This window comes from Lolium perenne, chromosome 1, assembly GCF_019359855.2.
Source record: "Lolium perenne isolate Kyuss_39 chromosome 1, Kyuss_2.0, whole genome shotgun sequence".
Lineage (NCBI taxonomy): Eukaryota > Viridiplantae > Streptophyta > Magnoliopsida > Poales > Poaceae > Lolium > Lolium perenne.
Window position 1 is genome coordinate 56,711,450 of NC_067244.2, and position 71,793 is coordinate 56,783,242.

Below are 71,793 nucleotides of genomic sequence, written 5' to 3' on the forward strand. Positions count from 1 at the left end.
GAGTTTCAAGTTGGTGATCTAGTATGGGAAGCTGTGTTACCGTTAGGAACCAGGTACAAGGCATATGGCAAATGGTCTCCTAATTGGCACGGTCCTTACAAAGTTGTCCAGGCCTTGAAGGGTAATGCATACATGTTGGAAGAGTTGGACGGCGAGAAGTTCCTAGTAGCTGTCAATGGTCAACACCTCAAGAAGTATTTCCCAAGCATGTGGGATGATGGGCAGTAAGATATGGGGGCCGATTTTAATCGGCCAGTAAAAAAAAAAAACAAATCACAGCCGATGCGCAGACATCGACTTGAGAAAACATATGGAGATAACAGTATGCAAATACAGCCGATGCTGCACGGGCATTGACTTCAGAATAACAAAGCCGATACGCTGATATAGACTCTAGAGGAATAAGCTCAAATTAGCAAGTTAACGGAATCGGTTCAGACCAGGAATCATGATGTGTGAGATGAATCTCCTAGTGGGTTGCTGAGGAGTTCAATCTGATGGTTTGGACGAGAATTAGGCCTATTGAGGCCTGTTGGACTGCGTGTTTAGGCAACAGCTTGGCCTCAGATCGCAATGCGAGCCGATGTTCTGCTATCGGCTCTCTGTACGGCAACTCCATTCGACGATCGGCAAAGTTGACAAGGAAGCGAAATTAATTGAGGGATATTTTCTTCATTAATGGAGGGATTTCTTACAAAGAAAGAGCCGATTGCACAGGGAAGAAGAGGGCAAAAGCCAACTACTACTACTGATCCCTAATCTAGGGGCCGTTGCTGCCCTCGTCGTCGCTGCCTCCGACGCAGCTGCTGAGTGGCTCATCATCAGAGCTTCCGTAGCCTTCTACGGGAGCCTCATCTTCCTCATCGTCGTCATCGCTGTCGTCGTCCCACCAGGTGCGGAGGCGCTTCGCTGGTGGGTAACCTTCGAGGGAGTCGTCGTCGTCCTCCTCCGCCTCTTCCTCGGAGGAGGTGAAATCGTCCCAGGGGAAGCGGTCGTCCTCGCTCTCCGCCTCCTCTTCCCCTTCGACGAGGAATTGAAGGTCGCCCTCTCCGTCGGTCAGGGATTTGTCATCCTCAGACCAGATGGAGGAATCGTGTTCCTCCTTGTCCCATGTCGTTGGGGCGAGAATGTCGTGCGCCGCCAACGAGCTCCACTCCGGCGTCGGCTCGCGAGATGAGGAGGAGTCAGAGAAGACCGACGAGGTGGAAGAGGAAGAAGAGGAAGACATGGCTATGGGAGATTGGGGGTTTTTTGGGTGCCGATGGCCAGAACAGAGCAAGGTGATGAAGTGGCAAACTGCTCAGAGCGGTTAAATAAAGGGGCTATAGTAAAAATTCAATGCCACAGCAGTTTCCGAGGAGGCGGTGTCCAAAGACAACGGTCAAATCACGCTGAATAGTTGAGAAGGGCATCATGATGAGGAATGCTGCGACGGTTCTGCTCTGCCATGACATGACCCGACGAAGAAAAAACAGAGTGATTTTGGAATTATAAATTCCAAAACCAGGGGGCATGTGTTATCACCAGAATTTGACCAAGTCAGAGGTGGGCCGCGACCAAGATGGGCTTAAAGATTATATACGGAAGAAATACGTGAATCGGCCTTGTATGCAAAGTTGGGCTAGATTGCCCATATATCTGTAATATAGTAGATCGCATCTTAGATAGAGTTTTACCCGTGCACGGTTAGGTGCACGCCTAAATTAGAAAGTCCCCTGGACTATAAATATGTATCTAGGGTTTATAGAATAAACAACAACCAACGTTCAACCAACAAATCAATCTCGGCGCATCGCCAACTCCTTCGTCTCGAGGGTTTCTACCGGTAAGCATCATGTTGCCTAGATCGCATCTTGCGATCTAGGCAGCACAAGCTTTATGTTGTTCATGCGTTGCTCGTACTGAAGCCTTTTTGATGGCGAGCAACGTAGTTATCATAGATGTGTTAGGGTTAGCATTGTTCTTCGTATCATATGCTGTCGTAGTGCAACCCTTGCATATCTAGCCACCCTTACACCTATCTTAGGTGTAGGGGCGGCACCCCGCTTGATTATTATTTAGTAGATCCGATCCGTTACGGTTGCTCCTTGTTCTTCAAGGATTAGTTTAATATCTGCAATAGTTAGGCCTTACAAAGGGTTGGAGGATCCAGCGGCACGTAGGGTGTCGTTTGCTAGTCCTAGACAGGATGTTCCGGGGATCAACCTCGTGTTGGTTTTTAGGCCTTGTCTAGGATCGGCTTACGATCACCGTGCGTGGCCGCGAGGCCCAATCGTGAGTAGGATGATCCGATTATGCGGTGAAAACCCTAAATCGTCGTAGATCGCATTAGCTTTATCTTGATCAAGCAGGACCACCATATATTCGTGCACCTCGTACGAATCATGGGTGGATCGGCTCCTTGAGCCGATTCACAGGATAACCTGAGAGCCGATCGAGGCTCGTATTTAATGTTTACGTGTATGCCATGCAGGAAACTAAGCGAGGCATCTCCATCACCTTCCTGACCAGGTATAGGTCAGGTGGCACGCCCTTGCATCAGCATCGGACGTGTGTACCAGAGGCTTTGCGGGCCGTCGCTCGGAGGGACCAGGGCTAGCCGCAGCCCTAAGTTGTTCCCGGCTCTACTGTGTTGCCCATCGCTGCTCGCCGGTGGGTTTCGACCGCAACACCATCATAATTTAGTTTAGCTAATCCTTTAACCATATGTATAAAGATGGTCATTTTAGCCAAAAACATATTAAAACCACCTACTTAATATTTTGTGTCAATGATAGGTGGGCTGGAAAGGTGCATGACGGACAACAAATCGGTCTATCACGCATCCGTGATGGCGCATTTCCTCTCCAAATTTGTACCACGAATGCGTCGTATGTGGACATGTCGATCAGTTTGTGTCGGACCTCTAGGCTAGGGTCTTACCCACATTTTGACCGGCCGAAAACAAATAAACACTTTTGGCTCGTTTTTGTCGAACCACTAGAGATGTCTTTATACCACTAGAGATGTCTTTATACGTAGAATTTTGAACCCATTTCATGAGTTCACACCTTTCTCAGGGGATACACATGAAAAATGAGGATTATAATTTTCTAAAAGAAGTTGGCCGGGTTGGCTCGCAGTCACTATATGTAGATTTTCGAACTCATTTCATCACTTGACGACTTTCTCGGTGGACGTATACATAAAAATGAGATCCGAATTTTCTAAAAGGCATATTCTAAATGGATTTTTATTGAGTAAATGGGTAACATGTGTCCTAAATATATAATTACATGGCAAAAAAAAAAATGGAATTCACTCTAAAAACATAGTAGACTGACAGCTTACCACCACACTTTCTTTTTCATTTCCCATTTTGTTGCTGCTCTGTCACAAGCTTATCGAACCGTACTTCTGTGTTCTGTGTGAGTAGTATCGCCCACAAATGCTGTCGAGAACAACTATTGCAGAGATGGAGGACCGCCGCCGGCAACCCGGAGGTGGGAAGGACCGGATCAGCGGCCTTCCTGACGAGCTGCTGCACGACATCCTCCGCCGCCTCCACTCAACCCCCGCCGCCGCGCGCACCAGCGCGCTCTCCCGCCGCTGGCGTCGCGTCTGGGCTCGCAGCCCAGATCTCGTTTTTGGTGACGACCTACGTCGTGGCGTGGAGGGCGGCGGAACCTCCTTCCTCGACTCCTTAGACGCCGCCCTCGCCGCCTACTCCGACGACCCGGCCGTCCACGTCGACAGCCTGAAGATCACCGTGCCTCGCAGATGCGGGGAGAACGTCCCGGCCCCGCGCGTCGCGCCGTGGCTGCGTTTCGCCTCGCGACGCCTCGCGGGCGCGTTCTACCTCTCGGTGCCCTATCAGCCATGGCCGCGGGTCAACTTCGAGGACGACGAGCTCGAGCTGCTCCCGTGCGAGGGAGCGACGAAGATCGAGCTCCAGCTCGGGTCGCGGTTCCTCCTCCGTATCCCGCAGGCCGGCACGTTCGAGGCGCTGTCCGACCTGGAGATTCGCCTAGCCACCATGGACGGCCGGGAGCTAACGTTCCTTGTGTCCTCGCAGTGCCCGCGTTTGCGGAATCTCACACTAGTCGTCCACCTGCTTGCCGCCTCTGATGTTGCCTTGTGCTCCGCCACGCTACGGAGCCTGGTGTTCCATGTCCGGAACACCCTCCGGCTCGACATCGCTGCTCCTATGCTCGAAAATCTGGATGTATCCAAGGTCGCCGATGCCCACATCGCTGCACCGAATCTGGGTGATGTCGCCTTGAGCAGCACAGATGTTGTCTTTGCTGACGCCGCGCGACATCTCCGGCGGTTAGCCTTCAGACAGTGCTCTGCCTTGGCACCGCTGATGCGGCGGTTCGACTCAGTCAACACATTGCAACTTGAAACACCCAAAGTGCGATTCGTGGATTACTACACCAGTTTCCTCAGTCTGTTCATGCAATTGAATTGGTGTATTTTTGCTGATCATTTAATCCATGGCTAATTCGTCTGTACTGTTGGTTGATTTATTAGGGATTAGGGAGCTACAAGACATTCTTGGATGGCACGAACTATCTTCCCAAGTGTGAGATCTTGTCGGTATCATCCCTATGGGTGTGTAACCATGCCTTTAAACCAAGCTTGATTCATCTCCTGAGGAGATGCAACGGTATAAGGAGGCTGCATCTATTATTCAAATTTCCTTCAATGGTAAATTTCTAAGTTTAGTTTTGTTCCACATAATTATATGAGTGGGGTAATGATGCATTCATCTCCACAAATACTGTACTCTGCTCTAATCTGGACTTATTTTTAATTATCAGAATCCCAATTGCTCTTCGGACTGTCCATGCCGCTTACGAGAGAGTCCCATGACTAATAGAATCATCCTTGATTCACTTCAAGGGATAGAAATTCATGTGCTTAGAGGATCAGCAAAAAAATTTGTGGAATTTCTAGAGCAGCTGCTATCCAATATATGGAGCACAACAAAACTAATAAAGCTTAAAAGTGTGGAAATGAACATCATGTGCCATGGTTCTCCCCTAAGCGACCAGCTATGTAAGAAGATCAGTGAGTTGTGTCCTCCAAATGTCAGAATCAAATCAAATGTGTTTCCCGAAGGCTTCACTCGAGATTAGAAACTACTCCTGTAGGAGCCCTATGCATGTGAGGTTGGACCATGTTCCGAACATAAAATCATGTGTGTGTTATTCAGAAAGTCGTGGTATGTGATAGATTAATATTTGTCTCTTTGAAAAATTCTATGTGTATTGTTCGTTCAGTGAATTTTACATGGCCATTTCTCTTTCTTTGTTTGACCACTCAGTTACATAAGATACTGTTTTGACACCAACACATGTATTTAGGCTAGAGATGTTCTGCATGTGGATGGTGTGCATTATTGATGAAATTCTAACTGTCAGTTCATTAAATTGTTAGTATAGTACAAACTTTATCAGCTTCATCGTTAATGGGCGTGATGGTGAAGGACGTCCAATAAACTGCAAGGGGGAACACAAATGCTTGGGAAATGGCGTGCTGGAAGGATTCATAGTTGCTTGAAGCTGATCTTTAATTGGATGCTCTATAATGGACCTTATGATAATTGGATGTGTCAGCCGCATGAGAAGGATGTCTAAAATGTTGTGCTCTGCTTGGCGATCGCACCTTTTGATAGTCCTGAGGAGAGGTTAAAATCATATTGCACCGTGCCTACTGAAAGTTTGTCTTGTGGTTTTGGAAGTGCGGTGCTACGTGCTGGAGTCATCTATGTTGAAAGTAGAGACGTTATAATCTTCAGTCATAAACTTCAGTTCTGCGTAGGTACAGTAAAGCTTCAGATCACAAACCTGACAGATCATGTTTGTGCTTCTTCTGAAAGAGCATCTTCAGTTGAAGAGATTGATAAGTCTGCATGCATCCATACTCTAACTGAATTAAGAAGAACCACATCTGAATGCAAATGGAGTGTGTTCCGTCCAAAATGGGAATGGGCGTTAGGGTTATCAAATCTAGTGTGTGGAGAAGCTCTGGTTTCCACTTGTAGCAGCATCTATTGATCAACCCCGCCGTACACGACACAATTCGAAGGAATTATATCAAACACCGTTGTATATGGAGCACCTTGACTCCTCTGAGGTGCAAATTTTGTTTGACACAATTCGAAGGAGTTATATCAAACAATTCGAAGGAGTTATATCAAACACCGTTGTATATGGAGAACCTCGACTCCTCTGAGGTGCAAATTTTATTTGGCTCGTCATTCAAGAACGCTTCTTGACGGCTGGTCACCTTCACTGGGATTAGGGATTAGGGGTGTAAACGGATCGGATTTTGTTCGCATCATATATTTTTCGTAGATTCGGATCGGAGCGGATATTGATCGGTTTTGGATACCACTGCAGCTATACTGGACTGCGGATTCGAATTGAAAATAGGGTGGATGCGGACCGAAAACAAAAAATAGTTGGATATATGGTATCATCGATGGATAGATGGATAGTTATAGTTGTCGTAATTTTGAGAGAGATTTAAACTTTCGATCTTTTGTAGTTAAGAGAAAAGTTACACAATGCATTGACACAAACCTAGAGCTAAACATGTCCGCCAAATGAATTTGGTAACTCAATATCTACTAACCTTGCAAAATTAGCCTTGGATTTTGACTCAAAAATTGGATTATTCGGTTTTAGTACTTCGAATTATTCTAATTAATTTTCAGATAATCCATATATGCATGATATTTGTTATATCATATCATATACCGTATTTGGAGCACCACTTCGAAATCGAATATATTTATCTGTTGAATCTTTTAAAATCGATATGGATACCTTAAATTGGATTTGGCGTCGATTTCAATGCAAAATTATCCTATCCAATTACACCTCTACACAATATATAGAGCATGGTTCGGGTTTAGCTATATCAAACACTTTGTTGAACCATAACTCGGTCAACCAATTATAGCCATTGATACTAGTACATAAGGCAACCGGAGGAAAGTGACAGCCTCTCGCCAAAATAATTGGAAATTTCGAATGAGAGGAACATATTTCTAGGATCTATCGGGCCAGGAAAGTAACCATTTTCTCGTAATAGCCTCTATCGGAGTAAGCTAAACAATGTGGTTGACGAGAGGCTCTTTGTCCCATCTTCTGTTCAGAGAATTTCCGCGGTAAGTGATGTTTTGGCTTGTGGGTGCATATACTCTCTTTATTTGAAATGCAAATTTGACGCATTTTAAAAATATCAAAAACTTTAAACAAAAGTTTCACGTGTACTTCTTCACATACTACATGTGTACAAAGCTGTTTCTCAAAAAAATTGATTATATCGTGGCCTATGTAAAAAGGACAATAAATAGATGCCAAAATAAGACGTTTCAGGAGACATTTGTTTGTCTTTTTTCTACGAACTACAAAAAGATATAGGTTTTTCGCATAGATCATGGTGATGTACACGAAAAAAAATTATCTAAATTTGTTGACAATTCAAAATGTGCTTTTTATGTGTAGGGCAACCGGTAGCCCGAAATAAATTTTCGGGTAACATGTGTCATAAATACATTATTATACTCTGTCAAAAAAAATACATTATTATACGGTAGAAATTGGAATTCACTCTAAAAACAGAGTAGACTGGCAGCTTACCATCACTTTTTTTTTTCATTTCCCATTTTGTTACTGTTGCAGAGATGGAGGACCGCCGCCGGCGAGCCGGAGGTGGGAAGGACCGGATCAGCGGCCTTCCTGACGAGCTGCTGCACGTCATCCTCCGCTGCCTCCGCTCTGCGCCCGCCGCCGCGCGCACCAGCGCGCTCTCCCGCCGCTGGCGTCGCGTCTGGGCCCACAGATCAGATCTAGTTTTTGGTGACGACCTAATTCGTGGCGTGGAGGGCGGCGGAATCTCGTTCCTCGACGCCTTAGACGCCGCCCTCGCCGCCTACTCCGACGACCCGGCCGTCCACGTCGGCAGACTCAAGATCACCGTGCCTCGGACATGCGGGGCGAAGGTGACCGGCCGCCGCGTCGCGCCGTGGCTGCGTTTCGCGTCGCGACGCCTCGCGGGCACGTTCTACCTCTTTGTGCCTTATCATTGGCATCCATCGCCGCGGGCCAACCTCGAGGACGACGAGCTCGAGCTGCCCCCGTCCGGCGGAGCGACGGTGATAGACCTTCGGCTCGGATCACGGTTCCACCTCCATATCCTGCCGGCCGGCACTTTCGCAGTGCTGGCTGACCTGAAGATCCACTCAGCCACCGTGGTGGGCCGGGAGCTGGAGGTCCTCGTGTCCTCGCAGTGCCCGCGCTTGCGGAATCTCGATCTGGTCGTCAACCTGCTCGCCGCCTCTGACATCGCCGTGCGCTCCTCCACGTTACGGAGACTGAAGTTCTATGTGCTGGACACACGCCGGCTTCACATCGCCGCTCCTATGCTCGAAGTTCTGGATGTTTCACAGGTCGCCGATGCCCACATCGCTGCACCGAATCTCGTCGAGGTTCTCTTGAGCAGCACAAATGTTTTCTTTGCCGACACCGGGCGCCATCTCCGGCGGTTAGCCATCATGTTGTGCTCTGCGACGGCACCGTTGATGCGGCGGCTCGACTCGGTCAACTATTTGCAACTTCAAATCCCCAGTGTGCGATTCATGGGCTATTAGCAGTTTCCTCAATTGATTCATGTCACTGAATCATTTGATTCATTGGCTAAATCTCTTTTACTATTGGTTGATGTGTTAGGTAACAGGGCGCTACAGGACAGGGTGGCACGAACTTCTTCCGAAGTGTGAGATCTTGTGTGTATCATCCTCAGGGTTGAATGTCCATGCCTTTGAACCATTCTTGCTGCATCTCCTGAGGAAAGGAAACACTATACGGAAGCTGCTTCTATACTTCGCATTTCCTTTGATGGTAAATTTCTAAGTTTATTTGTTCATTATTCACACAAATATATTTGAGTGGGGTAATGCTGCATTCATCTCATCATCTTTTCTCTACAAATGATGTACTCTGCTCTAATGCTGGACTTATTTAAAATTTTCAGAAACCTTACTGCTCTTTGGATTGTCCCTGCCGGTTACCTGTGAGTCCCATGACGAATAAAACTATCCTTGATTCACTTGAAGAGATAGAGATACATGTCGGAGGATCAGCGCATAAAGTGGATAAATTTGTGGAGTTGCTAAAGCAGTTGTTGTCCAATATATGGAGCACAACAACACTAGTGAAGCTTAAGAGTGTGGAAATGAACATGTTGTGCCCTGATTCTCCCCTAAGCGACGAGCTATGCAAGAAGATCCGTGGGATGTGTCCTTCAAATATCAGAATCAAATCTAATGTGTTTCCTGAGGGGCTCCCTCAGGATTAGAAACTATTCCTGTAGGAGCTCTGTGCATGTGAGGTTGGACCATGTTCAGAACATAAATCATGTTATGCTCTATTGAGAAAGTCATTGTATGTGCTTTATTAAACGTTGTTTAGCCGATAGTTGTCTCCTTGTCAGCTCTCCGTCCTAGCTGTCAAAGCCTGTTTTGGCTCTGTTTTCTGAACTTTGTAACCTGTTTGTACTGTATTATCAGTGAAAGCAGCTGTGTTTGCCTTTGGTAAAAATTGAAAAAAAGCCGTGGTATGTGATAGATTATGTTCTTGGTCGGTTAATGGTTATTTCTCTTAAAAAGTTTTATGTGTACTGTTACTCTTGTGAATTCTGCAAGATCTTTTCTCTTCTTTTGCTTGACCCATGAGTTACATATGATAATCTTTTGACACCAACACATCTGAATTTAGGCCGGAGATGTTCTACGCGTGCATGTGGATTTGGAATCGCTGGGCTGAATGCACATGTCATTAGGAGGGTTCTGATTTATTGTTTTTGTTTTTGTTTTGCCAGCTTCATTGTAAATAGTTTGTCATTACTGGAGTGATGGCGATGGATATACGAGCGAAGTTAGTGTTTGGCCAAATAAACTGCAATGGGCTGTCACAAATGCCTGGAAAATGGTGTGCTGGGAGTACCAGTTGCCCGAAGCTGATCTTTTAACTGACCCATGTCTTGTACTTTTGGAAGTGCGGTTCAACTTGCTGGAGTTATTCAGAAACAAACCTCAGTCTGCAAAACAAGAACTGAATGGGATGGGCAATCCACAAATCACGGATGTGCTTCTTGTGGAAGAACATCCTCAGTTGAAGGTATTGGCAATTGACAAGTCACACGTGTCCATGTAGTAATTGAATTAGGAGGACTGAAGGCTATATGCAATCGACACATCATGGATGGTGCTTCTTCCGGAGGAGCATGTTCAGTTGAAGGGATTGGCAATTGACATGTCGCACATGTCCATGTATTAATTGAATTAGGAGGAACCACTTCTGAATTCCGACAAGTTCTAGCATAGACGACACAATTCGAAGGAAGAGGCTGTGGATGGAATACCTCGACTCCTCCGAGGTGCAGATTATGCTTCTGAACGATTCTGGATGGCTGATCACCTTCAAGGGAAGGGGTGGCCAGCCAAACTGCAACCTGTCTCAACTTTGCAGGACACAGATAAAAACTGCAACGCATCTTATTTTTGGATGATGTCTATCATGCATTATATAGAGCATGGTCGGAATTGGCTCTTGCGGACTTTGGATATCAAACTCTTTGTTGAACCATAACTTGCTCAACGGAATTATGGCTTTTGATACTAGTACATCTCTAGGGCAACTCGAGGAAGTGATAGCCTCTCTAGTCATGCTAACTCGATTGGATTTCGGATGAGAGGAACACAATTCTAGGATCTATTGTGCTACGAAAGTAATCCTTGCTCATAATAGGCTCCTTTTGGCAACTTTTTCCCTAAAGACAAAAGTTGAGTAGGGCGGTTCTTTGTCCCCTCTTCTATTTAGGGTGTGTTCGGTTTGAGAAATTAGTGGAATGTAATGTCATGGCTCCATTCTGGAAGAATGGGTTGGTTCCATTCTTGTGTTCAGTTTGAGCTAGAATATGGAATAGGTTGGTTCCGTTCTTGTATTCGGTTGGAGAGTGGAATGTAACAGATTCTGGGAATAGAAGATGTGAGCATGCACGGGGTGCGTTTAACAGAAAAAAGTTATGAGAGAATAGAGGAGTTGAGTGAGTGTGGGTGGCTTTAGCATAGAGGAACGGGAAGATTTCACCGATTTTGAGGAATGTGTGTGTTCTGAATCTAGAGGAAATATTCTCTTTTGAGGAACCATCTCGTTCCGTTCTATTTTCCAACTGAACACCGGAATGAGATCTAGGTGCGAAACCATCCCATTACATTCCACTTGGTGACACCAACCGAACACACCCTTAGTTGACCCCTCCACATGAGTCCACAAATAAATGTACTTCTAGATTTCATACAAGGTCAATATCCACTAGGAACATCAAATGTTTTTGTTGGATAAATATCTAAATCAACTTGATCCAGCCATCATTCGCCATCCTTGTTATTGCAAATAAAATTATGAAGAACACAACATGTTATCGCAATTAGCGAGTCGATGGGCTACTGTGAAACACACTTCAATATGGGAAAACGCTTCTATAGAACACAAATGCTCCGTTCGAGTCCTTCATTTTAGTCAGTTCACATCTGACTCGCTGGCGCTCTTAAGTGTGTGACCCTATAGTCTCATGGTGACTTAGACACGATTAGAGTCCAACTCACAATCGATCAATATGTAGCGGATCCTAGCAGAATGTGCCGACTCCTAAGTACCATTGAGTCATGACGACTAACCTTTCAATGTGACTTGTGTCCAAGTCCCTTTTGACTCACAATATACCTTGTCAAGCCATAGGAGAGTAATCATCATCCTTTTAATAGCTCAACTCTCTTCTCAATCCATGGCATGTGATTCATCCGACTAACTCTTAGTCGGCCGCTCCAGTTAGCACTTAACCGAGTTGCACATGACCATGCTTTATGAATCATATCATCCAAGAGGGCCTGAAGAATATCACTCCAGTCGGAGGGGAAAATCCTATCTTGGTTATCCACGCCACCCAACTTATTTCTCACTCAACCCGAACTTTGCCTTTATAACTGCTTTGTCATAGGACAACGTTTGACAGAATCTAACTCTGGCCAATCCACAACTCAGATCGTGCGATCACCTTAGGTCTAAAGATTACATTGGTTGAGACCTACAAATGACGATTTGCTCGTCGTATCTCAATGTGGGCATGTCCGAGTTGCTAAACACTTTGTGTAAGCTGGAATAGCATCACCATGCCCATGCCAAGTATAACCAAGCCATCGGCCGACTTGTACATTAGTCTAAATCGTGTGTCCAGCACAACATTGACGACCAAGAACAATTTAGTATGAGCAACATAAATATATAGTTCCGCAACCAAATCACGTATTCAATGATCACATAAAAGTCATAAATAACGAATTAAATTTATGAATACAATAGGACACACATCATTCATGATTGTCTCTAGGGCATATTTTTAACATATGTGTGCCATCTATCGCCCTAATGCAATCCTAGAGAAAAAAAATCATATAATTAATTTTTTTGTTACTTTCATTTATGTTTTACTACCATCAATAAAGGTCTACAATCCGAATAATACCTTGAAATAAATTTTGGGTTGCTTGCAACTTTGAAACAAACATTTATTGGAAGTAACAATACTTTTTTTGAAGCTTTCACCGGGGGGAGAGGATCCCCACCTGAATATATTGCATCAAAAGAAAGTTTATAGGTTACAATGAGATAGGTGGTTGCGCCACAGGTCGGCGTCCACCTTCATTTCCGTTTGCTTAAAACGGTAGGACCATAGAGTGAAGTCAGAGATAATGTTCCGAATTGTTGTTCGCATGGATTGGTTTATGTCTCTGAAGACCATTGCATTGCGAGCATCCCAGATCTTTCAAAGAATGACCAGCGCCACAGAATGCCAAACTGAACGAGGGAGGTTGTTGGGCAGTGTTGTTCTCCAGATATCCGGGAAGGTATGAGGGTTAAGGGTGAGGTGGAGTTGGTTCCAAACTGCTGCTGAGAGCGGGCAGGTGAAGAACAGGTGTGTGCGGTCTTCTACAGGAGCGTGGCATCTAGGCCATATCTCAGAGTCTTTTTTTTTTTGACAAAGGATAGACCCCGAAGGGTCTAGGCGGTGCATATATTAATGACGGTGACAATACAATTAGCAGGAAGACCCCTAGCACAGAAAGGAGCTACAGAGGTGTCCCTCACTTTTACAAAGAACAACCTGGACAGAAAAATAAAAAAGCAATCGAGTCCAAGTTCAGCACCGTCGACATTGAACAGAAGCCGTCGCCGACCATCCTCGACACCACCGGGGACGACACCACTTGGGGTGAAGAAGACGAGATTCGCCGTCGCGACTCCATGGAAGGGCCTCCGAACCTGGAGGTTGAACAAACAATGCTCCATCGGCATCCCGCAAAGCCGCCCTTCGGCTATCGGATTCGGTTGGCAAACGCTGGCCACCGATGTTGTGCTCCTACAGATGCACCTTCCCGAGCGCCGCATGATCAAAGCATGCACGGGATCACCATGCTCCTTCCTCCTTCCACCACCACGGCAACATAGAAGACCTTGCACAGCAACGCCTGCAGCTGAAATCAAACGGCAAGAAAGACCCTTATTGACGGAGCTTCCAGGAGGCCTCCTCTCCATCGTCACCGGCTCCGTCCATGGGAGCACAACGACGGACAGGAGAACCACCAGACGGCGCCAGATCTGGGTCAAGCGACCTGGAACCTTTCTCCCGGCAAGAAGCCGACAAACAGCACAAAGCTGACAACCTGCACAAGGGCAGAACTCAAAGCTACTCCTACCAAGCACTGCGTTACTACTCCTATGTACAAGAGAAGCTCCGGCGCCTCCCCTCCGCCAAGTCCGGCCGGCCACGCCGGCAGGAAAGGCTCGGGCTTGGCCCGGATTTGCACGAGAGACTCTCAACTACTGTAGTGTGAATAGGGAGAAGATAGGGGAAAGTGGCCTCAGCCCTTTTCTGTTCTGCGAGAGGGTTTTCTCAAGCCGTGTTTATCTCAGAGTCGATGATATGCTTATGAAGAAGATTAGCACTTGTAGACAGCCTATTTAGGTGGTGCGTTCAATACAATCTTGAAATAGCGACTTATGGTCTCACCACTATGCTGAAATTGCCCTTGAAGTGTGCACCTACTAACATGTTGCACATCACATCTCTCGTGTGAAAAAACTCCGTACGTTCTTGAACATATTTGATTAAAGATTTAGAATGCATAAAGCATTTACATCTACCAAATAACGTACAGTTCTGATCACAAGCAAGATGCGTCGTTTGATGAAGACACATTGTGTGTTACTATAAGGGCTGTTATTCGTGACAATAACGAGGCCTTCATTGCAACTAGCAACAGCAAATTGAACTTTGTGCAGGACATGTTGAATGCTGAAATGCATGCCCTGAAACAATGCCTTGTATTGGCGCGATATGTGGGATGTAGTTGTGCAATCACGTGTTCTAACTGCCATGATGTAGTCATAGCACTACAAGAATGAGGAAATCCGCGTGGAGTATCGACTGCTGTCTTCAAGACTGCTATAATCCAATCACTAGTGGAAAACAGGGCTTTCGTGGGAGCCTTTTGTCGCGGGCGCGCCTGCACCCGCGACAAATGGCATCTGAGGGCCATTTGTCGCGCCCTTTTGTCGCGGGCGTATCACAACCCGCGACAAAAGAGGTCTGAGGGCTGGCGCCTCCTGCCGGCACCCCTTTTGTCGCGGGTCGTAATACGGCCCGCGACAAAAGGTCCATGCCTATATATAGACGCGCAGCCAGCCCCCTTCCACCTTCCTACATTTTTTTTCCTTGGTGGTGAAAGGTGGAGGTGTATGCTAGCTCATTTTTTCTACATGTGCACAAGAGGTGTTTGATGGAATGCTTGTGAGGGATGCCACTTGATTTTATTTGATAAGATTTCTCCTCTTTGTGATCCTAAAAGGTTAGCAACTATTTTCTCGTATATATATACATAGTCCGTACAATACTAATTTTAGCAAGGTGATTGGATCTGATACATAATTGTACTTACGATGCAGATGAGTCATCCATGGATGTACGGTAACCGATGTGCTCCCGCTTTCAGAGAGGGCGTGAATTCTTTCCTGCTTGTGGCCGAGGCCAACAAGTCGAAGCAAGGTTTTATGTGCTGTCCATGTCTGAAATGTAAGAATGAGAAGGATTACTCTTGCTCAAGAGACATTAAGAGCCACCTGCTTCGGTTTGGAACTTTGGATTCATGTCCAGCTATAATGTTTGGACCAAGCACGGAGAAGAAGGGGTTATGATGGAAGACGGCGATGAAGAAGAAGATAACGATGACTAGTACCGATCTATGTTCTCTGAATGCGATGATACCGCAATGGACGACAATGAAGAAGAAGAAGGTGAAGAACAGGCAGCAGATGATCCTGTTGATGATGATCTTCGTCGGGCCATTTCTGATGCAAGAAGAGACTGTGGCATGGATAAGGAGAGGTTGCAGTTCGACAAGATGTTAGAGTACCACCACAAATTGTTGTACCAGGTTGTGAAGATGGATAGAGAAAGCTGGGTAGCATATTGGAATTGCTGAAATGGAAGGCAGAGGTCGGTGTGACTGACTCGGGATTTGAAAAATTGATGATAATATTAAAGAAGTTGTTTCCAAGAAATAACGAATTGCCCGTCAGTACATATGAAGCAAAGAACCTTGTCTGCCCTCTAGGATTAGATGTGCAGAAGATACATGCATGCATTAATGACTGTATCCTCTACCGCGGTGAGAAGTACGAGAATTTGAATAAATGCCCAATATGCGGTGCATTGCGGTATAAGATCAGAAAAGATGACCCTGGTGATGTTGAGGGTGAGCCACTCAGGAAGAGGGTTCCTGCGAATGTGATGTGGTATGCTCCCATAATACCACGGTTGAAACGTTTGTTCAGAAACAAAGAGCATGCAAAGTTGTTGCGATGGCACATGGAAGAACGTAAGAAAGACGCGATGTTGAGGCACCCCGCTGATGGTCGGCAGTGGAGAAACATCGGGAGAGAGTTCCCGGATTTTGCAGGTGAGGCAAGGAACTTATACTTTGGTCTAAGTACAGTTGGCATGAATCCTTTTGGGGAGCAGAGCTGCAGTCACAGCACCTGGCCCGTGACTCTATGTATCTGCAACCTTCCTCCTTGGTTGTGCATGAAGCGGAAGTTCATTATGATGCCAGTGCTTATCCAAGGACCAAAGCAACGGGGCAACGACATTGATGTGTACCTAAGGCCATTAGTCGATGAACTTTTGGAGTTGTGGGCCAAACCAGGTGTACGTGTGTGGGATGAGCACACCGAACAAGAATTTGACCTACGAGCGTTGTTATTCGTAACCATCAATGATTGGCCTGCTCCTAGTAACATTTCAGGACAGACCAACAAAGGATACAATGCATGCACACACTGTTTAGATGAGACTGAAAGTAAATATTTGGGAAAAAGCAGAAAAGTTGTGTACCCGTTCAATCATCGTTTCCTTCCGCGCAAGCATCCCTTAAGGAAAAAAGGCAAGCATTTCGATGGCGAGGCAGACCGCCGTCCGAAGCCTGTCCCCCGTAGTGGTGCTGATATATTTGACATGGTCAAGGATTTAAATGTTATCTTTGGAAAGGGTCCAGGCAGTCGACCTGTTCCGAAAGACGATGACGGACACGCGCCCATGTGGAAGAAGAAATCTATTTTTTGGGAGCTAGAATATTGGAAAGTCCTGGAAGTCCGCTCTGCAATCGACGTGATGCACCTGACCAAGAATCTTTGTGTGAATATTCTAGGTTTTCTGGGCGTGTATGGAAAGACAAAAGATACACCAGAAGCACGGGAGGACCAGGAACGTCATAAAGGACGAAACGGCAATCATCCAGGGCAGTTTGTAGGGCCTGCCAGCTACGCTCTTACCAAACAAGAGAAGGAGATCTTTTTTGAAGCCCTATTCAGTATCAAGGTTCCGTCTGGTTTCTCGTCGAATATAAAGGGGATAGTAAATATGAAGGAGAAAAAATTCCAGAACCTGAAGTCCCATGACTGTCACGTGCTTATGACACAATTGCTTCCGGTTGCATTGAGGGGACTTCTACCAGAAAATGTTCGACTAGCCATTGTGAAGATATGTGCATTCCTCAACGCAATTTCTCAGAAGGTAATGGATTCAGAAACTTTGTCAGGATTACAGGAAGATGTGGTCGAATGTCTTGTCAGCTTCGAGTTGTTGTTCCGACCATCCTTCTTCAATATTATGACGCACCTCCTCGTTCACCTAGTTGAAGAGATTAGAATTCTCGGTCCTGTATTTCTACACAATATGTTCCCCTTCGAGAGGTTCATGGGAGTCTTAAAGAAATATGTTCATAACCGAGCTAGGCCGGAAGGAAGTATCTCAAAGGGCTACGGAACTGAGGAGGTCATTGAGTTTTGTGTTGACTTTCTTCCTGACCTTAAGCTGATTGGTGTTCCTGAATCTCGGTATGAGGGGAGGCTGACTGGAAAAGGCATACTAGGAAGGAAAGCAACGGTGTGCAGGGACAAGATTTCTTTCAATCAAGCACACTACACAGTTCTATACAATTCCAGCTTGGTGGCTCCGTACATCGAGAAACATAAGAATGTTTTACGAGAAATAAACCCGGGCCAGCCCGAGTCCTTGATTACACGTCAACACATGAATACCTTCGGCAGTTGGTTGCAAAGACATCTCATTAATGATCCATCTGTTGTGGAGCAGCTGTACTTGTTGTCCAGGTTACCATCTTCAAACATATGTACATTCCAAGGGTACGAGATAAATGGGAATACATTTTACACGATCGACCAAGATAAAAAGAGCACCAACCAAAACAGCGGTGTCCGCTTCGATGCAAAAGACGAGAATGGGCAGACCACCACATATTATGGATACATAGAGGAGATATGGGAACGTGACTATGGTCCCACTTTTAAGGTCCCTTTGTTTCGGTGCAAATGGGTGAAGCTCAGCGGTATACATATTGACGATAAGTATGGTATGACAACAGTGGATCCCAACAATCTTGCGTACCTGGACGAGCCATTTGTCCTAGCCAGCGAGGTGGCTCAAGTTTTCTACGTGAAGGACATGTCTGGCAAATCAAGAAAAATAAATCAACAAAAGAATACATCAACCGAGGAGCCAAAGCGCCACATAGTTCTTTCGGGGAAAAGAAACATCGTGGGAGTGGATGACAAGACAGACATGTCAGAAGATTATAATAAGTTTAAAGAAATTCCGCCCTTCACGGTGAAAATTGACCGAAGCATCTTGCTAAATGATGAAGATTCTCCATGGCTACGGCGTAGAAGATCACAGCAGTAGATGGCGATGTAATAATGTATTCTTCATATATAGTTCCCAAGACAATCTCTACATTTATGTAATAATGAGAACCTTTTCCCCAACACTGTTAGAGGAGACGGAGTCTTTCACGGGCTTGCAGGGAAATTTTTCCAAGGAGCAGCTTCCGAAGATGCCGTAGGACGTGTGCACCAACGACATCTTCGAGAAGCTGCGCCACGGGAGATTTCCCAACCCTTTCCTTCATCCATGGGAATGAAACTGTGCTTGGCTTGTTGATCTGCTTGGCAAGGCGTATCGATGCTCCTTTTATAGGCACATCACCGCTTCTACTTTGTCTTGTTCCTTCGACAGGGCGTCGTGCGCTACATGCTTTATCTCATCGAGCAGTGCGTCCACCCACGCGTCCTTATCCTGCTGACAGCTTTAGTCCCGGTTGCACCCACCAACCGTGACAAAAGGTTACCGACACATCCTTATCCTGCCGACAGCTTTAGTCCCGGTTGCACCCACCAACCGTGACAAAAGGTTACCCGCACATTAGCTCCCAGATAAGGCCCTCCTAGATAAGCCTCCCCCAGTCTTTTGTCCCGGTTTGAGCCTCCACCCGGGATGAAAGTTCCGCGCGCCACTGCGTTCCCGCCTCCGTCTTCCCGCCATTTTTCCACTATATATATGTAGGCTTGGCCTCCATTTACATATTACATCTAGACTCATATCTGCAAACCTCATCATTCTCTCCCATGGCTTCCATCGTATGACTAACACCTCGGGAGGCGGAGGCGCTTTGCGCCTCGAACTACCCCTGCCCGCCAGGGTACCGCGTCCCGACCGGCTGGTTGCTGAGTGTCGGAGGCGTACCGGTCCCTCCTATCCCTCTAGGTGTGCCACGCGAGATGGCCATCACGAACCACTACTATTTAGAGCTCACGCCTGAACAGCGGAGGAATCCCCAATGGCATCCCGACTACAGCCCGACTTGGGACAGCTTCTTCATCAATCGGCGTGAGAGGGCGGTTGCCAGGTACGAGGAGGACGGCCCGCCTCCTTCGAACTTCAACGAGGCCGGCCGTCGGCTGTGGTGGCGCGGACGGACTCTCCAGAGCGTCATGGCCTACCGTGGCCCCTGCCTGCGCTACCCTCAATCCCAGCCCACGCGTGCTCACCCGCCGAGGTTCGACAACCGCGACCCCGATGCTAGCGACGATTACGTTGGCGACTATGATGACTACAGTGGCGACTATTATAGGGCTAGGCACGACTATGACTGAATGGCTCCAACATTCGAATCTGGCCATGTATCTTAATTTTCAGTTGAGCTCTGTACTTTAATTCCAGTTCAATCGTAATAAATTTCGTGTCAACCACTTTATTGAATAAAAACAACCGACAACGACTTTATAAACTAAATTTAAACTAATAGAACCGACAACGAATTTATTGAAATTACAATAAAATAGATAAATGACTAGTCTAGTCTCTACTCGTCGTCGGAGGTTGTCTCCGTCCAAATGTCATCCCACCGAGGGTCGTTTTCGGCCCAAGTTGTATTCGGGTTCTCGAGCTCGAACTCGGCGACGGCCCGACGGTGGCGCCTGTTGGACCTGCATTGTGCCCTAAGGTCAGCGAAGAACGCGTCGGTGTTGTCGACGTCGTTGGGGAACTGCGCCCTCCAGTGGCGCATCAACTGCTCGTCGTGCTCGGCGATGGCGATCCTGCGCTGCACCTGGTGGTGCCAGCGACGGTCCTCGTCATCGACGAGGCACGGTGCTGGCGCGAGGAAATTCGCCTCCTCTAGCGATTCAACATCCGGGAAGTTCATGTCGCGCCGTGGCCGCCGAAAGCGCCACGCCGCCGTGTCGTAAGCGCGCGCCGCCAGCTCCGGCGTGTTGTACGTGCCGAGGGTGAGGTGGAAGCCACCGGCGCGTATCTCGGCGTAGAACCTACCGCTCGGACGCACTCAAACGCCACGGAAACCGGACGACCGTCGACGACGTGGAGGCATCCCGGAGATGAATGAGCGGAGGCGGTGGCGATGTGTGGTTGCGCCCGCACGCGTCGCTCTATATAGCGCACGCCAGGCATGGCACGTGTAAGCCACGGCTACACACGTCGCACTCCGGCAGCGGCGGGGCGAGGCACGTGGAAGCGGCGGCGACACGTGGCACGGGGAAGCGACACTTGTGGCAGGCCGGCGGTGCGCAGTAGAGAAGAAACATGAACGGATGAAAGATTGATATGATGTGAGATGCAAATAGTTATATGGATGTCATATTCATGTTCATTGTATTTTTCTGACAAATTTTCATATATAAAACTTTTCTATTTGAGTTACCATTTAAAAGTTATTGAAAAAATAGTTTTTATTAAGTTAAAGTAGATAAATAGAAAAATGGAAAAAAAACAGAGGCTGATCCGTGTCCAACGGCTCCAGGCCGTTGGATTCAAATGGCCGGAGGCGTTGGATGCAGTGTCACGGATCAGCCCAAAGCCCTTTTGTCGCGGGTGGTGGCTCAACCCGCGACAAAAGACCCCCCCTTTTGTCGCGGGTGGTGGCTCAACCCGGGGGTCTTTTGTCGCGGGTTGAGCCACCACCGCGACAAAAGGGGGTGGCGTATATAAGCCACCGCGCCGTCGCGGGCCGAGCGTCAACCCGCGACACTGGAGGCCACTGTGAAACCCTAGCGCCGCCAGGCTGCCGAATTTTGCCGCACCGCCGCCGCTGCCGACGCCGCCGCGTGCCTCCTCTGCCACCGCCACGCCGCCGCCGACGCTGCCGCGCGCCTCCTCTGCCACCTCGCCGCGCGCCGCCTCGCCACCTCGCCGCGTGCCTCCTTCGCCACCGCGCGCGCCGCCGCGGCCGGCCGACGCCGCGCGCGCCTCCTCTGCCACCTCGCCGCGCGCCATCTCTGCCGCGTCGCTCGGGTGCCGCCGCGCCGCCTCGACCTCCTCCGGCGCCGTCGCCGCCACGCCGCCGCCAGTACGCGCCACCATCTGCAGGTAGGCGCGCCACCATTGGCCAGTACCGGCGCCGCCGGCGCCTACCTTGCGCCCTCCATTTTTTTTTAATTTTTTAGTTTTTAGTTAATTTGTTTTATGTAATTAGTAGTTAGTTTAATAGTTAATTAGTTACTTAGTTTTTTAGTTAATGTTTTTAGTTTATAGTTAGTTAGTTAGTTTATAGTTAGTTAGTTAATTAGTTAGTTTATAGTTAGTTAGTTTAGTATATGTATTTAGTTTAGTATATGTAATTAGTAGTTAGTTTATAGTTAATTAGTTAGTTTATAGTTAGTTAGTTAGTATATGTACTCCCTCCTTCACAGTTTATTAGGCGCGCGCGTACCCCTAGGTCACCAATTTAACCTATATAATTTAAATTATATAATATAAAAATTATATCATTAGAAAATAGAACATCTGAACTTTCTAATGATATAGTTTTTATAACATATAACTAATGCTAACTTGATCAAATTTGCGACCTAGGGGTACGCGCGTGCCTTATAAACTGTGAGAGAGGGAGTATTTAGTTTAGTTTTTTAGTATATGTATTTATAGTTAGTTTTTTTAGTATATGTATTTAGTTTTTTAGTATAGCCCTAGCGGGGTCGCACTATATGTATAGCCCTAGCGGTGACAAAAAGAGAAAATTTATCTTGTCGATGCCGCAACTCCCTCTCCCTCTCACGCAATCGCCCTCGTCCCGTGCTCCCTCTCCCTCTCGTGATCACTCGACGCCGCAACTCGATCCCCTCTCTCTCCCTCTCCTCTACCTCTCGCGAACACCCGAGCCTCCTCTGCCGCAACTCCCCTCTTCTCTCCCTCTCGCGAACACCCCCGACGCCGCAACTTCCCTCTCCCTCTCGCAAACACCCTCTTCCTCACGCGAGCATTAGTGTTAGGGTTTGGTTTGGTTAGTGTTTGATTAGGGTTAGGGTTTGGTTAGGGTTAGAACATGTACTTATCGATTTAATTTTTTGCAGAAAAAATGGATCCATTCGAAATCCGTCGAGACTTGGACCAGGAAGACATATTCGAGGACATAATCCGCGATGGTAATGGACAAGCCGACGGCTCCGGAGCTGGAGAAGACCGCGGCTCCGGTGATGGAGAAGCCCGCGGCTCCGGTGATGGAGAAGCTGACGGATCCGGTGATGGAGAAGCCGACGGCTCCGGTGATGGAGAAGCCGACGGCTCCGGTCATGATGAGGTATACGATTAGTATAGAGGCATTAATGGAATTCTATATGTACATATGTATATAAATTAATTAATTTTTATTCTCATAGGCCTCCGAAGATATGTTGGAGAAACGAGGCCCGACAAAGAAGTTGGGCAAAAAAGACCACTTCGCAATTGAAGCGATATCACCGGAAGGCCAACCGGTGGCACCCGCGAGTGTCAGAGTGACATTTAAAAATCAGTGCGGAGTTGTGGTTAGAGATCGTCTCCCGATCACTATTAGAGAATGGAACAAGACCAAGAATGTGTCCGAAAGTCAGGTTGCCGATAGGTACAAAGACACACTTTTTGACGACCTCATGGCACATTTCACTTTGCCAGATTTGGGATCGGAGTCTGAGAATGCCAAGCAGAGGGCGCTAGTGAAGAAATGGGCTCTTAAGAAGATGGGGGAACTTTTCCGGACGTATAAGAACCGGTTATGGAAAGCTTATAAGACCGAGAAGAAGCCTCCATTATTCGAAAACTATCTAGCGAAGCAGGAGCATAACTGGGAAGAATTTGTGAAGTACAAAGAGGCTGTGAACCTGTCAAAGAAAAACAAGAAGAATGCAAGCGAAAAGAAATATCACCATCATACGGGGCGAGGGGGCTACGAAGTAGCCATGCCTAAGTGGGATGCACAAGAGGCTGAGATGAAGCTGAATGGGATCACTCCAGAACCACAGCGAGAAGGATGGGACACTAGGGCTCGAAATTGGTTCCTTGGGCATGGCTGTGAGTATGACATGAAGACAGGGAACCTTGTTGAAAGTGACAGCAAGGTTAGGGTACCCAGGGAAAAATGGATTCAAGTGACTGCTGATATTAAAGCGGGAAAACTGAAGTTTGCTCCCGATAGAGAGAAAGACTTGCTGACGCTTGTCCTCGGTAATCCTGAAAAGGGAGGACGAACAAGAGGCTTCGGCCCTAGTGTTCCGTGGGCGCTTGGGTTTCCGAATGATGCGGGGACTTATAGAAGCCGAGCGAGAGCAAAACAACGCGACCTGGAGGTGCAGAATGACCGGATGGCTGAGTTCCAACGGCAACTAGACCAGCAGAAGCGGGAGATTCAGCAGCAGCTGCTGCAGATTAATGAACTTAAAGGACAGCGCCAGCCAGATAATACCGCCGGCATATCTCAGCGACGAGACAGCAGCGTGGCCGACTCGGAGGCCCCTCCTACACGGATGATAGATGGCGGTCCTGGCGACCCCGTGGATGGAATCAAGGAGCAAACACCTTGTGATCTCCATGAGGTGTTCAGGAACATGTCTGTTAAGGTGGCGGTCGGCTATGTCTTACCTGCATTTGGACCTGAAGGTGAGCCGGCAACATGGCATGGCAATGAGATTCCAGCTGGCTATGCTCGTGTCGGGGTGGATTCAGTTGTACCGTCGTGGGAGACATTGGAGCTCCAGTTCCCTGGAGGTGATGGGGGGTTACACTCAGAGAGGTGCTTGGAGAAATCATTCTCTGGGAAAAGAAGAACATCAGGCTGCCAGGCTGGGTAGCCCCTAGTACCAGTCGTCCCAGGTCACCGTCACCTCCTCCAGGTGATCGCAGGCCACCATCACCTCCTCCTACTGATCACATGTCGCCACCATCACCCCATGGGTACGACGTCGACCACGACATCTGTAGTCCATCTCCATCTCCAGCGCCGCCGCCTCCGCCCACTAAGACTCGGAATGCACCCAACCGGAAGCGTTTCAAGAGTCCTGTCCGCAAGATGTCGCCCCTCCCAAAAGTACCAAAGGTTCCTCCCCCCGTCCTTACGATCGTACTGTCGAGGAAAATGAGGCCATTGTTGTGAAATACAACTATGAGCATTTTCATAAGCCAAAACCTCCAGCGCCAGAGCCATACACCGAGAAGCAAAAAGCATATGCTATTTCTTTTCTGAACACACCATCGCAATATGACTTACACGAGAAGAAGGATGACTATACACGCAACCTTGCGAGGGTAATTGATGACAAGAAGGATGAAAAGGCTAAGAAGAAGAAGGATGACAAGGCTAAGGAGAAGGATATTGCTAGCACGAGCAAATCACCAGCTAGAAGTGCAACCGATAAGAAGTCAAGTTCAACAAGTGCACCCCTCAAGGCCAAGCAAACGACAAAAGGCAAAAAAAGAAATGAAGTTCCCCTGCTCGGAGATCAGCCCAAACAATCGATCCCAACACTCAAAGTGTTTAATGTTCCCAAGGTGTACCAGGAACATGGTGGTTTCGATATGGAAGAAGCTGCAAAGCTAGCGGCTGCCTGTTCAGTTACCGTGGAGGAATTGCTGTCTGCAGCAGATGCTGCACTACCCACTGCTGATATAGCTCCTAAATTTGTCTACGGGGCCGACTTGGTCAGCAGAGAGCAGCTGCATAAACTGCCAACACATATGCGGAATTTGCATCAGTGGTACCTTGATGCATGCAAGGAGAACATAACGTACATCGTGGCGAATATACCATTTGAATATTACTACCGAAATGAGAAGATCTATATTGAGATGAATGAACTCTGGCAGTTATTCAACTTAGAAGCCCTCGATAAATCTCTCATGAGTTGCTATTGCTTGTAAGTTGTTAACTACATATAAGTTCATTTTCATTCAGTTCATGTTCGTTTTCATTGCATATACTCATTATATCTTATGTGTTCTCTTATGCAGACTGAAGATCAGTGAATGCAAAAGTAACAATATTATCAATATTGGGTTTGTTGACCCAGATAAAGTAAATGTTGAAACGGTAAAGCATAAACGCGAAGAAACGGAGGAAAACCTACTAAGGTTTTTGGGGGAGCAATATTTCTGTGATTCAATATTGTTTCCTTACAACTACGAGTGAGAGTCTTAATGATCTTTTATGCACATTCAATTTTTCTTACTCGATGTTAAGTGTAATTCCTGACGTATATACATAACATGTGCAGCTTCCAGTGGATTCTACTAGACATTCAAGCTGATAAGAGAATAGTTGAAGTAAGAGACCCACTGAGTAGAGGCGTGGACGGGTTCCGCGACTTGCAGAAGTTGCTCCAAGTGTAATTTCCTTCATCGCCGCGCTATATCTTTCGTGAGATATCAATTAATTATCCACTCATTCAATCATTCTTTTGCCTGGCAGGGCTTGGATAGCTTTCAAGAAACATCATAAGGGTACCTGGGCAGAGATGCTAACATTTACTCCTGTACCGTGCCCCCAGCAGCCACAAGAGACGAATCTATGTGGATACTACGTTTGCGAGTCCATTCGCATGTTAACCACTGAGAAGTAGAACAAAAATAAATTCAACGTAAGCAATAACATTCACAACTTTATTTATTATTGTCAATATTTCGTTATCAAGATTGATATAGTCATACTCATCTCATTTTCGTATATAGGTCGACTTCATGCGGGACAGACTCCAACCAAAGGAACACCTACTAGGAATTGCGGAGGAACTGGCGGGACTTTTGGTTAGAGAAGTATTAAACAACAAAGGCTTGTTTAGTCCAAATAGATGCTCTACCTCCAAATAGACGGTCGTTAGTACCGCTTGTCGATCGTGAGCTCCATGTATATATATATGTAAGGGGAATCTACGAATATGTAAGGGGAATCGACTTTTGCTTCCAATATTTGTTTGATCGATCTATATATATATAATGAATGAACGTGTACCACTTCTAGTAGCGTACAAATATATGCAACTTTTATTTACGAATGAAAAAAATGTAATAACAGGCGGTCGGTGGCGGGAGGGGGGGGGGGGTGCTGCTCCCCTCAAACCCTCAAACCCTAAAGCAGCAGCGTTGTGCGCGCGCCACGTAGAGGGCCTTTTGTCGCGGGTGGTAATACCGCCCGCGACAAAAGGGCCTGTCCCCTGCGCGCCCCGCGCCTGCCACATGGTGGACTATATGTCGCGGGTGGTAAGCGACCCGCGACAAAAGGATACCTTTTATCGCGCCTTCCTTGTTGCGGATGGCCACCCGCGATAAAAGGCCCTCACCACCCGCCACAAAAGCCCTGTTTTCCACTAGTGAATGACTAATTTATTAAAGTTCAATTTAAACATACCTACGCTACGGTGAAGCCAATGTTGTGGCTAATGAGGCAGCTAGCTAGGGGATCAAACAAGAATGTTTGGCTAGAGGAACCCTAAACTCGGAGTAACAGAACACGCATACCCTTTCGCTTGAAAGACACTGCTCGTGCGATTAGGGTTTGGTCGCCTCCTGTTGGTGCCTCCGCGACTTTGCTTCCCTTATCTTTCCTTCGGGCAATGGAGTTGGGGTGGATCTCGGCCTCCATCAGCGGGAGGGCTCCATTTTCTTGGTTCCAGGGCTACGGTTTGGTGGGGCGGCACTCAGGTGGTGGCGGTGACATCTTCTCCAATAAAGTCTTCCAGTTTCAGCCCCATCTCGACAGTGATGTCGAGAAGCTTGTGGGAGTGGTGTGGTTCTCGAGAACTTCTTCTGTTTAGGGGGATTTCCGGATCTCCATGGAGCTTCATCGGCAGTTATTCCTCTCCTTCTTCGTCTCCGGGATGGATGTGGTCTTCTTGACCTATTCGGCGACTTCTTGTCCGCAACCAGCCGTTAGGCCACCTCAGGAAGGAGTGACAGCGGCGCCGCGCCGTCAACACCGTATGGAGGTTGAAGATGTTGGGCATCTCAAGGATTACATTGTAATTTTCTTTTTTTATTGAGGTGCTTTGTATTGTTCATTGTTTTTCTTAATACAAGAGCCCTTTCGCAAAAAAAAAAGAGATGAATCCTAACCTCTATTACACCATTGTTGATTTTTAATGTAAGTGTGGTTTTAAGGGAATAAAGTGGTATAGTTCTGTAGAAAGAAACATAAATTGGCCTAGCAGCGTACGTACGTGCTCCGTGCAGAAAAAAGAACATACGTTTCTGCTGCAGCCAAAGTGGTAGGTGACGTGCCCGTCAACAGCGAAGCGCCAGTGGTGACTTCGTCAACCTCAAGATATACCGGCTCAGTCCCTCGGAGGTGCTCATAGGGGTAGGGTGTGCGTGCGTGCGTTCATAGGGGTGTTTGTACGTGCGTGTTTGTGAGCGTCTGCGTTGTACTGTGTTCTCAAAAAAAAAAAAAAACTAGCCGCGTGCATCATCCGGCGAGCACATTACGCCATGGCAACATACTTGTAGATAGAGGGAGTAGAACACGGGCCTGAATCTATACCTAATAATAAAGGAGCTAAGGTTTCTGCCAAAATTTTCGTCCAACTTTATATTGGACCGTTTTGCCCTCCCACCAAACCGCATAATACGGCAAAGTGCCATGGTACCGGTTTGTTTATTTCTTTCTCAGCCACGTGAACAGAACCGTGTCCGAGCTCGCAGCAGGGCGACGCGCGAGTGGAAGCAGGACTGCAGGAGAGGCGCGCCAGCCACGTCGAGCTGGCCCGAAGAGGATGGTTGGGCGGAGGCATGAGCGGACGAGAGCTGGGCGGCGCGGCTGCCCCGCGAGAGTGGACTCCACGGCGCGCGACCTGGAGCTCCCGCGGCAGCGCCTGCCTGCGTGTGTGGCCTCTCCCGGCGGAATCCAACGCGGCCTGATCTTGGTGGCAAGCGCCCGCCTGCACGGCACTCTCCCGGCTTCCTGTGGCAGCCCTCGGCCAACGCTCGCGGCAACGCTCCAAATGGGGAAATCCCCCGACCAGGAACCGCACGGGAGAAGGTCAATGGACCTCAATCATCTTATTTGTTCGTCTGTTTTGCACAAAAACCGTTGGATTTACAGGAATTGGCAAAGAAGGCAATGAATGGCCTACTCGCGGGGCAGTGGCCGATCGCTCGGTCGCTTGATGTGGGCCGCACCAGCACAGAACTGTCCCTGGGCCATGGCGAACCACACCATCCGGGCCATGTAAAATATACCGTAGCCACATAGTAATATGTTAGGATTTTTGTGTTTAGATAGTCCCACCTCGCTCCCTTTTACTTTGCCCGACCAACTTATATACACAAGATTTCTGGAACCATCAAGCCGCCTCCGAAAACTACAAGCAGTAGCAATGGTAAAGAAGGAGTTAACTGGATCTTCTATTGGAAGAGATAACTGAGCTGATACGATGAGAGAGAGAGGAATGAATAGAGAGCCAAGCCACACTCAAAGAGAGAGCCTCGTGGAACAAGAGGGAAAGAGTAGAAATCACGGGACACTTCGACGCTGCGGAAGCCGGGAGAGCCCACTCATTGACTGGGAAGGGATCAGGGGTGGCGGTGGTCGGTGGGAGGCGCGACTTGCCCTGAAGTGCGCAGGCGTGGAGAGCGAAGAGAACGCGGATGTGGACGCGTAGCTGTGCAGGTTGAGGCGAGCGCGTCGATGTAGCCACAGGGCACGAACGACAGGAGCCTCATCAGCTTCATGTCGTCATGTGTACCCGAACAAGCTCCAAATATCTTTCCCGTCCTCTCCAGGTCTCTCCCGATCTACTACTACTACCACAAACAATTCTCTGCCTAGATTCCCCTCCCGGCCAGCTCTTATTCACTTCGCGGGAATGACAGTGTTTACGAGTGGGACCTAGATTCCGTAGCTCACAGCCTGAATTTTATTTCTATGTATGTATGTGGATGTGCATGAAAATGGTTCAGTTTTCTTTGCTAAAAAAGGTTTTGTTTTGATTCTGAATTTCGATGTTACTGTACCATATTTCTCATTCTGAATCTCAGCAAATTCTCTCTAATCAATGGATTTCATCAAGTTTTGCTATGCTCTGGAATATGGTATCATCTGTATTCTGTGATTGAATGGGGGAATAGGGTCAACAGATCACGTTGGTGCTAAATTCTTGACACTGAACCAAATAAACACTTTGCGGGTAAATTCTCTGATGCTAGCTAGATTTCCAGTTAATAGTTCAGATGGTAGGTACTAGCTTCAAACACCCAATAATATATTTTCTTCTTTATCACAAAGGTAATTTTTCTGAACTTGGTTTTTCTAGCACTTCAATCATTTATTATGATGACCGCTGTATGCAAACATTTTGATCTCTATGATTCGAGCTTCCGCAAAGGTAATGAACATTGTTCCTGATCCATCTCATGGATTCGACTTATATCCTATCTTTGCATTATTTCTTCTTTTTCTGCAGTCATATATCTTATAGACTTTTGTATTCAACTTATTCTGCCATGTTGCTAGAGCATTTTCTTGTTTTGCTAAACCCTAAAGCTCGGTCTCCCGGTGCGGCTCAGACCTCCATGGCGAGGACGCTCGACGCCGCCGAATCCACCTAGCCCACTGCTCGATCTTCCCCAAATTCATCTACTATTCAGGCTTCATCCCGTCGAGAATTTACCTACCGTGTTGCTCGATCTCCCCCAAATTCGTTGATTCGGGCTTCATCTCGTCGATCTGCGTCCAATGGCTCCTTGCTGCGCTCTTGTTGTAGGGATGCGTGCCTGAACGGGCGGCCAGCGCAGAGAAGTCGCCCTGGCCCGCTGCGGACCAAACTTGGGGTCGGCTTGCCGGTGGAGCACCCGGAGATCTCGCCGCGCCCCTCTGCGCTGCCACCGACGAGGCCATCCCCGCTGCGCGCTCGTGTCGCCGCCGTCCAGGACTCACTCGGCTAGAGTGGCGGGGTGTCTACCAACGCTGCTGTCGGAAGCACCTGCGTGTGTGGCTGTCGGTAGTAGCAGGACAAACAGAGGATATGGTTGTTTGCCAAGGCGATGGAGGCGCGGTGTAGTGCTGGAGAGAGCTTCAAATAGCTGTCGCGGTGGGCTGAAACGGAGCACATGCGCGCGCGGGGGAAACAAGCTGCCTACGGGGAGGAATCGAGGCGTGTTGCGGTGCTGGCGCACACGCGCCGCTCGTCGGCGCCAGGAATTAGCCTGCCGCCGTCGGCTTGGATCTTCTCTCCCAACTCACGGAATAGAAGCAGTCAGCTCACTAATCTGCAGTCTGCCCATGCATCCGTGCCCTTTCTGGGTAGGCGTATGATTGAGATTCAGAAAGGGCACAGAATAGAAGCAGCAGTCGTCTAGAGGAACCGTCTACAGATATGGATTGCCTACTACCAGTCTAGCACTAGAATCGAAGAGCACAGAGCACAGCACCACGCATAGAAGTAGCAGTCGCCCAGGCTGCATGTCCGTCCGGCAAGCGAGCAAGGTTCCCGGTCCGATCAGCGGGGCTCCTTTGATTGATGGTTTGATCTAGAAACTCCATGACTGCAGTCAGCTCACTAATCTGCAGTCTGCCCATGCATGCGATGCTCTGTACCGAGGATACAATTTCATTTTGTTGATACTGTAACGAGTTCACAATCTTCATCTCCAGACCCAGGTAATTATTTTGCTAGACGCACCCGTATCATATTTTATATCCTCTGGCGTGGATAACTTTTTGGCAAGCCCTAAATTCGATTCTTTTGATCCATCACTTGGCTGCAAAGTCAGGCTTGAAAGCTGAGAAATGCAATGAGAATGCTATACAAAATGTATATGAAATTCATGTTGGCGATGAGCGGCATGGATCTAACAAACTCGACATTGAAAGGATGGCCGTCTACCTATTTGAATACAGCATATATATAATCTCATGTAGCAATGTTTCTGTGATTAGAAATTAGAGATACCATCGGTCACTGGCTTCTAAATGTATCGTTGCACATCTAGATTGCTATTTCAATTGGCACATTTGCTCTGAGTTCCATGCTTTGCAATAATTTCATGTGTTGTGTGTTCAAATCTTGATTAATTTTTCTTTTGGTTTCATGATTTTAGGAGACTATTTGTATGTTTAAGTCTGCTTGTAGGTTTTTTTCCGTAGCAACGCACGGGTTTTGTCCTAGTATAGTTATATAGGAGTAGAACCATGCAACTAAATACTCGATCAAAAGTTGATCATGCATGTAAAAAAAAAAAAAGTTGATCATGCATGCAACAACTTGTGCAACGGCCGCTGCTCTTTCGGTCAACAATTCCTTATCCATGCGTCAAAACAGCACTTGGCAAACGTCTCCGTAGTTTTGGTAAAAACAGAATGACCTCTGGTTTTGCAATACTTTGGTATAGAGAAAAAAAAAAGGGGTGCCAAACACAGCCTACGTCTGTTGAGTTGAGTCGCCCACAAACCTCACACATATGGAGCCCAGTCGCCGGCGACGTCGGGGTGAGAGGGACCGCATCAGCGGTCTCCCGGACGAGCTGCTTCACGTTATCCTCCGCCACCTCCGTTCGGCCGCCGCCGCCGCGCGCACCAGCGCGCTCTCCCACCGCTGGCGTCGCGTCTGGGCCCACTCCCCAGATCTCGTCTTTGGTGACGACCTAATCCGTGGCGTGGAGGGGGACGGGGCCTCCTTCCTCGACGCCGTCGACGGAGCCCTCGCTGCCTACTCCGACGACCGGGCCCTTCACGTGGACAGCCTCAAGATCACCGTGCCTCGCATATGCGGGGAGAACGTCACAGCCAGCCGTGTCGAGCCGTGGCTGCGTTTCGCCATGCAACGCCTGGCAGGCGAGTTCTTCCTCTCCGTGCCTCACCCGAAGTCATGGCCGAGGGACAACCGCAAGGACGACAAGCTCGAGCTGCCCCCGTGCAAGGGAGTGACGAAAATACAGCTCCAGCTCGGGTTACTCTTCTTCCTCCGTATCCCGCCGGCCGGCATGTTCGGGGCTCTGGCCGACCTGGTGATATGCCAAACCACCATGGATGGCCCAGAGCTGGGGGTCATTGTGTCCTCGCATTGCCCCAGGCTGCCACTACGTCACGTATCCAGACTGGAGGCACTAAAAAGTGCCGGCAAAACCACCAAAAGTGCCGAAAAAATGTTTTCAAGGCACAAAAAAAAGTGCTGCATTTACTGCAGTCGTTAAAAACTATTGCTGGCATTTCAGGAAAAGTGCCGGCAAAAATATTTACCGGCACATTAAAAAGTGCCGGCATATGGAATTGCTGGCACTTTTCAAATATGCCTGTAAATATTTTTGTAGGCATTTTCAGCAGTGCCAGAAATTACTATTGGAGGCACAGTTGAATAATGCCAACGATTTAATTTGCAGGCATGTTCAAAAGTGCCAGGAATATGAATCAAGGCATTCGTCACAGTGCCAGCAAATTAAATTCAAGGCACATTCATAGTGACTCCAAATGAAAACTGAGGCATCAGATTCTCCAACAAAATATAACAATCAGGACAATATAATATTATTCAACAAACATGATCCAACATGATCCATCAATACACTGTAATGTTTAACCTTAACATGTTCTGCAACCAACGTTGCAAAACACAATGTCATGCATCTAAGTTACATTGATCTTCGACAAATATTGACTATCCTCTACTTGTCTATCTTGTACCCGCTTATCTGATTTGGTGTTCCTCTTCCTCTTCTCACTGTCAGCATTTGCTTCCTTGATTTTTTTCTTCCTCTTCATACTTGCTCAGATGATCAACTGAAGTATTACTGTGTATTAAGAACATATGATCTCTAAGTTATCTATTATCTACTAATAACTACTGGATGCCAAACAGTCCATACCTAAAACTAAAACAACAGAGCTCAACAATTCGTGTGACAACAATCTACAGAAAGAAGAGATACACAGGTAAGTGGATACTGCATAGAAGTTCGGAAAGTACATAATGAGTCTGCTGAAAACCATGTATTCATAAAGAGTGCCTGAAAGTTGCCAGTCATATCTGGAAGTGAACTTATAGGAACTGGGCCCCACAAACTTAAACAAAATTTCTCCCAATCAAAGTTGCTAAAGAATTCTAAGAAACGGTATAATACCTGCAAATGCAGAAGTAACAACTGAGCACTGTTTCATATCAGGTTATTAAAATGCAAGAGAGGAAAGTTACCTCAAGTGGTCCAGTAAAACAGTTGTTGAACACGTGAAAAATGTACAGAACCAGGGTCTCCAATGCGTAAGTAGATATAAGACCATGGTGAGCTCCAAGAATACGACTCTCATAAAAACACCATGCCTTTACCAATATGATACTCCGCTTGAATAAATGGTTTTGATTGATCAAGTTGTCAACCTAACAAAATGCAGAGTCATTACAAGCAAGTGTAGGCAGAAAAGTTAAGTAGCTTTGATCCTGGAACCTATGCGTGATATGCATAGCCATAAAGTCAACACTGCACATCTGATAGACTGATATACAGAAAGAACAGATTCCAGCAGGTCATTTGCATATAGTATACACATTCAGTTGATTTGTACAAGAGAACACACCTGTTCAAGGAAACAAAGTGTACACAATCCACCAACTTGGTTATATGAGATATCAACAACAATGTTGTCCACGAGGCACTTGATAAGCTTTACCTGTGCATGATTCACGAAATACATGAGAACGGTACAATATGGATGAAGAACACAAGATAGCATAATCTATGTAACAAGGCACAACTTATAAAGCAAAGTAATATAAATAGAAGAATGTGTTCCCTATCTGAGAACTAGATGGAAATTAGAAGTATTTTTCCATTAGCAAGCCACCTGAATGTTTGCACTGGGGCATAATAGGTTAGCACATCTTACTGTAGTGAGCAGCCTAACTCTGCATCACATATCTCACAAAGGGACTGTAAGGGTGCCAGAGTATTCTAACGCAAACAGAATATCCAGACATATGTGAATCCCCAGAATTTCAGGTAAAGGAAAGGGAGAGCATATGAATAAACTGAACTGCCACTTTAGATGAGTTGGGTTTTTTCAGTTTTACTACGACCCATGTGGCACAAATCAAAATACAGCAATGGAGTCCCAACAGTAATTTCAACACACATGTGAGGAGGCAAACTTGTTAATTCGACACTGCTAGTAGTTACCAAAAAGAGAGCCATGTACTTACAGAAAGAATCAACTACAAAATAATATCATATTTGACTTGCCAGAGAGAGAGAGAGAGAGAGAGAGAGAGAGAGAGAGAGAGAGACTACCTCCGCCTGAATATACTGAACTTCTTTCACACAGAACTCAGCATTTTCATTTTTCTCTTCATGCTCCAAAGCATCCCGAACAAGATTTGCCCAGGTATCCTTCAATTCATCACTATTACTGAAAGCAGTGTCAACACAATCAGTTTAAGCAAGGAAGCACAAGTTACCTAAAACATCCGGTGAGATCACTAATCAACAAGTGTGACTGTAACGGCCACAGGGTCAAACTCCTTGTACAATATATAATGCATCCTTATGCTAGAGTGAATATTACCTGCTTACGATTATGTTAAGCATAATGTACTTCGTAATAAAATAATAAAGTTCTCAAAAAGAACAATTTCGTGGTTACAAAAAATATCCCTCAGTTTAAGTTACTCCAGTCGAGGAGCTCATAAAATGCAAACTATCTACAATCCCAGAGCATTTCTACACGAATGCTTGGAGTTCTTCCTATACATGACATAAATATGAAACCAAGGAACAGGGAAGCCAGACAACAAGACTAGTAAAATACATGTAATTGCCAGCATGATTACATGGATAATTTGCAGATATTGCCCCTAATCATCATAAGGTTTACTAACTCAACTGAAATGACACTACAGAACACTGATATACCCATAATGGCACTACAAGAAGTGAGGAAGTCAGCAATACCTTTTGATTCGCTTCAGCATCTCGGGGGTGACCTCGGCGTCAGTGTCCCCAGGCTGGATCCTCTTCCTGAGGACCTCGTTCCCCCAGTGGAGCCTCTCCACCGTCATGACCCCACACCAGATGATCCCCTTGGCGAGGCCCTCGGCGCCCGAGGCGATGGCCCTGGCGACCGCGCTGCCGTACTCCTCGACGTTGGGCGCGACGGCGGTCCAGTACGCGGCGGCCTCGACCTCGCCCCTCGCTGCCGGCCACGGAGTGGGCGGAGAAGCTGGTGCAGGCCGCGAGCACGCCGTCGAGGCGCGGGTCGGGGCGTGGTAGCGTGAGGCCGTAGTGGAGCGGGCCGGGCGCCGGGTCGTCGGGAGGCGGGGACGGTCAGGGAGAAGGAGTAGTGGCAGGGGTCGAGCTTCACGGCGGCCACGTCGCGGGTCAGAGGGAATTGGACTGGGCCGAGCTGCGCGATGGCGGCGAGGGAGGTGGAGCCGGCCCGGATGCGGAGGAGAGTGAGGTCCCCCGCGGCGAGCGGGTGGCTGCGGTGCCAGTCGATGAGGTGGAGCTGGGCGGCGGGGATGAGGAGGAAGATGTCCTCAGATGGCGGGGGAGCGGTGGGGGAGTTGGGCGTGCCCGGGGAGAGAGGATCTCGACGGGCGCGAGGTCCGCCATGGCAAGCGTCGGGTAGAGCGATTTATGGCCGGTAGGGGAGAGATTTATGGCCGGTAGGGGAGAGCCGTGCGGAGGATGACGGCGGCGGCGAGGTCGGCCGCGGCCGCGTGCGTGGCGACGGAGCGATTAAGGAAGGGGGGAAAGCTTGGGGGAGAACTCGCTTGGGCAAAATCAATGGCGGGCGGCGAGATCGGGCTCGAATCGGCGGCGCTGGTGGCTAACCGATCAGGAAAGGGAGAGGGATGGGGAGAGGCGGCTCGTTCCGCGGAGAAAGGGCAGGGCAAGTAATTTTTGCATTTAGACCCTTCAAAAAATAACTGCGAGGGTGGGGGGAAATGCCGGCACTTTTTTCCAAATGCCAGTAATAACTATAGTAAGGAACATTGCAGTCACTTCTGAAAAAACTGCCGTGAAAAATACCAGCACTTTGGTAAAATGCCTGTAATAAGAAACATTGCAGGCACTTTTCTAAAACTGCCACGAAAAAATATACCGGCACTTTAGTAAAATGCCAATAATAATCTAATATTAATGGCACTATCTAAAAAATGCCAATAATTAGATGGTAATTTGAGGCACTGATCAAAAAGTGCCCCTAAACAGTAGCTTTAGTGGCATATCTGCAATGTGCCGGCAAGAAAAGTGCCGGCAATTCCAGCATGTGAGGTAGTGTGCAGAATCTGACCCTGGACGTCGTGCTGGTTGCCGATTCCGACATCTCTGTGCGCTCTGCCTCGCTCCGGTGCCTGAGGTTCTGTGTCCTCAACACCCGCCGGCTCGACATCACCGCTCCTAAGCTCGAAATTCTAGGCGCATCCAACGTCGCCGACGCCCACATTGCTGCGCCGAACCTAGTCGAGGTTGACTTCAGCAACATTCTAGGCCAGGTTGTTGTGGCGGATGCCGGGCGCCATCTCCGGCTGCTAGATGTCACATGGTGCTCCACGATGGTGGCCTCGTCGCTGATGAGGCGTTTTGACTCGGTCATCAATTTGCGACTTCGAAACCCCAATGTGAGATTCCTTCATTATCGTCAGCTTGCTCAGCCGATTCATGTACTAACTGTATCCTTCTATGTATGCTGATCATTTGATCCATGGCTAATTCTTGTGTACTCTTGGTTGATTTGTTAGGACGACGACTACAGGACATTCTTGGACTGCACCAAGATTCTTCCCAAGTGTGAGATCTTGAGTGTATCATCCACGGTGGTTCGTAACCATGCCTTTGAACCAAGCTTGCTGCATCTCCTGAGGAGAGCGAACGGTATAAGGAGGCTGATTCTATTTTTCTTATATCCCTCGATGGTAAGTTTCTAATTTATTTATTTATTACTCCACACAATTATATTTGAGTGGGGTAATGTTGCATTCATCTCATCATCTTTCATCCTCAAAATGTACGCTGCTCTAATATGCTCAACTTGTTTTTAATTATCAGAATCCTCGTTGCTCTTTGGATTGTCCATGTCGCTTACCAGAGAGTCCCACCAGTAATAAAATCATCCTGGATTCACTTGAAGACATACAGATACTTACGGCCGGAGGATCAGCAGATAGAGCCGATAAATTTGTGGAGTTGCTGAACCAGCTGCTATCAACTATATGGAGCACAACAAAACTAACCAAGCTTAAAAGTGTGGAAATGAATTTGTGGTTTCATGGCTCTCCCCTAAGTGACGACCTATGCAAGAAGATCTGTGGGATGTGTCCTCCCAATATCAGAATAAAATCAAATGTGTTTCCCGAGGGCTTCATGCAGCATTAGAAACTATTCCTGTAGGAGCCCTATGCATGTGAGCTTGGACAATGTTCGGAACATAATTCATGTGTAGGTTATTGAGAGAGTCGTGGCATGTCATAGATTTATGTTTTTGGTCGGTTAATGGTTTTTTTCTTTAAATAGTTCGAATGCGTATTGTTTGTCTTATATATTTTGCAAGACCACATCTCTTTGTTTATTTCCCTCAATTAGATATGATACTCTTTTGACACCAACACATATGTATTTAGGCTATAGATGTTCTATGCATGCATGCAGATGGTGTGCATTATTGATGAATTTGGAACCCTGGGTTGAATGTTATTAGAGTACAAACTTTGCTCGCTTCATCGTTAATACGGAGTAGCTTTTTATTGCGATGGTGAAGGACGGCTGATAAAGTGCTAGGGGGAACAAGAATGCTTGGAAAACGGTGTGCTGGGATGCGGACGGTGCAGCCTTTGTGGGTCAACCTCGGTATGCACCTGCTAAGTCGACCGAGACATACAATACTAGCTACTCAATATAACTATTGACGTTGATAGATCCAGATGTCCGGATCGAGTTGCAGGCAATTCCGATATATGTGACGAGTTATTTTCTCCTACCGGTCTCAGCATGTGAACAAATGAGGCAGGCTATTGCAAATCAATGGCGGGGCTTCGAGGATGGGAAGAAGAAGAAGCATTGACGTTCTTGGTATTGGCTCACAACTTCAACACTAGGAGTTATGGGTTTTCGTGATATGGAGTTGTTTAACCAAGCCATGTTGGTCGTCTGTTGGAGGTTACTCGCGAATCCATCCTCCTTGCAGGCCCGTGTATTGAAAGGGCATTATTTTCATAATGAGGATTTATTGGATGCTACATGCCGGCCCTGGATCAACTTTACATATTTGGCACACCATACTTCATGGCAGAAACTGACTGTGAAGGGTTTGTGATGGATCAAAGATACGAATCATGCAAGACAATTGGATCCCTGGATATTGACCTTATATGCTACGACCTCTCGTACCACTCAGGCACTCACTGAGGCATAGACTGGGGATTCGTTGCTAGCACTAGATGCGCATGGTGGAGGGGTACGGTGATGGAGAAGGTCCTCCATATTCCGATTAGTTGCTTCGGCGGGGGGAGATTTTGTGTCATGGCCACATACCAGGTTTGGGGTTTACTCTGTCCGGCCCGCGTATCATTTGGCTCGGAGAGATTTAGCGTAGGTGACTTGTAGTGGCACGGGAATGACTTCCGAATCAAAGTCGGACTCGGTGTGTTGGAAGGCTTTGTTGGCGATTCAGGCCCAAGGGGAGATGTGGATCAAGCTGTGGCGTCCCACATGATTGCCTCCCAAGTGGTCGTCAACTCCAAAGACACAACATCCCTGCTTTGTCGAGGTGTATCTATTGTGCGGTGGAGGAACGTGTTCACCATGCACTTCTCTTATGCCCTTTTGCAAGGCATGTATGGGATGAGATGAAAGGGGCCTTTGGGAAAGAATTCAGTTCGCCCAAGCTGTGGTTGTTTGATTTTCTGAAGCGGTGTACTAAACTGGAAACTACAGTTCTGGCTGTTACATTTTGGCATCTATGAGATGTGCGGAATAAACTTCAGGAGGAGGGAGGATCGGTGCATCCTAACAGCATTGCCATGAAGATCAAATCCTACATTGATCTGATAAATTCGCATCTGGGTTTGCTTGAAACTGACCACATGCATGGGACCTCTCACGTAGGTTCTTGGTCTCCGTCGCGAGAATGATTTCTGATTATTAATGTGGATGTAGCCATCTTCAATTCTTCTCAATGCATGGGCGCTGGAGAGGCTTGTTGAAGCTTTGGCAATCAGGTCGGCTGTCAGTTTTGCTGCTAAGGTGGGCATGGATAATCTGATTATTGCATCTGATTGCTTGTCAGTTTTTATTTTCTGAGAGGTGATTACTTGTTAGTTGTTCAGCGTCTCAATGCTGATGGAAGGGACCGATCCGTATATCGACCTGTGATTCACGATATCAAGACCATGATGGTTGCCTTCTCTTCGTGCTCTATTCGTCATGTTAGTCGCTTGCAAAATGTTAGCGTGATGTGATCAAACCTACCGTTTTTCTCTCTCCTAGGGCAGCGGCGATTCCAATGGCGATCACTAGACCTAGGGTTTGAGACCATGTTTGTGTTGCGCTTGGGAGCGTGATGTCCTTCTTGTTTTCCTTCTTCCGATCCTTGCGCCCTAGGTTTCCCTCGCGATCTTCCCCGAACTCGGAGCGACCAAGGACTCATGTAGATTGTCGCCTGCTCTTACGTGTGGTTGGTCTGCAGGGACGACCGATGACGGGATCGCCGGTGACGGGTGGTAGAGGAAAGGCGGCGGCAGATGCCTCTCGAGCGGAGGCTTCTGGATCCTCTGGGGGCGCCCCGGTGACCCCCAACCAACAGCGACGGCGGCTTCTGGATCTGAGGATGGTGTCGCGAAGATGATGGGCCGGCTCCGTCTCACGGCGGCGGAGGCTGCAGCGGTCGTGCTGGATGACGGCGCTGATGAGATTTCTGTTCACTCCAAGTGGACTCTCGTTGGCAAGGTTCTCTCACCCACCATTCTGCACATCAGTACGATCTCCTCCGCTCTGCGCCCGGCGCGTCCGGCGTGGGGTAACCCGCGAGGACTTCTGCTGAACCCTGGTGGCAACAACATATTTGTCGCGGAGTTTGCCACCAAGGGAGACATGGATTGCGTGGTGTATGGCCCGCCTTGGGTAGTAGGAAAGCATGCGGTTCTCCTGCAAAGTTTCAACATCGATCTGAGGCCGAGAGACATGATTTTCTACAAGCTGAAGGTGTGGTGAGGATCTTGAACCTTCCCTTTGGTTACATGCAAAAGTGGTCATTGCTATTGCCAGCTCAATTGGCGTTGATGGGAGCATTGCGGTGGTGGAGTGTGATGCGTCAGGACGATGTTGGGGAAATTTTATGTGTGTGCGCATGGAGATTAACGTGGACAAACCGCGTCAGCGGGGAGTCACAGTGTTCTCACGAAGGCGCAACGCGAATGACTGGTTTGATCTCCAATATGAGAACTTGCCTCGCTACTGCTTCTCATGTAGCATAATCAGACACTCCCTACGGAATGTTTAAACCCAGGGGAGCGAGATGCAAATGGGAGGCTACTGTACTCGGCGGATTTTCTGTGTGCACCAGATGAAAAGAAGAAGAAAATGTAGAGTGCTCAGTCGTGGAGTGGTTTGGTGTCGACTGGTAAGGGGAGATCGTCCTTGCCAGGGAGAGACATGCCTAACAAGTCGGGTAGTAGAAGTGGGAGAACAAAGAAGAATTATGAACCGGAGGTGGTGTCCCCAGGGAAGAAGAAACCGCGGCCCCACGCTAAAGATAACATGCCCGATAAAGGGCCAAAGAAGGACAATGGTGTTGATCAGGATGGGAAGTGTACCTCTAGACAGAAAAGGAAAAAAGTACAAGTGTACCGGGTCAGATCCACTCCGATGCTGACGGCGGAGACTGTTCACCCACTGGCATTTGTGGTGCGCAATGGTGTGTTGGCTCCTGTGGCTGAGGAAGTGCAAACCACGGATGCGGAGAGCAACGAATCCAACAAGAAGCGGAGAAGTGACAACTATGGATCGGCAGATCAGGCGGGAGGTGTTGAGCAGCCCCGCCAGACGCAATGAGCTTTCTATGTTGGAACTGTCAAGATAGACATGATGAAGGCATATGATCGAGTGGAGTGGGACTATTTGCATGATTGTCTTAGTAAGCTGGGTTTTCCCCTCTCATGGATTCAGTCAGTCATGAGGTGTGTAACTTGTGTTCGGTATGTTGTTCGAATGAACGGAGAACTAACTGAACCAGTGGTTCCCTCTAGGGGTATTCTGTAGGGATTCGTTGCATAGAAAACAAAAAATTTCCTACCGCGAGAACGCAATCCAAGCCAAGATGCAATCTAGAAGACGGGAGCAACGAGGAGATGATCGAGACTCACCCTTGAAGAATTCCAAAGCCTACAAGATGAGGCTCTTGTTGCTGCGGTAGACGATCACTTGCCGCTTGCAAAAGCGCGTAGAAGATCTTGATCACGACGCCACGATCGGGCAGCACCTCCGTACTCGGTCACACGTTCGGTGTTGATGAAGACGATGTCCTTCTCCCCGTTCCAGCGGGCAGCGGAAGTAGTAGCTCCTCCTTGAATCCAGCAGCACGACGGCGCGGTGGCGGTGGCGATGGAGAACTCCGGCGGAGCTTCGCTAAGCGTTGCGGGAGAGGTGGAGGAGAGGGGGCGGCTAGGGTTTGGGAGAGGGGGGCGCCGGCCACTATAGGGTGCGGCCACCTTGTGGTCTTGGGGTGGCTGGCCCCCTCCCCTTGTCCCTCATTATATAGGTGGAACACCCAAGAGTTGGTCTACAAGTCTTCGAATAAGACCCCAAACCAAAACCTTCCATATGACATGAAACCTACCCAAGGTGGGATTCCCACTTGAGGTGGGATTCCCACCTTTCCTTGGGAGGGGGTGGCTGGCCACCTTTGGTGGAGTCCACCTGGGACTCCAACCTCTAGGGTTGGCCGGCCATGGGTGGTGGAGTCCCTCCGGGACTCCGCCTTCCAAAGTGATTTCTTCCGGACTTTTCTAGAACCTTCTAGAACCTTCCATAAATGCACCGGATCATTTTCAAACTTATAAAATGACTTACTATATATGAATCTTATTCTTCGGACCATTCCGGAACTCCTCGTGATGTCCGGGATCTCATCCGAGACTTCGAACAATACTTCGAACTCCATTCCATATTCAAGTTCTACTATTACAACATCAAACCTTAAGTGTGTCACCCTACGGTTCGCGAACTATGTAGACATGGTTGACATCTCTCTCCGACCAATAACCAATAGCGGGATCTGGAGATCCATAATGGCTCCCACATATTCAACGATGACTTAGTGATCGAATGAACCATTCACATACGATACCAATTCCCTTTGTCACGCGATATTTTACTTGTCCGAGGTTTGATCATCAGTATCACTCTATACCTTGTTCAACCTCGTCTCCTGACAAGTACTCTTTACTCGTACCGTGGTATGTGGTCTCTTATGAACTTATTCATATACTTGCAAGACATTAGACGACATTCCACCGAGAGGGACCAGAGTATATCTATCCGTTATCGGGATGGACAAATCCCACTGTTGATCCATATGCCTCAACTCATACTTTCTGGATACTTAATCCCACCTTTATAACCACCCATTTACGCAGTGGCGTTTGATGTAATAAAAGTACCTTTCCGGTATAAGTGATTTACATGATCTCATGGTCATAAGGACTAGGTAACTATGTATCGAAAGCTTATAGCAAATAACTTAATGACGTGATCTTATACTACGCTTAATTGGGTGTGTCCATTACATCATTCATATAATGATATAACCTTGTTATTAATAACATCCAATGTTCATGATTATGAAACTAATCATCTATTAATCAACAAGCTAGTTAAGAGGCTTACTAGGGACTCATTGTTGTTTACATAACACACATGTATCAATGTTTCGGTTAATACAATTATAGCATGGTATATAAACATTTATCATAAACATAAAGATATATAATAACCACTTTTATTATTGCCTCTTGGGCATATCTCCAACATATTCGTCAAGGGGATCCCATCAGCCCCTATGTGTTTCTCTTATGCACTGAAGGACTATCATGTTTACTGCAACAACGGAAGGACCGTGGTTAGCTCTATGGTATCAGAAATGGTGGACTCGGCCCTCTATCTCACATTTACTGTTTCCAGATGACAACATTTTCTTTGCTCGGAGTGATGATAGGAGTGTGGAGGCCCTCAAGGAAACTTTGAAGACTTACTGTGATGTTTCCGGCCAGAAAATAAATCTGGATAAATCATCGGTCTTCTTTGGTAATCATTCTGTTGAGTTGATCAAGAATAGAGTGAAGAATAGTTTTGGTGTGCAAAGTGAGATACTCGATGACAGATATTTGGGTATGCCTACTTCGGTAGGGCGTTCCCCCACGTCAACGTTTAACTTCACCAATGATATGATCTGGAAGCGTGTGATTGGTGTGATGGGTAGGCCCCTATCAAGAGCTGGAAAGGAGACCTTTCTTAAGGTAGTTATCCAGGCTATTCCAACACATGTCATGAGTTGTTTCCAAATCCCTGTCTCAACGAGTGATAAGATGAGATCTATTGTGGCGACCCAATGGTGGGGCGTGGAGGAAGGGAGAAGGAAACTGCATTGGAGATCTTGGGAGTGGCTCTCGGCTCCTAAATCTCTCGGCGGTATGGGTTTTTGAGACATGGCTCTATTCAACCAAGCCAGGCCCGTTAAGCAGGGATGGAGATTGCCTGCTGAACCCTCCTCTTTGTGTGCCAGGGTATTGAAAGGACGGTACTTTCCTTTCACTGATTTTTGGCACGCTCTAAAACCTCGGTCAACCTCGTATACTTGGCGTAGCATTTTGTTTGGACGAGCGATGTTTATCCGATGCGCTCAATGGGGCATTGGTGATGGGAGATATGTGAAAATTACATCTGATAATTGGATTTCCGATCGACTGACGTGCATGCTTTTCCCAGTTAAAGATATTCCCACTGTTGCATCTGTACACTGCCTGATCGACGATCAAACAAGGACATGGATTCCTCAGACTGTCAATGCATGTGTTTTTTGACGAGGAGACATCAGAGCAGATCATGCAGATTCAGATTAGTAAGGAGGGGAGATTTTATTCACTGGCCTCATACGAAGAATGGTACTTATTCTGTCAGGTCCGCGTATAATTTTGCGAGAACAGACATCTTCTTTATTTCACGGAGTAAGAAGGGTGGGGTATCCTCATCCTGAGGTGCTAATGAAGAGGAACAATGGAAGATGATCTGGGATATTACCGCACCTGCGAAGATGAAGATACATATGTGGTGTTTTGATATGGGGTGGCCCGATCTTCTCAGTAAGCAACGATGGTGATGATGATCACGGGATGAACACATCGGATGAACACGACGATGTAGTGCATGATAACTTGTATGACACAACGAGATCTCTCGATTGGTCCCTGTCGCCAATGCAACAGCTCTCAACCCTGAAAGATATTCGCAACTCCACACACTTGCGCACGTAGCCGCCGACCACGAAGCGGTAAGTTGCAACCTCCCAATTCCTAATGGAATAGCAGATCACACAAGACTTTCAGATCTACACCAAATCAATCAATATGGTGTAGGGATTCAATAGTTTTGCAAAGCAAACAACTAAGAACTAGGGTTTATCTTAAACGTGGTCTAAAGCTATTTTGGGGGCGTCCTGGGCACTTATATAGGAGTTCAGGACGACCTCAGGTCAAAAAAGTACGAAAATAACCGACCCAGAATAGATCTGGTCGAGACAGACTCGGACTCGGCCGGTCTGGAGGCCGGTCGACCGGGCCTGGGACCGGGCTAGTCCGGTTCAAACCGGGCCTGGCGCCGGGTGCTGACCGGGCGCGGGAAGTGCTCTGCAGTACCCCGTCCGGTTGCCATCAACGTGTCGTCCGGTTGGCGCCGGGTGGAATCCGGCGTGTCGCCTGGTTGGACCGGGCCAGGGACCGGGCGCCCCGTCGTGGCGGCCGGTCTGACCGGATGCTGGGCCGGCCTGGACTTCTTCTTCCTCCCTCGCGCATGCCTCCCGCTCCTCCCTCGCGCGTTCATGGGTTGTCTTGTCCAGCTCCATGTCTAGCTCCATGTCCAGCTGCTTCTCTCCTCCTCGTGCGATGCTTGCTCCCTCTTCATACCTGATCATACATAAGTAATAGCACTTAGGCAGTATAAAGTTCTCTTCAATCAAAGTATCGTTTAGGAACAAGTTCACCTGTTGTTTAAGTAGCTTCGCACGAGCCCTTGTAATAGGTCCAATCCTAACTTCATTGGACTTGAGCTTCACATCAGCTTCATCGTTATCTTGCAATGATGGAGGTAGTGTTGTGGTAGGGATGTCCTCATCATCTCCCCCCTTCAAAAGGCGTCGACCTCGACGCTCCAAGGTCTTCTCCGTCATATGGCGTCAAATCAGCCACATTGAAAGAATTGCTGACACCAAAATCATCAACTGGGATATCTATCGAGTATGCATTATCATTGATCTTGGCAAGCACTTTGTAAGGACCAGCACCACGAGGAAGCAACTTGGACTTCCGCAGCTTCGGGAACCTATCCTTGCGAAAATGTACCCAGACCATATCACCAGGCTTGAACAATATCTCCTTGCGCTTCTTGTTCATCCTTGCAGCATTGCTCTTGCCTTTCTTCTCGATCAACTCTTTAGTCTTCACATGAATCTTTCTCGCAAAATCTGCCCTCTTGGATGCCTCCATATTAACTCTCTCATGTATGGGTAGAGGCAACAAATCAAGCGGAGTAATGGGTTTGAAACCATACACCACCTCAAAAGGACACAGCTCTGTGGTAGAATGTACCGCCCTGTTGTAAGCAAACTCCACATGCGGCAAACACTCTTCCCACTCCTTCAGGTTCTTCTTAATCATGGATCTCAACAGTTGTGACAATGTTCTATTCACCACTTCAGTTTGACCATCAGTTTGGGGATGACAAGTAGTGCTGAAAAGCAGCTTCGTCCCCAGCTTTCTCCACAGCGTCTTCCAGAAGTAGCTCATAAACTTCACGTCACGATCAGAAATAATAGTCTTCGGAACTTCATGTAGACGTACAATCTCCCTGAAAAACAGGTTAGCAATATGCGACGCATCGTCGCTTTTGTGGCAGGCAATAAAGTGTGACATCTTGGAAAATCTTTCCACTACCATAAATATCGAATCATGGCCTCTCTTAGTACGCGGCAGACCCAACACAAAATCCATACTAATATCCTCCCAAGGTGTAGTAGGTGCCGGTAAAGGAGTATACAAACCGTGAGGCTTCAGCTTGTACTTGGACTTGTTGCAAGTAATGCACCTCTTGACATACCTGTCCACATCCCGCCTCATCTTTGTCCAATAAAAGTGGTCAGTTAGCATGAGTAGCGTCTTCTCACGCCCAAAGTGACCCATCAAACCTCCAGCATGTGATTCCTGCAATAAGAGCAAACGCACAGACGATTCTGGAACACATAGTTTGTTAGCTCTAAACAAGAACCCATCATGTATGTGATATTTTTCCCATGCTTTACCAAGAGCACACAAGCGATATGGTTCAGCAAAATCATGATCAGTAGCATACAAATCACATAGTATCTCTAAACCAGGAATTTTAACATCAAGTTGAGTTAATAGCATATTCTTCCTAGATAGAGCATCAGCAATAATATTATCTTTTCCCTTCTTATGTTTAATAATGTATGGAAAAGACTCAATGAACTCAACCCACTTAGCAAGACGCTTATGCAAAGTAGATTGGGCTTTCAGATATTTCAAAGCTTCATGATCAGAATGTATGATAAATTCTTTTGGCCACAAGTAATGTTGCCAAACCTCAAGAACTCTAATTAAAGCATACAATTCTTTATCATGTATAGGATAGTTCAACTTAGCACCAGAAAGTTTCTCAGAAAAATATGCAATTGGGCGACCCTCTTGCATCAACACACCACCAATTCCAATACCACTAGCATCACATTCAATCTCAAATTGTTTATTGAAATCGGGAAGTGCAAGTAACGGTGTGATACGTCTCAAACGTATCTATAATTTCTTATGTTCCATGCTAGTTTTATGACAATACTCACATGTTTTATACACACTTTACATCATTTATATGCATTTTCCGGCACTAACCTATTAACGAGATGCTGAAGCGCCAGTTCCTGTTTTGTGTTGTTTTTGGTTTCAGAAATCCTACAAAGGAAATATTCTCGGAATTGGACGAAACGAACGCCCAGGATCTTATTTTTCCACGGAGCTTCCAGAAGACCGAAGGAGATACGAAGTGGGGCCACGAGGTGGCGACACCACAAGGCGGCGCGGCCAAGGAGGGGCCCGCGCCGCCCTATGGTGTGGGCCCCCCGTGCCTCCTCCGACTCTGCCCTTCCGCCTACTTAAACTCTCCGTCGCGAAAACCCTATTACCGAGAGCCACGATACGGAAAAAGTTCCAGAGCCGCCGCCGCCGCCAATCCCATCTCGAGGGATTCAGGAGATCGCCTCCGGCACCCTGCCGGAGAGGGGAATCATCACCGGAGGGCTCTACATCACCATGCCCGCCTCCGGACTGATGTGTGAGTAGTTCATCCTTGGACTATGGGTCCATAGCAGTAGCTAGATGGTTGTCTTCTCCTCTTGTGCTATCATGTTTAGATCTTGTGAGCTGCCTATCATGATCAAGATCATCTATTTGTAATGCTACATGTTGTGTTTGTTGGGATCCGATGAATATTGAATACTATGTCAAGTTGATTATCAATCTATCATATATGTGTTGGAGATATGCCCAAGAGGCAATAATAAAAGTGGTTATTATATATCTTTATGTTTATGATAAATGTTTATATACCATGCTATAATTGTATTAACCGAAACATTGATACATGTGTGACATGTAAACAACAAAGAGTCCCTAGTAAGCCTCTTAACTAGCTTGTTGATTAATAGATGATTAGTTTCATAATCATGAACATTGGATGTTATTAATAAACAAGATTATATCATTATATGAATGATGTAATGGACACACCCATTTAAGCGTAGCATAAGATCACGTCATTAAGTTATTTGCTATAAGCTTTCGATACATAGTTACCTAGTCCTTTCGACCATGAGATCATGTAAATCACTTATACCGGAAATGTACTTTGATTACATCAAACGCCACTGCGTAAATGGGTGGTTATAAAGGTGGGATTAAGTATCCGGAAAGTATGAGTTGAGGCATATGGATCAACAGTGGGATTTGTCCATCCCGATGACGGATAGATATACTCTGGGCCCTCTCGGTGGAATGTCGTCTAATGTCTTGCAAGCATATGAATAAGTTCATAAGAGACCACATACCATGGTATGAGTAAAGAGTACTTGTCAGGAGACGAGGTTGAACAAGGTATAGAGTGATACCGATGATCAAACCTAGGACAAGTAAAATATCGCGTGACAAAGGGAATTGGTATCGTATGTGAATGGTTCATTCGATCACTAAGTCATCGTTGAATATGTGGGAGCCATTATGGATCTCCAGATCCCGCTATTAGTTATTGGTCGGAGTGAGTACTCAACCATGTCCGCATAGTTCGCGAACCGTAGGGTGACACACTTAAAGTTGGATGTTGAAATGGTAGAACTTGAATATGGAATGGAGTTCGAATATTTGTTCGAAGTCCCGGATGAGATCCCGGACATCACGAGGAGTTCCGGAATGGTCCGGAGAATAAGATTCATATATAGGAAGTCATTTTATGTGATTTAAAATGATCCGGAAGGTTCTATGGAAGGTTCTAGAAGGTTCTAGAAAAGTCCGGAAGAAACCACTAAGGAAGGCGGAGTCCCGGAGGGACTCCACCTCCCATGGCCGGCCAACCCTAAGGGGGAGGAGTCCCAAGTGGACTCCCCTATGGGGGCCGGCCACCCCCCACATGGAAGGGGGGAATCCCACCCAAGTGGGATTCCCACCTTGGGTAGGTTTCCCTATCACATGGAAGGTTTTTGGTTCGGGTCTTATTCAGAGACTTGTAGTCCAACACTTGGGGCTTCCACCTATATAATGAGGGGCCAAGGGGAGGGGGCCGGCCACCCAAAGACCACAAGGTGGCCGCACCCCTTAGTGGCCGGCGCCCCCCTCTCCCAAACCCTAGCGGCCCTCTCTCCTCCACCACATCCCGCACGCTTAGCGAAGCTCCGCCGGATTTCTCCACCACCACCGACACCACGCCGTCGTTCTGTCGGATTCAAGAGGAGCTACTACTTCCGCTGCCCGCTGGAACGGGGAGGTGGACGTCGTCTTCGTCAACAACCGAACGTGTGACCGAGTACGGAGGTGCTGCCCGTTCGTGGCGCCGTGATCAAGATCTTCTACGCGCTTTTGCAAGCGGCAAGTGATCGTCTACCGCAGCAACAAGAGCCTCATCTTGTAGGCTTTGGAATCTCTTCAAGGGTGAGACTCGATAATCCCCTCGTTGCTACCGTCTTCTAGATTGCATCTTGGCTTGGATTTCGTGTTCGCGGTAGGAAATTTTTTGTTTTCTATGCTACGTTATCCTACAGTGGTATCAGAGCCGTGTCTATGCATAGATGGTTGCACGAGTAGAACACAATGGTTTTGTGGGCGTTGATGCTTTTGTTATCTTTAGTTTGAGTACTTTGCATCTTTGTGGCATAGTGGGATGAAGCGGCTCGGGCTAACTTTACATGACCGCGTTCATGAGATTTGCTCCACGCTCGACATGCAACTTGTATTGCATAAGTGGCTTTGCGGGTGTCTGTCTCTCCTACTATAGTGAAGATTCAATTTACTCTTCTATTGACAACACTAGTATCACCGTTGTGGTTCATGTTCGTAGGTAGATTGGATCTTACTCGAAAATCCTAAACCACGTAAAATATGCAAACCAAATTAGAGAACGTCTAACTTGTTTTTGCAGGGTTTGGTGATTTGATATGGCCATAATGTGATGATGACTATGTATGAGATGATCATTATTGTATTGTGGCAACCGGCAGGAGCCTTATGGTTGTCTTTAAATTTCATGTTGAGTAGTATTTCAAAGTAGTTGTAATAGTTGCTACATGGAGGACAATCATGAAGACGGCGCCATTGACCTTGGTGTTTCGCCGACAATGATGGAGATCATGCCCGTTGATGATGGAGATCATGTCCGTGCTTTGGAGATGAAGATCAAAGGCGCAAAGACAAAAGGGCCATATCATATCACATATGAACTGCATGTGATGTTAATCCTTTTATGCATCTTATTTTGCTTAGATCGCGACGGTAGCATTATAAGATGATCCCTCTCACTAAAATATCAAGATAATAAAGTGCATACAACGGGTGCAAGACAGTTTTGCACATGCGGATACTAAGGTGGCCTTGACGAGCCTAGCATGTACAGACATGGTCTCGGAACACGTGATACCGAAAGGTAGAGCATGAATCATATGATTGATATGATGAACACTTTGAGTGTTCGCCATTGAAGTTACATCTTGTCTCGTGATGATCGGACTTGGTGTGGTGGATTTGGTTCGTGTGATCACTAAGACAATGCGAGGGATATTGTTTTGAGTGGGGGTTCACCTAGTTTTTAATTATGTTGAATTAAAATTTGAACTCAATTTGTCATAAATATTAGTCTAAACTATTGCAAATATGTTGTAGATATGGCATCCTCAATCAATTTTAACCAATTCCTAGAGAAAGAAAAGCTTAAGAGCAACGGTAGCAACTTCACCGACTGGTTCCGTCATGTGAGGATCTTCCTCAATGGCGGAAATCTGCAATATGTGCTTGATGCACCGCTAGGTGACCCTCCTGCAGAAACTGAAACCGATGAAGTAAAGAATGTTTACGCAACTCGGAAAACTCGGTACTCTCAAGTTCAGTGTGCCATCCTATGCAGTCTGGAAGCCGATCTTCAAAAACATTTTGAGCACCACGATCCACATGAGTTAATCAATGAGTTGAAGACTATCTTTGAAACTCATGCGGCCGTGGAATGCTATGAAGCATCGAAACACTTCTTCAGTTGCATGATGGAAGAAGGCAGCTCCGTTAGTGAGCACATGCTCGCTATGACCGGGCATGCGAAGAAACTCAGTGACTTGGGAATAGTGATTCCTAACAGACTAGGGATTAATCGTGTCCTTCAATCACTGCCACCTAGTTACAAGAACTTTGTGATGAACTACAATATGCAGAACATGAACAAAGAGTTACCTGAACTCTTCTCCATGCTGAAATCTGCTGAGATTGAAATCAAGAAAGAGCACCAAGTGTTGATGGTCAACAAAACCACCAGTTTCAAGAAACAGGGCAAGTCTAAAGGAAAATTCAAGAAGGGTGGCAAGAAAGCTGCCACGCCTCCTGTGAAACCTAAGACTGGCCCTAAGCCTGATGCTGAGTGCTATTACTGCAAGGAGAAGGGACACTGGAAGCGTAATTTCTCCAAGTATTTGGCGGATCTGAAGAGCGGCCTTGTCAAGAAGAAGAAAGAAGGTATATCTGATATACATGTTATAGATGTTTATCTTACTGGTTCTCGTACTAGTACCTGGGTATTTGATACTGGTTTGGTTGCTCATATTTGTAACTCGAAATAGGAACTAAAGAATAAACGAAGACTACTAAAGGATGAAGTGACCATGCGCGTTGGAAATGGATCCAAAGTCGATGTGATCGCTGTCGGCACACTTCCTCTACATCTACCTTCAGGATTAGTTTTAAGCCTCAATAATTGTTATTTTGTACCCGCGTTGTCAGGATGGGAATGGGTCGGGCCGGACCTGGCCTTGGACCCGGCCCTCGTGGCCCTGAGGCCAATTTGCGAGGCCATGGGTTGACCCATATAAAAATAGTTGGCGGCCCCGCTAGCCCGATGGGTATTTTGGGTCGACCCAAATTTTAGAGTTTGTATTATATGGACTTCTCTATATAATTAGCGAACATATAAAAGTAAAGTAAGTATATACTGTCTATTTTGAAATATATATGAAACACAGAAAACAAATTGGAGGCTTCACAGGAACAAGTTACGCGTCCGTCAGTGCTACTACCTAGCTAGTAGCTACAAATTGATCGATCGACTTGACTGCTTACTTAGCTATTAACGTGTGTTTACGTCAGAAAATTTGTTACTGGTACATGCGCGTATAGCCAGAACAAATCGACTTAGCTTGCAGAGTGTCCTGGCGTCGATAGTACTTCAGGAAATCGCAAGATTGGACTTTCACCGACGTCGGCAAGAACGATGATTACCACGTATAAGCTCATGTGAGATACAAGACGGGTCGACCCAGCTGACCCGGCGGGTCACTAAGGGCCGGCTCTGCTGACCCAATTCTTATTTGAGGCCGACCGACATGACCCATTGGACCTGAATTTTTGGGTCGGGTCAGCGACCCGCTGGGTCGACCCGGCCCATTCCCATCCTGACCGTGTTGAGCATGAACATTATATCTGGATCTTGTTTAATGCAAGACGGTTATTCATTCAAGTCTGAGAATAATGGCTGTTCTATTTTTATGAATAATATCTTTTATGGTCGAGCACCTGAAAAGAATGGCTTATTTCTGTTAGATCTCGATAGTAGTGATACACATATACATAACATTGATGCTAAACGAATTAAATTGAATGATAATTCTACTTATATGTGGCACTGTCGTCTTGGTCATATTGGAGTGAAACGCATGAAGAAACTCCATACCGATGGATTACTTGAATCACTTGATTTTGAGTCACTTGATAGATGCGAAGCATGTCTGATGGGAAAAATGACTAAGACTCCATTCTCTGGTATTATGGAGCGAGCTACTGACTTATTGGAAATCATACATACCGATGTGTGCGGACCAATGAGTATAGCATCGCGCGGTGGTTATCGTTATGTTCTAACCTTCACAGATGATCTGAGTAGATATGGGTATATCTATTTCATGAAACATAAATCCGAAACTTTTGAGAAGTTTAAGGAATTCCAAAGTGAAGTAGAAAATCAACGTAACAAGAAGATTAAATTTCTACGATCTGATCGCGGAGGTGAATATCTGAGTTATGAGTTTGGCATGCATTTAAAGAAATGCGGAATACTTTCACAATTGACACCGCCGGGAACACCACAACGAAACGGTGTGTCCGAACGTCGTAATCGAACTCTCTTAGATATGGTTCGTTCTATGATGTCTCTTACTGATTTGCCGTTATCATTTTGGAGTTATGCATTAGAGACAGCTGCATTCACTTTAAATAGAGCACCATCAAAATCCGTTGAAACGACACCGTATGAATTATGGTTTAATAAGAAACCTAAGTTGTCGTTCCTGAAAGTTTGGGGTTGCGAAGCCTATGTAAAAAAGTTACAACCGGACAAGCTAGAACCCAAAGCGGAGAAATGCGTCTTCATAGGATACCCTAAGGAAACTATAGGGTACACTTTCTATCACAGATCCGAAGGCAAGATCTTTGTTGCTAAGAACGGAACCTTTCTTGAGAAAGAATTTCTCACTAAAGAAGTGACTGGAAGAAAAGTAGAACTCGATGAGATTGAAGAATCTCTGCTCGCTGATCAGAATAGCGCAGTACCGGAAGATGTTCCTGTGCCGCCTACACAGACAACAGAGGAAGCTAATGATAATGATCATGAAACTTCAAATGAGACAACTACTGAACCTCGCAGATCGACAAGGGAACGTGCCACTCCTGAATGGTATGATCCTTGTCTAAATGTCATGATTGTGGATAACAATGATGAAGACCCTGCGACGTATGAAGAAGCGATGATGAGCCCAGATTCCAACAAATGGCAAGAAGCCATGAAATCCGAAATGGGATCCATGTATGATAACAAAGTATGGACTTTGGTAGACTTACCTGATAGCCGAAAGGCTGTCGAGAATAAATGGATCTTCAAGAGAAAAACAGATGCTGATGGTAATATTACTGTCTATAAAGCTCGACTTGTCGCAAAGGGTTTCCGACAAATTCAAGGTGTTGACTACGATGAGACTTTCTCACCTGTAGCGAAGCTAAAATCTGTGAGGATTTTGTTAGCAATAGCTGCATTTTTCGATTATGAGATTTGGCAGATGGATGTCAAAACGGTGTTCCTTAATGGAGACATTGAGGAAGAGTTGTATATGGTACAACCCAAAGGTTTTGTCGATCCTAAAAATGCTAACAAAGTATGCAAACTTCAGCGTTCAATCTATGGACTGAAGCAAGCATCGAGAAGTTGGAACCGACATTTTGATAAGGTGATCAAAGACTTCGGGTTTATACAGTGTCATGGAGAGGCCTGTATTTACAAAAAAGTGAGTGGGAGCTCTGTAGCATTCCTGATATTATATGTAGATGACATATTATTGATTGGGAATGATATAGAACTATTAAGCAGTGTAAAGGGTTATTTGAATAATAGTTTTTCAATGAAAGACCTTGGTGAAGCATCATATATATTAGGCATCAAGATTTATAGAGATAGATCAAGACGTCTAATAGGGCTATCACAGAGTACATATCTGGACAAGATTCTAAAGAAGTTTAGAATGGACGAAAGTAAGAAAGGATTCTTACCTATGTTACCAGGCAAGGTCTTGAGTAAGACTCAAGGTCCGGCTACGGCAGAAGAAAGAGAAAGGATGAGTCAGATCCCCTATGCCTCGGCAGTAGGCTCTATCATGTATGCCATGCTATGTACAAGACCGGATATAGCACATGCTGTTAGTTTGACTAGCAGATATCAAAGTGATCCAGGAATGGAACACTGGACAGCGGTCAAGAATATCCTGAAGTACTTGAAAAGAACTAAGGATATGTTTCTTTGTTATGGAGGTGTTGCGGTCAGAAACCCACCGGCGAGCAGCGACGGGCAACACAGTAGAGCCGGGAACAACTTAGGGCTGCGGCTGGCCCTGGTCCCTCCGAGCGACGGCCCGCAAAGCCTCCGGCACGCACGTCCGATGCTGGTGCAAGGGCGTGCCACCTGACCTATACCTGGCCAGGAAGGTGATGGAGATGCCTCGCTTAGTTTCCTGCATGGCATACACGTAAACATTAAATACGAGCCTCGATCGGCTCTCAGGTTATCCTGTGAATCGGCTCAAGGAGCCGATCCACCCATGATTCGTACGAGGTGTACGAATATATGGTGGTCCTGCTTGATCAAGATAAAGCTAAAATGATCTACGACGATTTAGGGTTTTCACCGCATAATCGGATCATCCTACTCACGATTGGGCCTCGCGGTCACGTACGGTGATAGTAAGCCGATCCTAGACAAGGCCTAAAAACCAACACGAGGTTGATCCCCGGAACATCCTGTCTAGGGCTAGCAAACTACACCCTACGCGTCGCTGGATCCTCCAACCCTTTGTAAGGCCTAACTATTGCAGATATTAAACTAATCCTTGAAGAACAAGGAGCAACCGTAACGGATCGGATCTACTAAATAATGATCAAGCGGGGTGCCGCCCCTACACCTAAGATAGGTGTAAGGGCGGCTAGATGTATAAGGGTTGCACTACGACAGCATATGATACGAAGAACAATGCTAACCCTAACACATCTAAGATAACTACGTTGCTCGCCATCAAAAAGGCTTCAGTACGAGCAACGCATGGTAACGAATAAACTTGTACTGCCTAGATCGCAAGATGCGATCTAGGCAGCATGATGCTTACCCGGAAGAAACCCTCGAGATGAAGGAGTTGGCGATGCGCCTAGATTGATTTGTGTTGAACGATGGTTGTTGTTTATTTCATAAACCCTAGATACATATTTATAGTCCAGGGGACTTTCTAATTTAGGCGTGCACCTAACCGTGCACGGGTTAAACTCTATCCTTTTAATCTAAGATGCGATCTACTATGTTACAGATACACGGGCAAACTAGCCCAAACTTTGCATAACAGGCCGATTCACGTCTTTCTTCCATGTATATTCTTTAAGCCCATCTTGATCGCGGCCCACCTCTGACTCGGTCAAATTCTGGTGATAACACATGCCCCCCTGGTTTTGGAATTGATAATTCCAAAATCACTCTGCTTTTTCTTCGTCGGGTCATGTCGTGGCAGAGCAGAACCGTTGCAGTATTCTTCATCATGATGACTTGCCTTCTCAACTTCTCTGCACGATTTGACAATTTTGGCTCCACCTCCTCGGAAACTGCTCGAGCAATAAATCTCTATTCTATCCCCTTTTATTTACAACATTGAACAGTTCACCTCTTCATCCCCCCTGCTCCAAATTAGCCGTCAGCCAAAAAACCCCCTCCTTCCATAGCCATGTCGTCCTCTTCCTCCTCTTCCGTTTCTCTCCAATCCTCTCCCTCAAGCGAGTCGATCCCAGGGCACAACCAGATGGAGGCGTATAACAGGCGCGCTCCCAAGCATTGGGACGAGCGGGAGTGGGACTTCGATTTCGTGCCAGAGGGCCGACCCGAGGACCTCGTCTGGTCAGATGGGGCCATGCCCCTGACTGACGGGGAGGATGACCTCCGATTCCTGATTGACGGAGCACTGGAGGCGGAGAGCGACGACGACGACCCTCCCTTCCGGGGTAAATTCACCTCCATCACCAAAGAAGAAAAAGAGGATGGCGAAGATGAAGACATCTCCTCCGACACGAAGAAGGAACAGGAGGACGACACCTCTTCCGACGAACCGCCGCCAAAGCGCATCCGTGGCTGGGCTTGGTCAGATGAGGACGATGATGGTGACGAGGAAGAAGCCTCCGCTGAAGGTTACAGTAGCAGCAACGAGGAACTCGTCGACAGCAGCAATGACGGAAGCTACCCCAGCGACGGCGAAGACAGCAACAGCCCTTAGAGTAGGGACCTACTAGCATAGGATTAGCAGTAGCAATCTGTTCCTTTTGTTGAACAATCGGCTTCTCTTTGTAAGAAATCTTATTATTAATGAAAAACTTCCTTTGATTTTGCCGATGTCCTTTATGCGCCGATGTCCTTTATGCTGACTTAGCCGATTTTTAGCCTAACCAATGCTCAATGACCGGTGGCAACGCATTTGTCTCTCCCGATAATCTGCGAGACAGGCCAATTCAGTCATCCCTCCGAGTTAGCCAGCTCCGCCGACGACGATAGCACTTGGTACAGCCGATCGCAGCAGGCCGGCGATTTGGTCTTGAGTGGGCGTCTTTAAGAGAGCCCTGGAACTGTTGCTGAATCAGCTTGGATGCTGAAACCGATAACTCCGTAACAAAGCACCACTCTTCAGAACAGTTGCGATGTAGAGCCAGCCAATTCCAACCAAATTGGCTCTCCAGAGCCAAGAACCTTTCGGGCGAGTTGCCCCCCAAGCCTCATCCAAGGCGAGAACAGTAATGAATCAGCCAAATGTGTTACCATCGGCTTCCAAGTTATAATGCAGAACCAGCCGATTCCAACAAATCGGCTCTCCAGAGCAAAGATTTTTCAGGGCGAGCTGCCCCCCGAGCCTCTTCAGCTCCCATCAAAACGTGGCAGGGAAGCTTACGCCCAAAGAACCGACGCACTGAAAGGGTTCGGAAAGATCAGCAAATCCGTTCCTTGAACTAAGAAACCTCAAACATAATGGCTTTCCGACTCCTCCTAGTTCAATCCTTCGCGCCTTGCTGATCAGCTCGGCTCCTCGTCTTTGGCAGACTGATGCAACTTCCGGTGAGGATGTTTTGAATTTCTGATGCCCTCCAAGACTCTGGACGTAACAACCTCTGAAAGTGACATCGACCAAGCCGCCACCTTAGTCCACGCCAGGCAAAAACGCCATAGCCGCTTGATTCGTTATCGGCTGTGCTCATGCTCCTAGGATAGGTATGCAGACTTGCAGAAGGAGTTGGAGGTCTTGAAAAGGAATTCATCCAGTAGAGCCTCTCCTTGTAAACCAACTGCTCCATCGGGCTTCTGCTTATATCAGCTGTACCTCTTGAGTCGATGGCCATGCATCGGCTTTCTATTTTTTTTTACTGGCCGATTTTTCTATCGGCCCCCAATGTTTCACTGCACACATGTTTATCTGCACATGTTCATCTGACTAGGTGCCCCCCGAGCCGAATCTGTCAGGTAACTGCAGATATCGGCTCTGTAGTTTAGCCAAGGCACTGTATTTGCACGTCGGCTTCGGTAGGACCAATGTCGATTCTTCCTAACTCATCAGCCGACGTAAAACCGCCGCCCAGTAGATCGATGTTGAACACAAGCAGAACATGTGGTGAGGATAATTTTGGCCGATTGCTGGAATCGGCCTCCATATTGAATCGCTCAAATGAAGGTTTTGTAATGTTCCTTCATAGATCTTTGGGGCCGATCCCAAGGATCGGCCTCGCCACGTTTGCTCATTGGTTCGTCCTTGCTACACGGTCAGGCCAGTGGATAAGACCAGCCTAACCCTGCCCTTCGTCACGTCGATGCGCTCGCAGTCGTCCAAATTGATACCTGAGAGTGGCTCTTGGCTTGCTGCTTCCCAAGCATTCATGCCAGCCGTTGAAATCTCGGCTGAGTCATCGGCCTGGACGACCTCTACCTCATCTCCGTCCCACTGTATTACGCATTGGTGCATCGTGGAGGGAATGCAACAGTTGGCGTGGATCCAATCTCTTCCTAGCAGAACAGCATAGGTGCTCTTGCTATCGACGATGAAGAACGTCGTAGGGATAGTTTTCCTTCCTACGGTCAGATCCACGTTCAGAACACCTTGTGCGTCAGACGCTTGGCCGTTGAAATCGCTCAATGTCACGTTGGTCTTGATCAGATCCGAGCTAGATCGTCCCAACTGACGTAGCATAGAGTATGGCATAATGTTGACTGCCGCTCCGGTGTCCACCAGCATCTTATTGACAGGCCTCCCATCGATATAACCTCGCAAGTACAGGGCCTTCAGATGTCTGTAACTTCTTTCTCGTGGCTTCTCAAAGATAACCGGCCGTGGGCCGCAGTCAAGTTGTGCCACAGGTGCCTCGTCTAACCCCGGGGCGCTGAACTCCGAAGGAAGGATGAACACCATGTTTGTGCCAGCCGATGTTTCATCATCGGCTTTCCTTTGCTTGGGGCGCCACACCATTTTTTGTGGTCGACCCTCTTCATCCAGGGTTCGCTGAATTTTCGCGGCCAGATCAGGCCGCGCCTTTCTTAGCGTGTGCAGGTATAACCTTTCGGCTTCCTCCAAGCCGCGCAATCGCTGAACCCTACGCTTTTGGGAACGGCTGAGTCCATCAGGGCACCATCTTGGCCGGTGGTACCTGTCTTCTTCTTCTTCCTCGTCTTCCAAATCCTCGAGATCTTCCATTCGAGGGGACTCAGCGTGTTTGCTTCGAGGTGGGAGAGGCCCTAGACGTTTGAACACGGACACGTTAGCTGCATCCTTCCTCTTCTGGTTACATTCTGGGCAATTGCCGATTGTAGGCAATCGGCTCATTCCTGAATCCCAGCAGTGTCTGAAGAAGGGGCAGTCCCAGTGCCTATCCTCGTCGTCCTGCTCCCTCGACTTTTCCTTGGCACGGCGCTCGTACTCCTCCTCATCGCGATCATGCCGACGATGTCTCCTGGCGTCCCTAGCCAGACGGTCTCTATCATCATCGTCGCTGGATCGTCGGCGTTGGCTATATTGACTCACATACTTATTGAGGAGGTGATCAGAGAGGGGTCGCTGATATCTTATGTTCTTCACTTCTCCCTCTGTGACGTAGCGCTTGCCATCGTGACGGAGCCGATCGCGTGGAGCGGCCTCCTCTGTGTCCTTGCTACAAGAGCAGCTGCCCTCGTCTCCATCCTTGCCAGAGTGGTGCCCGGGTCCTACCATGTTGATGCTGAACGAGGATCCTGGCTGGCAACCTTCAGGGTAAGTGCACTCCACCATGTTAACGGCGGGGAAGGGGTGGGTGTCGACCTTCATGGCGTACTGGTTGAAAATCAGACGTCCTTGTTCTATCGCCATTTGGATCTGCTGACGCCACACCCTGCAGTCGTTGGTGGCATGGGAGACCGAGTTATGCCATTTGCAGTATGGCTTTCCGTTCAGCTCCTGTACCGTGGGGATTTTGAGGCCTTCGGGTATCTTCAACTACTTCTCCTTGAGTAAGAGGTCGAAGATTTGCTCAGTTTTGGTCACGTCAAAATCGAACCCTCTGGGCGGACCTGGTGGCTTTACCCATTTGCAGGACACGGGGGTTGCCCCCCGAGTCCATTCAGCCACTGCTACCTCTTGATCTCCCGTAGAGCCTTCGTCTTCATCTGCCTCAACCAGGACTACCGCACGCTTGAATTTGTCCTGGTACAAGTCCGGGTGGCGCTGTTCATATCTTGACGCTTACGAACCATGTGCGCCAGTGAAGGGTAGTCTGCTTGGGAGGCCATATCCTTGATTTGTGAGGCGAGGCCCACCACTGCCAACTCGACTGCTTCTTTTTCAGTCACACGAGCCGAATAACATCGGTTCCTCAGATTTCTGAAGCGCTGGATGTATTCTGACACTGTTTCTCCACGCTTCTGACGTATTTGAGCTAGATCGGCAATGCCGGCCTCGGAAGCTTCTGAGTGAAACTGCATATGGAACTGTTCTTCCAACTGCTTCCAAGTCCGAATCGAGTCCGGTGGCAACGAAGTGTACCACCCGAAAGCCGATCCCGTGAGGGACTGTGCGAAGAACCTCACGCATAGTGGATCCGACGCTGAGGCCGTTCCTAGCTGTGCCAAATATCGGCTCACATGCTCGATGGAGCTGGAACCATCTGATCCACTGAATTTGGAGAAATCAGGGAGCCGATATTTGGGTGGTAGCGGGACCAATTCGTACTCGTCGGGGTACGGCTTGGAATAGCCGATTGTCCTCCTTTTCGGTACCATGCCGAACTGGTCTCTCAGGATCGTACTGATTTGATCCGCGGTGCTGGCTGCGGGAGTCGAACTCTGAAGATTCGCCGGGGTGGCGTACTTAGCCAGCCATGCTTGCTTTTCCAGCTCTGAGCCAACTGCAGGAGCTGAGCTCTGGAGGTTCGTCGGGGTGGCATATTTAGCTAGCCACATCTGCTTCTCAAGATCTGTCGCTGACGTTCCTCCTGCTTTTCCAGAAGTCCCTGCTGTCGCGGCCTGGTTTGTGAGTGCCCAGTTACCGCAGTCTGGCACATATGTGCACATGTACCCGTGAGGGATCTCCTTAGGCGCCTCATGCAAGAACTGGCAGTCGCTAGGGTCACCACCGATCTTGTAGACGACGAATGCCGGTGAATTCGGCACTTCTGGTGCTGCCAACGCAAATGGCAGCGGTGGACGGGACTGGAGTGGCATCTCTCCCTGGTATGTCCCGAGAGCTGGTCCTGACGGAGAGTACTGGTGTCTCATGATCTCCTGGATCACCCGGAGAGCGACACGCTCCAAAGTGTTCACCAGGTTCTCAGAGTGGCGGTGCAGCGAGTGAGCCACCATGTAGTTAATCTCCTGACGCAGGGACCTGGTGCGTTCTTCTGACGGGGCGGACAGGTCTATCCCATCGAGCGCACCATCAGGCGAGAACCCCTTCCACCTGATGCCATGTGAACGGGTTCTGTGAAAAGAGCCGATGAGGTCGGCCTCGAGGATAGCTTTGACCTCGTCATACTTCTTCTTGAGCTCGTCGGTCAGATCCTCGTACGTGACTGGGGTGCCGTCCGCCATCTCAGATGTAGATGGCGATGTGGTTGACGTCGAAGATTGTCCCACCAGGCGTGCCAGAATGTGTTGCGGTCAGAAACCCACCGACGAGCAGTGACGGGCAACACAGTAGAGCCGGGAACAACTTAGGGCTGCGGCTGGCCCTGGTCCCTCCGAGCGACGGCCCGCAAAGCCTCCGGCACGCACGTCCGATGCTGGTGCAAGGGCGTGCCACCTGACCTATACCTGGTCAGGAAGGTGATGGAGATGCCTCGCTTAGTTTCCTGCATGGCATACACGTAAACATTAAATACGAGCCTCGATCGGCTCTCAGGTTATCCTGTGAATCAGCTCAAGGAGCCGATCCACCCATGATTCGTACGAGGTGTACGAATATATGGTGGTCCTGCTTGATCAAGATAAAGCTAAACCGATCTACGACGATTTAGGATTTTCACCGCATAATCGGATCATCCTACTCACGATTGGGCCTCGCGGTCATGTACGGTGATAGTAAGCCGATCCTAGACAAGGCCTAAAAACCAACACGAGGTTGATCCCCGGAACATCCTGTCTAGGGCTAGCAAACTACACCCTACGCGTCGCTGGATCCTCCAACCCTTTGTAAGGCCTAACTATTGCAGATATTAAACTAATCCTTGAAGAACAAGGAGCAACCGTAACGGATCGGATCTACTAAATAATGATCAAGCGGGGTGCCACCCCTACACCTAAGATAGGTGTAAGGGCGGCTAGATGTATAAGGGTTGCACTACGACAGCATATGCTACGAAGAACAATGCTAACCCTAACACATCTAAGATAACTACGTTGCTCGCCATCAAAAAGGCTTCAGTATGAGCAACGCATGGTAACGAATAAACTTGTACTGCCATGCGATCTAGGCAGCATGATGCTTACCCGGAAGAAACCCTCGAGATGAAGGAGTTGGCGATGCGCCTAGATTGATTTGTGTTGAACGATGGTTGTTGTTTATTTCATAAACCCTAGATACATATTTATAGTCCAGGGGACTTTCTAATTTAGGCGTGCACCTAACCGTGCACGGGTTAAACTCTATCCTTTTAATCTAAGATGCGATCTACTATGTTACAGATACACGGGCAAACTAGCCCAAACTTTGCATAAAGGCCGATTCACGTCTTTCTTCCATGTATATTCTTTAAGCCCATCTTGATCGCGGCCCACCTCTGACTCGGTCAAATTCTGGTGATAACACATGCCCCCCTGGTTTTGGAATTGATAATTCCAAAATCACTCTGCTTTTTCTTCGTCGGGTCATGTCGTGGCAGAGCAGAACCGTTGCAGTATTCTTCATCATGATGACTTGCCTTCTCAACTTCTCTGCACGATTTGACAATTTTGGCTCCACCTCCTCGGAAACTGCTCGAGCAATAAATCTCTATTCTATCCCCTTTTATTTACAACATCGAACAGTTCACCTCTTCATCCCCCCTGCTCCAAATTAGCCGTCAGCCAAAAAAACCCCTCCTTCCATAGCCATGTCGTCCTCTTCCTCCTCTTCCGTTTCTCTCCAATCCTCTCCCTCAAGCGAGTCGATCCCAGGGCACAACCAGATGGAGGCGTATAACAGGCGCGCTCCCAAGCATTGGGACGAGCGGGAGTGGGACTTCGATTTCGTGCCAGAGGGCCGACCCGAGGACCTCGTCTGGTCAGATGGGGCCATGCCCCTGACTGACGGGGAGGATGACCTCCGATTCCTGATTGACGGAGCACTGGAGGCGGAGAGCGACGACGACGACCCTCCCTTCCGGGGTAAATTCACCTCCATCACCAAAGAAGAAAAAGAGGATGGCGAAGACGAAGACATCTCCTCCGACACGAAGAAGGAACAGGAGGACGACACCTCTTCCGACGAACCGCCGCCAAAGCGCATCCGTGGCTGGGCTTGGTCAGATGAGGACGATGATGATGACGAGGAAGAAGCCTCCGCTGAAGGTTACAGTAGCAGCAACGAGGAACTCGTCGACAGCAGCAATGACGGCAGCTACCCCAGCGACGGCGAAGACAGCAACAGCCCTTAGAGTAGGGACCTACTAGCATAGGATTAGCAGTAGCAATCTGTTCCTTTTGTTGAACAATCGGCTTCTCTTTGTAAGAAATCTTATTATTAATGAAAAACTTCCTTTGATTTTGCCGATGTCCTTTATGCGCCGATGTCCTTTATGCTGACTTAGCCGATTTTTAGCCTAACCAATGCTCAATGACCGGTGGCAACGCATTTGTCTCTCCCGATAATCTGCGAGACAGGCCAATTCAGTCATCCCTCCGAGTTAGCCAGCTCCGCCGACGACGATAGCACTTGGTACAGCCGATCGCAGCAGGCCGGCGATTTGGTCTTGAGCGGGCGTCTTTAAGAGAGCCCTGGAACTGTTGCTGAATCAGCTTGGATGCTGAAACTGATAACTCCGTAACAAAGCACCACTCTTCAGAACAGTTGCGATGTAGAGCCAGCCAATTCCAACCAAATTGGCTCTCCAGAGCCAAGAACCTTTCGGGCGAGTTGCCCCCCAAGCCTCATCCAAGGCGAGAATAGTAATGAATCAGCCAAATGTGTTACCATCGGCTTCCAAGTTATAATGCAGAACCAGCCGATTCCATCAAATCGGCTCTCCAGAGCAAAGATTTTTCAGGGCGAGCTGCCCCCCGAGCCTCTTCAGCTCCCATCAAAACGTGGCAGGGAAGCTTACGCCCAAAGAACCGACGCACTGAAAGGGTTCGGAAAGATCAGCAAATCCGTTCCTTGAACTAAGAAACCTCAAACATAATGGCTTTCCGACTCCTCCTAGTTCAATCCTTTGCGCCTTGCTGATCAGCTCGGCTCCTCGTCTTTGGCAGACTGATGCAACTTCGGGTGAGGATGTTTTGAATTTCTGATGCCCTCCAAGACTCTGGACGTAACAACCTCTGAAAGTGACATCGACCAAGCCGCCACCTTAGTCCACGCCAGGCAAAAACGCCATAGCCGCTTGATTCGTTATCGGCTGTGCTCATGCTCCTAGGATAGGTATGCAGACTTGCAGAAGGAGTTGGAGGTCTTGAAAAGGAATTCATCCAGTAGAGCCTCTCCTTGTAAACCAACTGCTCCATCGGGCTTCTGCTTATATCAGCTGTACCTCTTGAGTCGATGGCCATCCAGTAGAACTATTAAGCAGTGTAAAGGGTTATTTGAATAATAGTTTTTCAATGAAAGACCTTGGTGAAGCATCATATATATTAGGCATCAAGATTTATAGAGATAGATCAAGACGTCTAATAGGGCTATCACAGAGTACATATCTGGACAAGATTCTAAAGAAGTTTAGAATGGACGAAAGTAAGAAAGGATTCTTACCTATGTTACCAGGCAAGGTCTTGAGTAAGACTCAAGGTCCGGCTACGGCAGAAGAAAGAGAAAGGATGAGTCAGATCCCCTATGCCTCGGCAGTAGGCTCTATCATGTATGCCATGCTATGTACAAGACCGGATATAGCACATGCTGTTAGTTTGACTAGCAGATATCAAAGTGATCCAGGAATGGAACACTGGACAGCGGTTAAGAATATCCTGAAGTACTTGAAAAGAACTAAGGATATGTTTCTTTGTTATGGAGGTGACCAAAAGCTCGTTGTAACAAGTTACACCGATGCAAGTTGGAACACTGATCCTGATGACTCTAAGTCACGATGCAGGTACGTGTTTATATTGAATGGTGCTGCGATAAGCTGGGCAAGCTCGAAGCGGTGCACGGTGGCAAAATCCTCATGAGAATCGGAGTACATAAGCGGCCCGGAGGCTTCATCGTGAAGCGGTATGGATGAAGAGGTTCATTATAGAGCTCGGTGTGGTTCCTAGTGCATTGGACCCACTAGTCATCTACTGTGACAACATGGGTGCCATCGCCAATGCACAAGAACCAAGGTCACACAAGAGGCTGAAGCATATCAAGCTGCGTTATCATTCGATTTGCGAGTACATCGAAGATGGAGACGTAAAGATTTGCAAAGTACACACTGATCTGAATGTAGCAGATCCGTTGACTAAAGCTCTCCCAAGGGCAAAGCATGACCAACACCAGAATGCCATGGGTGTTAGGTACCTTACAATGTAATCTAGATTATTAACTCTAGTGCAAGTGGGAGACTGTTGGAGATATGCCCAAAAGGCAATAATAAAAGTGGTTATTATATATCTTTGTGTTTATGATAAATGTTTATATACCATGCTATAATTGTATTAACCGAAACATTGATACATGTGTGATATGTAAACAAAAAAGAGTCCCTAGTAAGCCTCTTAACTAGCTTGTTGATTAATAGATGATTAGTTTCATAATCATGAACATTGGATGTTATTAATAAACAAGATTATATCATTATATGAATGATGTAATGGACACACCCATTTAAGCGTAGCATAAGATCACGTCATTAAGTTATTTGCTATAAGCTTTCGATACATAGTTACCTAGTCCTTTCGACCATGAGATCATGTAAATCACTTATACCAGAAATGTACTTTGATTACATCAAACGCCACTGCGTAAATGGGTGGTTTTAAAGGTGGGATTAAGTATCCGGAAAGTATGAGTTGAGGCATATGGATCAACAGTGGGATTTGTCCATCCCGATGACGGATAGATATACTCTGGGCCCTCTCGGTGGAATGTCGTCTAATGTCTTGCAAGCATATGAATAAGTTCATAAGAGACCACATACCATGGTATGAGTAAAGAGTACTTGTCAGGAGACGAGGTTGAACAAGGTATAGAGTGATACCGATGATCAAACCTCGGACAAGTAAAATATCGCGTGACAAAGGGAATTGGTATCGTATGTGAATGGTTCATTCGATCACTAAGTCATCGTTGAATATGTGGGAGCCATTATGGATCTCCAGATCCCGCTATTAGTTATTGGTCGGAGTGAGTACTCAACCATGTCCGCATAGTTCGCGAACCGTAGGGTGACACACTTAAAGTTGGATGTTGAAATGGTAGAACTTGAATATGGAATGGAGTTCGAATATTTGTTCGAAGTCCCGGATGAGATCCCGGACATCACGAGGAGTTCCGGAATGGTCCGGAGAATAAGATTCATATATAGGAAGTCATTTTATGTGATTTAGAATGATCCGGAAGGTTCTATGGAAGGTTCTAGAAGGTTCTAGAAAAGTCCGGAAGAAACCACTAAGGAAGGCAGAGTCCCGGAGGGACTCCACCTCCCATGGCCGGCCAACCCTAAGGGGGAGGAGTCCCAAGTGGACTCCCCTATGGGGGCCGGCCAGCCCCCCACATGGAAGGGGGGAATCCCACCCAAGTGGGATTCCCACCTTGGGTAGGTTTCCCTATCACATGGAAGGTTTTTGGTTCGGGTCTTATTCGGAGACTTGTAGTCCAACACTTGGGGCTTCCACCTATATAATGAGGGGCCAAGGGGAGGGGGCCGGCCACCCAAAGACCACAAGGTGGCCGCACCCCTTAGTGGCCGGCGCCCCCCTCTCCCAAACCCTAGCGGCCCTCTCTCCTCCACCACATCCCGCACGCTTAGCGAAGCTCCGCCGGATTTCTCCACCACCACCGACACCACGCCGTCGTGCTGTCGGATTCAAGAGGAGCTACTACTTCCGCTGCCCGCTGGAACGGGGAGGTGGACGTCGTCTTCATCAACAACCGAACGTGTGACCGAGTACGGAGGTGCTGCCCGTTCGTGGCGCCGTGATCAAGATCTTCTACACGCTTTTGCAAGCGGCAAGTGATCGTCTACCGCAGCAACAAGAGCCTCATCTTGTAGGCTTTGGAATCTCTTCAAGGGTGAGACTCGATAATCCCCTCGTTGCTACCGTCTTCTAGATTGCATCTTGGCTTGGATTTCGTGTTCGCGGTAGGAAATTTTTTGTTTTCTATGCTACGTTATCCTACAATATGTGTTGTTTATGTTCTTGCATGCTCTCCGTTGCTAGTAGAGGCTCTGGCCAAGTTGATACTTGTGACTCCAAGAGGGAGTATTTATGCTCGATAGTGGGTTCATGCCTCCATTGAATCTGGGACAGTGACAGAAAGTTCTAAGGTTGTGGATGTGCTGTTGCCACTAGGGATAAAACATCGATGCTTTGTCTAAGGATATTTGTGTTGATTACATTACGCACCATACTTAATGCAATTGTCTGTTGTTTGCAACTTAATACTGGAAGGGGTGCGGATGCTAACCCGAAGGTGGACTTTTTAGGCATAGATGCATGCTGGATAGCGGTCTATGTAATTTGTCGTAATGCCCTGATTAAATCTCATAGTAGTCATCATGATATATGTATGTGCCTCTCTATTTGTTAATTGCCCAACTGTAATTTGTTCACCCAACATGCTAGTTATCTTATTGGAGAGACACCACTAGTGAACTGTGGACCCCGGTCCATTTTTTTACATCTGAAATACAATCTACTGCAATCTCTGTTCTCTGTTGTTTTCTATAAGCAAACATCATTCTCCATACCATACGTTTAATCCTTTGTTTTCAGCAAGCCGGTGAGATTGACAACCTCACTGTTAAGTTGGGGCAAAGTATTGTGATTGTGTTGTGCAGGTTCCACGTTGGCGTCGGAATCCCTGGTGTTGCGCCGCACTACACTCCTTCACCAACAACCTTCACGTGGCCTTCATCTCCTACTGGTTCGATAACCTTGGTTTCTTTCTGAGGGAAAACTTGCTGCTGTACGCATCACACCTTCCTCTTGGGGTTCCCAACGGACATGTGCTTCACGCGTTATCAAGCTCTTTTTCTGAAGCCGTTGCCGGGGAGATCAAGACACGCTGCAAGGGGAGTGTCTCACATCCAATCTCTTTACTTTGTTATTGTCTTGCTTTACTTTATTTTATTTCCTGTTTTGTTTGCTTCTTTATATCAAAAACACAAAAAAATTAGTTACTAGTTTTACTTTATTTAATTCTGTTCTTCTTAGTTTATTTTTATTACTGTTAAAATGAATACTCCTGAGAACACTAAGTTGTGTGATTTCACTAGCACCAATAATAATGATTTTATATGCACTCCTATTGCTCCACCTGCTACTACAACAGAATTCTATGAAATTAAACCTGCTTTACTAAATCTTGTTATGAGAGAGCAATTTTCTGGTGTTAGTTCTGATGATGCTGCTGCCCATCTTAATAATTTTGTTGAACTTTGTGAAATGCAAAAGTATAAGGATGTAGATGGAGACATTATAAAACTGAAATTGTTTCCTTTCTCCTTAAAAGGAAGAGCTAAAGATTGGTTGCTATCTTTGCCTAAGAATAGTATTGATTCATGGACTAAATGTAAAGATGCTTTCATTGGTAGATATTATCCTCCTGCTAAAATTATATCTTTGAGAAGTAGCATAATGAATTTTAAGCAATTGGATAATGAACATGTTGCCCAAGCATGGGAAAGAATGAAATCTTTGGTAAAGAATTGCCCTACCCATGGACTAACTACTTGGATGATCATCCAAACCTTTTATGCAGGACTGAATTTTTCTTCGTGGAACCTATTGGATTCAGCTGCTGGAGGTACTTTTATGTCCATTACTTTGGGGGCGGCAACAAAGCTTCTTGATGATATGATGATAAATTACTCTGAATGGCACACGGAAAGGACTCCACAAGGTAAGAAGGTAAATTCTGTTGAAGAAACCTCCTCCTTGAGTGATAAGAAATCCAATAGGTTTCGCATCTAAGCTTGGGGATGCCCAAGGCATCCCCTTCTTCATCGACAACTTATCAGGTCACCTCTAGTGAAACTATATTTTTATTCCGTCACATCTTATGTGCTTTACTTGGAGCGTTTGTTTGTTTTATTTTTGTTTTTGTTTGAATAAACTCGGATCCTAGCATTGTTTGTGTGGGAGAGAGACACGCTCCGCTGTTTCATATGAACACTGGTGTTCTTAGCGTTACTTTTAATGTTCATGGCGAAGGTTGAAACTGCTTCGTTCATTGTTATTTGGTTGGAAACAGAAAATGCTTCATGTGGTAAATGGTATATTGTCTTGAATAATTTGATACTTGGCAATTGTTGTGCTCAAATAGATCATGTTTAAGCTCTTGCATCATATAATTTGCACCTATTAATGAAGAACTACCATAGAGCTTGTTGAAATTTGGTTTGCATGATTGGTCTCTCTAAAGTCTAGATATTTTCTGGTGAAGTGTTTGAACAACAAGGAAGACAGTGTAGAGTCTTATAATGCTTGCAATATGTTCTTATGTAAGTTTTGTTGTACCGGTTCATACTTGTGTTTGCTTCAAACAACCTTGCTAGCCAAAGCCTTGTACTGAGAGGGAATACTTCTCGTGCATCCAAATCCTTGAGCCAAAACCCATGCCATTTGTGTCCACCATACCTACCTACTATGTGGTATTTCTCTGCCATTCCAAAGTAAATTACTTGAGTGCTACCTTTAAAATTTCATTCTTTGTCTTTGCAATACATAGCTCATGGGAAAATAGCCTTAAAAACTATTGTGGTAAAGAATGTGTAGCTTATGTATCTTATTTCTTATAAGTTGCTTGTTGAGCGGTAACCATGTTTCTGGGGACGCCATCAACTATTACACCTTTGTTGAATATCATGTGAGTTGCTATGCATGTTCATCTTGTCTGAAGTAAGGGCGATTTATCATGATCAAATGGTTTGAGTATGCATATTGTTAGAGAAGAACATTGGGCCGCTAACTAAAGCCATGTATCATGGTGGAAGTTTCAGTTTGGACATTAATCCTCAATCTCTTATGAGAATATTATCTGTTGTTGAATGCTTATGCATTAAAGAGGAGTCCATTATCTGTTTTCTATGTTGTCCCGGTATGGATGTCCTTAGTTGAGATTTATCAAAAACGAGAAATCAAATGCGATCTATCTCCTTGGACCTTTGTACAGGCGGCATAGAGGTACCCCTTTGTGACACTTGGTTGAAACATATGTTATGCAATGATAATCCATGTAAATCCAAGCTAATTAGGACAAGGTGCGAGCACTATTGGTATTCTATGCATGAGGCTTGCAACTTATAGGATGTCTTATGCATAACACATATGAATTATTACTACCGTTGACAAAATTGTTTCTATGTTTTCAAAATAAAAGCTCTAGCACAAAAATAGTAATCCATGCTTCCCTCTGCGAAGGGCCATTCTTTTACTTTATGTTGAGTCAGTTTACCTACTTCTTTCTATATTAGAAGCAAACACTTGTGTCAACTGTGTGCATTGATTCCTACATACTTGCTTATTTGCATTTATCATATTACTTTGTGTTGACAATTATCCATGAGATATACATGTTGAAGTTGAAAGCAACTGCTGAAACTTATATCTTCCTTTGTGTTGCTTCAAAACTTTCTACTAAGAATTTATTGCTTTATGAGTTAACTCCTATGCAAGTCTTATTGATGCTTGTCTTGAAAGTACTATTCATGAAAAGTCTTTGCTATATGATTCAGTTGTTTAGTCATTGTCTTTACCATTGCTTCGAATCACTTCATTCATCTCATATGCTTTACAATAGTATTGATCAAGATTATGATAGCAGCATGTCACTTTAGAAATTATCCTTGTTATCGTTTACCTACTCGAGGGCGAGTAGGAACTAAGCTTGGGGATGCTTGATACATCTCAAACGTATCTATAATTTCTTATGTTCCATGCTAGTTTTATGACAATACTCACATGTTTTATACACACTTTACATCATTTATATGCATTTTCCGGCACTAACCTATTAACGAGATGCCGAAGCGCCAGTTCCTGTTTTGTGCTGTTTTTGGTTTCAGAAATCCTACAAAGGAAATATTCTCGGAATTGGACGAAACGAATGCCCAGGGTCTGATTTTTCCACGGAGCTTCCAGAAGACCGAAGGAGATACGAAGTGGGGC

General features: G+C 46.9%; 3 protein-coding genes and 1 pseudogene across 5 annotated transcripts; 3 read left to right on the top strand and 1 right to left on the bottom strand.

Annotated features, from left to right (window-relative positions):
• Window positions 1-3,355: 3,355 nt before the first annotated feature.
• Window positions 3,356-6,197, top strand: LOC127293071 (F-box protein At4g22280). Of its 3 annotated transcripts, none has more exons than XM_051322631.2 (3): window positions 3,356-4,393; window positions 4,513-4,689; window positions 5,422-6,197. In XM_051322631.2, the coding sequence occupies exons 1-3, from the start codon at window positions 3,428-3,430 to the stop codon at window positions 5,542-5,544; spliced, it is 1,266 nt and encodes a 421-aa protein (XP_051178591.1). In that variant the 5' UTR covers window positions 3,356-3,427; the 3' UTR covers window positions 5,545-6,197. The 3 variants fall into 3 exon arrangements, with proteins under 3 accessions (XP_051178591.1, XP_051178598.1, XP_051178585.1); XM_051322638.2 differs by having other exon boundaries at window positions 5,427-6,197; XM_051322625.2 differs by lacking the exon at window positions 5,422-6,197 and adding an exon at window positions 4,803-5,300.
• Window positions 6,198-7,635: 1,438 nt separating this feature from the next.
• On the top strand, window positions 7,636-9,619 carry LOC127293060 (F-box protein At4g22280). Its single transcript, XM_051322622.2, has 3 exons — window positions 7,636-8,623; window positions 8,724-8,894; window positions 9,028-9,619. The coding sequence occupies exons 1-3, from the start codon at window positions 7,679-7,681 to the stop codon at window positions 9,349-9,351; spliced, it is 1,440 nt and encodes a 479-aa protein (XP_051178582.1). The 5' UTR covers window positions 7,636-7,678; the 3' UTR covers window positions 9,352-9,619.
• A 22,061-nt stretch (window positions 9,620-31,680) lies between these two features.
• On the top strand, window positions 31,681-32,577 carry LOC127331307 (F-box/LRR-repeat protein At4g14103-like). The gene is made up of 2 exons (XM_051357419.1): window positions 31,681-32,307; window positions 32,530-32,577. Exons 1-2 carry the CDS (start codon window positions 31,681-31,683, stop codon window positions 32,575-32,577), a joined length of 675 nt encoding a protein of 224 aa, XP_051213379.1.
• A 144-nt stretch (window positions 32,578-32,721) lies between these two features.
• Window positions 32,722-35,841, bottom strand: LOC127331312 (senescence/dehydration-associated protein At4g35985, chloroplastic-like; annotated as a pseudogene).
• Window positions 35,842-71,793: the final 35,952 nt, after the last annotated feature.

Bases quoted from the DNA above. Each gene is read 5' to 3' on its own strand.
- LOC127293071 (XM_051322625.2), top strand. From the start codon at position 3,428: ATGCTGTCGAGAACAACTATTGCAGAGATGGAGGACCGCCGCCGGCAA. The intron at 4,394-4,512 runs GTGCGATTCGTG...TTGATTTATTAG, and splicing joins TGCAACTTGAAACACCCAAA to GGATTAGGGAGCTACAAGAC. The intron at 4,690-4,802 runs GTAAATTTCTAA...TTTAATTATCAG, and splicing joins TATTCAAATTTCCTTCAATG to AATCCCAATTGCTCTTCGGA.
- LOC127293060 (XM_051322622.2), top strand. From the start codon at position 7,679: ATGGAGGACCGCCGCCGGCGAGCCGGAGGTGGGAAGGACCGGATCAGC. The intron at 8,624-8,723 runs GTGCGATTCATG...TTGATGTGTTAG, and splicing joins TGCAACTTCAAATCCCCAGT to GTAACAGGGCGCTACAGGAC. The intron at 8,895-9,027 runs GTAAATTTCTAA...TAAAATTTTCAG, and splicing joins ACTTCGCATTTCCTTTGATG to AAACCTTACTGCTCTTTGGA.
- LOC127331307 (XM_051357419.1), top strand. From the start codon at position 31,681: ATGGAGCCCAGTCGCCGGCGACGTCGGGGTGAGAGGGACCGCATCAGC. The intron at 32,308-32,529 runs GTATCCAGACTG...ATATTTTTGTAG, and splicing joins CCAGGCTGCCACTACGTCAC to GCATTTTCAGCAGTGCCAGA.